Genomic DNA, 60948 nt, shown 5'->3' on the forward strand with positions numbered 1-60948 from the left:
CTACCATTTAAATTATAGATTGCCCACTGACAAAGAAATTATCAAACGTACAATATCAGCAGGGGATCAAATACTTTTTTCCCCTCACTGTAGATGTGGCCAGTTTAGGCACAGAGGCTGTTTTCTTCCATTATTTTTGGGGAGCAGCATATATAATCCATGCTTTAGTTAATCCAGAAGCAGATGTCGTCTACCTCAACCCCTCAATCCTACCAGACGTATTAAAATAACAAAGGACAAATCTGTTACACAACCCAGCTCTCCGATTGTCAGCGTTCATAAAAAAGCAGGAGTGTTCTCCACCAATCAGCACACTGCCTGTCATTTGTGGCTCGTGTGGGACCCCAAGACCCCTCCTCCCCCTGAAGCTGACCTCTGTGTTCACTCTCTTCCTCATAAAGAAAGAAGGGAACAGATTGCTTTTCTCATGTAGATTCCCTCCCTCCTTCCAGCTGCCTGCCACAATGGGGCCCTGGCTGCGTGGCTCTCCACTACAAAGGCCTGGCAGCATTACAAAGAGCCCCAGCTCAGCAGTCAAACACAAAGACCACCTGATCATTTGTGTGTGTGTTGCTTTACTCACCATCCCCTCGAAGCCCACTCTGTAGAGGTTCTTGGCCCCATTGTCCCAGAGGACATAGGCTGCACTGTGTGGGCTGGCTGCACTCCAGTCCTGGATCTCTGTCACCTGGGGAGGAAGAAGGAGAGAAGAGGAGAGATGAAAAGAGAGTGAAGGAGTTAGCCAAGGCATTCCCATTTAAGAATCATTCTAAAGGCATGCCTCTTGGTTAATAATCTGTTGGCTATAACGTCAAATTGATTCTGTGCGTTTCTGGCACATCAACAAATAATGTCACATAAATATCATGATATGTCATTTAATAATATGGCCACCCGGACCGTTTTTACACTGCTGCTCCTTGCTGTTTATTATCAATGCATATTCACTTTACCCCTACCTACATGTACAAATTACCTCGACTAACCTGTACCCCGCACATTGACTCGGTACCCCCTGTATATAGCCTCATTATTGTTATTTTATTGTGTTATGTTTTATTTATTTTTACTTTATTTAGTAAATATCTTCTTAACTCTATTTTCTTAAAAACGGCATTGTTGGTTAAGGGCTTGTAAGTAAGCATTTCACGGTAAGGTCTACATCTGTTGTATACGGCGCATGTGACAAATACATTTGATTTGAATATGCAACGTCACTCAACAGAATAGGCTTAAAGAGCAGAAAGAATGGAGTAAATATAACATGAAAATGTGTATATCGATATCAAATCATTTCTGGGTAACAATTAAGTACCTTAAGCTACTGTAATAGTGTTCCATTAAAATGGACAAAAATAGCTTTTAAGGAAAAAACTATTTCTCAAACAAGAATTTTGCTAGGACTGTCTGGGAGGGAAACGGAAAACTAGCTGTTATTGGCAGGGAAGTTTGGAACTCTTTGTTATTGGTCTATTAACCAATTTACAGCCTGGTGACGTCACCAGACAAGCCGAAACTCCCACCCATGCAAACCTGCTGATTAGAAGGTCCTGTATAGATTGTATTTTCAACAAGCAACTATCAGGAAATCACACTGATCAAATTCTTTCCACACTTTTAGTTTTCATTTCATCAGCTGTTTTACAAAATGATACAAAACACAGGAAAAACTAAATTTTTACTGCACTGGGCATTTAAATAACACAGCAAAATGAACCCTTTAAATTTCGTATGGGGAATCTTAAATTGAATACTGGGGTATAGAACTGAGTCAAGCTACTAGATCTTTATAGAGCCGTTCCCTTTATAAATCTACCTGCTAAAAAAATTCAACCTCTTGAGATGTATTCTGCGGTGAGGAAATCTGCATGTCTGTTCGCAATTATACTAACATAGAGGTAGGGGACGGACTGGGACAGAACCAACCAGTGATGCCATTTCTCTTTAGAACTAAGGAACTTTTCCAACTCATTGGCTGTTCCCCACACTTCCTTCTCACCCATCAATGCAGGCATGCACACAAATGTTTATCACCTTCTTGGACCCAATGATGAAATCAGAAACTCATCATTCCCATATTCTAAGCTCTAGACCTCAGCTGAATCTGGTAATGAATGGTGTGGCTGTTGAACATGTTGAGGAGACTAAGTTACTTGGCGTTACCTTAGATTGTAAACTGTCATGGTCAAAACATATAGATTCAATGGTTGTAAAGATGGGGAGAGATCTGTCCGTAATAAAGAGATGTTCTGCTTTTTTGACACCCCACTCCACAAAGCAAGTCCTGCAGGCTCTAATTTAGTCTTATCTTGATTCTTATCCTGCCATGTGGTCAAGTGCTGCTAAGAAAGACCTAGTTAAGCTGCAGCTGGACCAGAACATACCCATGCATGCCAGTCTCTCTTAGCTAAGAGTTGAGGAGAGACTGACTGCATCACTTATTTTTATAAGAAACATTAATGTGTTGAAAAGTCAAAATTGTTTGCGTAATCAACTTACGCACAGCTCTGACACACACTTACCCCACCAGGGGTCTTTTCACAGTGCCCAAATTCAGAACAAATTCAAGAAATGGTACATTATTATATAGACCCATAATTGCATGGAACTCCCTTCCATCTCATATTGCTCAAATGAACAGCAAACCTGGTTTAAAAAAATCAGATAAAACAACACCTCACGGCACAACGCCTCTCCCCTATTTGACCTAGATATTTTGTGTGTATGTATTGACATGTAGGCTTTGTGTCCCGTTTTTAAATATATGTAGTTCTGTCCTTGAGCTGTTCTGGTCTATTAATGTTCTGTATTATGTCATGTTTCATGTTCTGTGTGGACCCCAGGAAGAGTAGCTGCGGCTTACGCAACAGATAATGGGGATCCTAATAAAATCCCAAACTATCATAGTAATACATTTCACATTTGATGAGAAGGCTGGGTCATCAAAAAATCTTATTGGCGGTCGATTAAGAACACAGATTTCGGACTTCATTTGCAAAACATTTTCCTACAGCATGCCCTACTGAACAAGGTACAGGGTCAAGATAAAATGGGCACACTGCAACAAAACGAGTACCTTTCCTCTCCTGCCGTTGCCTCCATCCTGATCCTCCCACTGCCAGTCCACTCCTCTCACCACCCGGCCACCGGTGAAGATACCTCGGGCTGTGATCTTCTTCGACTTACGGCGAGACTCCAACAGGACTCTGTCAAAATAAACACATTTATTTTACTGACTTAGTGGGTGAATAACAGAAGTTGTCATTAGATGGATGTGAACGTTGGAAATATGTAACCAATACTGGATAAAGTTGGCCATTTATATTTTAGTATTATTACCCCCGTTTTCTCCCCAATTTCGATCTAGGACCACCCATACGTAAAAATGTATGCACGCATGACTGTAAGTCGCTTTGGATAAAAGCGTCTGCTAAATGGCATATTATTTATTTTATTATTTATTTATAGTATCGTCGCTGCAACTCCCCAATGGGCGCGGGAGGCGAAGGTCGAGTCAGGCGTCCTCCGAAACATGACCCGCCAAACCGCGCTTCTTAACACCCGCCCGCTTAACCCGGAAGCCAGCCGCACCAATGTGTCGGAGGAAACACCGTTCAACTGACGACCGAGGTCAGTCTGCAGGTGCCCGGCCCGCCACAAGGAGTCGCTAGAGCGCGATGAGCCAAGTAAAGCCCCCCGGCCAAACCCTCACCTAACCCGGACGACGCTGGGCCAATTGTGCGCCGCACTATGGGACTCCCGATCACGGACGGTTGTGATACAGTCCGGGATCGAACCCGGGTCTGTAGTGACGCCTCCAGCACTGAGATGCAGTGTGCCACTCGGGAGGCCAAGGTTAGCCATTTATTTATGGTGGCATTGAAAGACCTATTGGCAAATCATGCAGTTGATGTGTTAGTATACCTCAATCATAGATAGGCTATCTATATCAGTCATTGAAATGTTCATTCACTGTTATTAGCCGAAAATAAATGTTGTTGATATGCCATTTTAGACCTTTTCAAGAACTGAGCACCTTTGGTCACTAACGTTAGCTAGGTAGAATTTTTCAAGAGGTGTCAACAACCTCAAATCAAGACTCCTCAACTCCATCTTTTGATGAAGTAGAGCTGCTGACTGGATTTCAGAGGAGCCCCTAAGCAAACATGTTTAACCGCTCACTATAACGTTCACCGTTTTGATGGGGATCAAAAACCATGCTTTGCTAGCCATAAAAACAGCCTGAAGCATTACCATGACAGTGAGCCGTGCAGTTGGCTTGCCAGATGGCCCTGTCTAATCATCTGAGCAACACCACACCAACAAAGGCTTTTCACTTCATGTTTCATCATGGCAGTCCTTAAAAACTAACTCTACAGGCCATTGCCAGCACAACAATTGGGTACTCTGAAGTAGGGCTGTGACAGTAATTGAATAACCGTGTAACTGACGGTTATGGATGAACACCACCATGAAATTAAAATAACCATAAAAAACCTGTTTAAATAGGCCTTGTTTTGCTAAATGAGTCTGTCTACATCTCCTCTTTCCAACTGTCTTTTGATGCTCGAGCAGCTAATCCGCTAGATGCGCAGGGGTGTAGAAGCGCTCGTCTATAGGCTATGGCACTTCAGTAAAAAAAAATAGTTTGATGTGTAGACTTTCTTATATACAATGTACGTTTTCATTGCTTGATAGTAAATAAATAGGTGTTCTTTTAAAACAGGTTGGATGTGTCTGACTTCATTAATTATTCAACAGTAGTCGACAAGGTTGTTCATGTAGTCGACAAATGTGTCAATTGAACAACGCGGCAATTCTATCCAACCCGGCATGGTATATATAATTCGATACAAAATATTTTCTTCATTTATAGACTAAATCAATGCTGATAAATAGTACAGTTGAAGTCGTAAGATTACATACACCTTAGCCAAATACATTTAAACTCAGCTTTTCACAATTCCTGACATTTAATCCTAGTAAAAATTCCCTGTCTTAGGTCTGTTAGCATCACCACTTTATTTTAAGAATGTGAAATGTCAGAATAATACTAGAGAGAATGATTGATTTCAGCTTTTCTTTCTTTCATCACATTCCCAGTGGGTCAGAAGTTTACATACACTCAATTAGTATTTGGTGGCATTGCCTTTCAATTGTTTAACTTGGGTCAAACATTTTGGGTAGCCTTCCACAATAGGTTGGATGAATTTTGGCCCATTCCTCCTGACAGAGCTTGTGTAACTGAGTCAGGTTTGTAGGCCTCCTTGCTCGCACACACTTTCAGTTCTGCCCACACATTTTCTATAGGATTGAGGTCAGGGCTTTGTGATGGCCACTCCAGTACCTTGACTTTGTTGTCCTTAAGCCATTTTGCCACAACTTTGGAAGTATGCTTGGGGTCATTGTCCATTTGGAAGACCCATTTGCGACCAAGCTTTAACTTCCTGACTGCTTGCTTCAATATATCCACATAATTTTCCTTCCTCATGATGCCATCTATTTTGTGAAGTGCACCAGTCCCTCCTGCAGCAAAGCACCCACACAGCATGATGCTGCCACCCCCGTGCTTCACGGTTGGGATGGTTTTCTTCGGCTTGCAAGCAACCCCCTTTTTCCTCCAAACATAACAATGGTCATTATGGCCAAACAGTTCTATTTTTGTTTCATCAGACCAGAGGACATTTCTCCAAAAAGTACGATCTTTGTCCCCATGTGCAGCTGCAAACTGTAGTCTGGCCTTTTTATGCCAGTTTTGGAGCAGTGGCTTCTTCCTTGCTGAGCAGCCTTTCAGGTTATGTCGATATAGGACTCGTTTTACTGTGGATATAGATATTTTTGTACCCGTTTCCTCCAGCATCTTCACAAGGTCCTTTGCTGTTGTTCTGGGATTGATTTGCACTTTTCGCACAAAAGTACGTTAATCTCTAGGAGACAGAACGCGTCTCCTTCCTGAGCGGTATGACGGCTGCGTGGTCCCATGGTGTTTATACTTGCATACTATTGTTTGTACAGATTAACGTGGTACCTTCAGGCGTTTGGAAATTGCTCCCAAGGATGAACCAGACTTGCGGAGGTCTACAATGTTTTTTCTGAGGTCTTGGCTGATTTCTTTTGATTTTCCCATGATGTCAAGCAAAGAGGCACTGGGTTTGAAGGTAGGCCTTGAAATACATCCACAGGTACACCTCCAATTGACTCAAATTATGTCAATTAGCCTATCAGAAGCTTCTAAAGCCATGACATCATTTTCTGGAATTTTCCAAGCTGTTTAAAGGCACAGTCAACTTAGTGTATGTAAACTTATGACCCACTGGAATTGTGATACAGTGAATTATAAGTGAAACAATTGTTGGAAAATTAATTGTGTCATGCAAAGTAGATGTCCTAACCGACTTGCCAAAACTGTAGTTTGTTAACAAGAAATTTGTGGAGTGGTTGAAAAACGAGTTTTAATGACTCCAACCTAAGTGTATGTAAGCTTCCGACTTCAACTGTATATGGACATATTGCTTGTATTTGTTTCTATTTTAATGATTGTCAATTTCATCTTCATACTAGCTGTCTCTCTACCCGTCAATTCATTATCTTGTAGCCTACTTTCGGAAAGCCTAAGGTTGGCCTAGGTTTTTGTAAGGATAAATATTGTCTTGTGTCTGACACAGTGTACAAAACATTAAGGACACCTGCTCTTTTCATGACAGACTGACCTGGTGAAAGCTATGATCCCTTATTGATGTCACCTGTTAAATCCACTTCAATCAGTGTAGATGAAGGGGAGGAGACAGCTTAAAGAAGGATTTTTAAGCCTTGAGACAATTGAGACATGTATTGTGTATGTGTGCCATTCAGAGGGTGAATGGGCAAGACAAAATATTTAAGTGGCTTTGAACAGGGTATGGTAGTACGTGCCAGGCACATCGGTTTGTGTCAAGAACTGCAACGCTGCTAGGTTTTTTAGGCTCAAGTTTCTCGTGTGTATCAAGAATAGTGCAACTCAATATTAGGACGGTATTCTTAATGTTTTGTACACTCAGTGTACGTTGGTGGCTTTGATTTACGGGTCCTTTACAGGGGTGTGCGTGTGTGAGTTCGCTGATTCTCTCTATAGGCCTATAAATCCATTCAGAAAGTTTCCTAAAGTAGCCTGTCTGGATTATCTCTTTAATAAGACTCAAACGCTCCTGTCATGATTTAAATCTTGTAAAAGGCCTATTTTCAATAAAGGCCCTTTCTCACCAAGTCCGTTATTTTCGTCTGAACAATTAGGAAGATTTTGTTTTTACACGAACACGTCTTGTTTATGACGCCGTTCACACCAATTGTGAAATATTGTCCTGCCACTATCCGTCAATTATTTATTCAGAACAGGTTTGATTTTTAGCATCTTTTCACATGTGAAAATAAACTACTGACCCAAAAAAATTGTTATCTGGGACACTGCCACTGACAGGTCTGTGGGTTCGTTGTGTGAATTAATTCATTAATTTCTCTCTGCCTGTTATTTACGTTTGCAATGCATCCGTGCAACAAGGTATCAATTTAGCAGATATGATCACATCACACCAGTTCGACTACAAATCGCTCTCGTCATTCAAACTTCCCCGTCAGTTCATTGCCAACGCTGTAGCCTATTTTATAACCATTCAGCAAGCAAGAGGATCGATCAATGTTTCTCTCCTCGAATAGGCCTAGGCCTATTCGTTTTAAAAAATTGCTCGAAATACTGTACGTTTCAAACTATATTGCTGTTCATTGTCTATATATAGGCTACTCGTTCAAGAGCTAGAGAGAGGGGGAAGAGATAGGCCAGTGGAGTTGCCAGCGGAGACGCGTGAATTGCGCAAGAAGGGAACAGTGAACACGACCGATGTAAGTTAAAAGTTAATATATTAATGCATCATTCGTGTAGCCTATATAATATATTAGGCTTGCTAAAGTGAATCTAGGTGACCACCTGTGTGTGCTACAGGCAACCCTAGAAGACAGAAAAACATATCCGCCAGAGTTGACCCTTATCAATAAGTGGTTGCACAGATTTAGATAAAGCACTCAAATTAAAATGTAGTGTCAACATAACCACCCATTGCTTCAATATAATTGTTCAACAGCTGATCATTAGGCTACGGACAGGTTGGCAGATCATTAGGGTACGGACAGGTTGGCAGATCATTAGGCTACGGACAGGTTGGCAGATCATTAGGCTACGGACAGGTTGGCAGATCATTAGGCTACGGACAGGTTGCTATGGACAGGTTGCGTGTATGCGTTTCTATTTTCGAATGGTTGTCAATTTCATCTTCATGCCTATCACAGCTGTCTCTATATATCCCCCTTAAAAACTTTCCTTGTCAATTTATAGGATAGGCTACATTGATTTAGCATTATCCAAATAATGTAGTTTTTTTTTTTTATCCTAAAGAAAGGATTTGAAGCTAAGGCAAGGTTTTTAATACGTTTTTGGGAAAGGACAAAAGTGATTTGCTTATGTGTCTGAGTGAGATGCGCTGCAGGCGGCTTTAATTGATAGGTCCTTCTTGTTGGGTGGGTACGCGTGTATGAGTTCACTAATTCTCTATGTCCATTCAGAACATTTCCTAAAATAGGCCTAGCCCGTCTGGACTTCATCTCTTTAATCAGATTGCAGGGTCAACATATGTGTGAGAAATGACGACAGGTGCCAGTTCAGTTTCCTCTTATTAAATGGGTGCAACTGAATGAAACGTAGCCAAGCACCTTTCATGATTCATCCTATAGGATGCATAGTCTTTATCCTAATATGTTCAGTAGCATATTATCTTTCCAGTAGTATATGATTCTCTCATTACTGCGTTCTCTCTAGCCACTTTGAACATATTGCCACGGAGAATGACCGCAGCAGCGTTGGTGACGTAATGCGAATTGTCCTGAAAAGTAGAGGGAAAAACGCATTGGACTTTATGTGAACGGTTTAGTGCATCAAAATAGGAATCTGTATTTTTTCGGAATTCCTCTTCAATCTGACATTTCTTAATTTGAATACTAGACCAATATTTAGAGGTAATAACTTTAATAATAATAATGAAAAGCTACTGATAATAAAGTGTAATGGTAAGTCCTCTGTAGCTCAATTGGTAGAGCATGGCGCTTGTAACGCCAGGGTAGTGGGTTCGATCCCCGGGACCACCCATATGTAAAAAATGTATGCACACATGACTGTAAGTCGCTTTGGATAAAAGCGTCTGCTAAATGGCATAATATTATAAGTGGCAGAGAAAAGCCACGGGTTTCTTTTCAGTCTGGTATGCGCCGACCCCTCCCCAACGGTTATGTCAGTGTCCGTGTATGTTAGCCATGACCTCAAATTCCAAGACTGTCACAGCCCTACCTGGAAGTAGCCTAATCCACAGTGTCTACGGACATACAAAAAAAGATGGAGGAACTGATTCAGAAAAATATACAATTATTTGTGTTAAACCTAATATAGGCCAAATTCCAACTGGAAAAAGTGTTGTCTTTGACCTGAATATCACCAGCACTTCAAAATAATAAATAGGCTGTGGCTCCTTGCCTCATATGGGGGTCTAGGGGCGCTTGTCTACTGGGTCAACAGGTGCCTGACATACTTTTGGTCATGTAGTGTAAGGGAACACCTGCTTGTCGAACATCCAATTCCAAAATCATGGGCATTAATATGGAGTTGGTCCCCCCTTTGCTGCTACAATAGCCTCCACTCTTCTGGCTTTCCACTAGATGTTGGAACATTGCTGTGGGGACTTGCTTCCATTCAGCCACAAGAGCATTAGTGAGGTCGGGCACTGATGTTGGGCGATTAGGCCTGGCTCGCAGTCGGCGTTCCAATTCATCCCAAAGGTGTTCGATGGGGTTGAGGTCAGGGCTCCGTGCAGGCCAGTCAAGTTCTTCCACACTGATCTCGATAAACCATTTCTGTATGGACCTCGCTCTGGGGCATTGTCATGCTGAAACAGGAAAGGGCCTTCCCCAAACTGTTGCCACAAAGTTGGAAGCACAGAATCGTCTAGAATGTCATTGTATGCTGTTGCGTTAAGATTTCCCTTCACTGAAACTAAGGGACCTAGCCCGAACAATGAAACACAGCCCCAGACCATTATTTATCCTCCACCAAACTTTACAGTTGGCACTATGCATTCGGGCAGGTAGCGTTCTCCTGGCATCCGCCAAACCCAGATTCGCCCGTCGGACTGCCAGATGGCGAAGCGTGATTCATCACTACAGAGAACGCGTTTCCATTGCTCCAGAGTCCAATGGCGGCGAGCTTCACACCACTCCAGGCGACGCTTGGAATTGCGCATGGTGATCTTAGGCTTGTGTGCGGCTGCTCGACCACGGAAACCCATTTCATGAAGCTCCCGACGAACAGTTATTGTGCTGACGTTGCTTCCAGAGGCAGTTAGGAAATCGGTAGTGAGTGTTGCAACAGAGAACAGACAAATGTCTACGCGCTTCAGCACTCGGCGGTTCCGTTCTGTGAGCTTGTGTGGCCTACCACTTTGCGGCTGAGCCGTTGTTGCTCCTAGACATTTCCACTTCATAATAACAGCACTTACAGTTGACCGGGGCAGCTCTAGCAGCGCAGAAATGAGACGAACTGACTTGGAAAGGTGGCATCCTTTGACGGTGCCACGTTGAAAGTCACGGAGCTCTTCAGTAAGGCCGTCTATTGCCAGTGTTTGTCTATGGAGATTGCATGGCTGTGTGTTCGATTTTATACACCTGTCAGCAACAGGTGTGGCTGAACTAGCAAAATCCACTATTTTGAAGGGTAGTCATCATACTTTTGTATATATAGTGTACATTGATTCATTAGTTGCTGGCATGCATCTTTCAGACTCTGGGTCATCCTGGGTTATCCATTGCACACTTTGTTTGTCTAATGAGAGTTAACTAACAGAATGAACAGCATACAATACTATGGAAAAGTATAGTACCATGTATCATGAGAATGTCTGTTCCATAGCATTGCCATTACTTGACTGACGACTCATGCATCCAGGCTCCTTTATTGGTAATTGGTAAAGAGAGAAGCCACAGCCTCATAAATTACTTGGCAGTGGTCTAACTAACCACAGTAGAGTCCTGGAGGCTAGACAACAAGACAGAGCAGCTGGACACTGTAGGCCTAACCAACGCAAACAGACTGCTGTCTTGGGGACACTCCCCCCGCCCCCTCCCACAGTCCGTGAAAGAATCTAATGTGGCATAACAAAACAGTCCACCATGCCTTCAGTTCAGAGCAGTGTCTGTGGGGGGGGGGACCCCCCTGCTGCCTTTGTTTGCAGCCATGCAATAACTGTCTCAGGGGAACTGAGGTTACACGTCCTTGAAAAGGTGCCAGCTGTTGCGCCATGCGTTTGGTTTGTCCCTTTGAATCTCACAAAGGGCTTGAAGCGGATGGAGTGACTGCTATGGCAAGCAAACATACTGTTCGCAATGTGGGGCTGTCCCCAATAAAATAAAATAAAATTGGTCGACCGAAAGTCGTTTTTTCTTTCGACCAATTGATTAGTCTACATTTTTAAACGTGTATTTTTACATATATAGACAAACCCTATGTTTTTAACTAAAATGGACTATATGCTTTCAGCTTGTCTGACGCTTTATAAAGCTAACATATAAAAACTTGCAGGTAGAAATATTCTAATAAAAATAAATATCTTATAAATCACATTGCCTATGCATGGCATGTCTGCAACGAACTTGAAACATTCTATCAATTATTAACTTGGGTCTGGCCTGATGCTTGTGCTAGCAAACACGCAACATTGTTTAAAAAATTCTGGGCCCTGAGAGTTTCCTGCGCCAGTGAGCTCGGGACAGACAGCTGTAGGCCATTTACGCAAGGGATAAGAAGTTGTGCTTGACTTGGGCAGGAGCTCACCGGAGCGGAGTACCAGAACCTTAAAATGTTCTATTCCTCTTATAGAGTATTAGCTCAAATGTATTGTGGCACTCCTGCACCTAAATATAAACAATACCAGCACCCAAAATGAGTACCTGAACCTATTTCAGTCCAGAAGTATTTTATTTTATTTAACCTTTATTTACCTAGGCAAGTCAGTTAAGAACAAATTCTTATTTACAATGGACGGCCTACACCGGCCAAACCCGGACGACGCTGGGCCAATTGTGCGCCGCCCTATGGGACTCCCAATCACGGCCGGTTGTGATACAGCCTGGAATCGAACCAGGGGGTCTGTAGTGACGCCTCAAGCACTGAGATGCAGTGCCTTAGACCGCTGCGCCACTCGGGAGCCCAGGTAGGCCTATTTTATGACGTTTCCACTGGATCAGATCATGACATTTTCCCCTTTCACGCCGAGTGGTTATCAAATACATTGAGGAATTATTGTCATTCTCAGTGGATGTTAAAACAGACTTTGTTTGCTTGCTGTTTAAGTGAAGAAAACATTACTTTGAGAAGCTCCACAGCTCATTAGTGGTGGTGCGTTAAGCCAATCAGAAATACTAGCAGATCCCCAAATGGGCACATTTATATGCCTACATTTGCGCGCAGGCCAGGCAGCCTATAGGCCTACTTCTATGCTTGTGCGTACTTACTCAACATTGACAGGAGTGCTCCAAATAAAAGACGACTAAATTGACAACTCGTAAATGGAATGAAATCAACCAAAATATGTTATTCACAAGTGTAGCATAGGTTGTGCGCGCTGCAAACAATCTGTCCACTCCAACAATGACAACGGTAACACTAGAATAATAATATGAAATGCATTAACAAAAATTACTGTAACCAAAGTAACAAAGATTGTAGATTAGAAATTATTCCCAAGGGGTGCCAGTATGAAAAATGTATGCACTCACTAATTGTAAGTCGCTCTGGATAAGAGCGTCTGCTAAATGACTAAAATGTAAAAAACTATTATAGGCATTAACGGTAAATGTACTACTTGTGATATATATCATGGGGAATTGATATACACTAACAATTCACACAATGAAGCTATGAAACAATGAATGTGCACAAATTGGCGGGAGAGAGCGCATTCTGGAGAGAGAAGTGCATTATGTTTATGGGCACATGGTCAATCTGACAGTGATACGGCATCAGCAGAAATCAGGGCATTCATACTTCTTGCGCTTCGCTGAGCAGTGCAGAGCTGTCGTGAAGGAAGTTGTCATGGAACCCCCACCTACCGTCAACCAATCATGTCAATGCGGAGCTATACAGAGCCCTCCGCATTGTTAATAAAATGTGGGAGGCGCATGGCCATGCAGTACTGAGCTCGATTTGGCCTCTGCATGCCTCTGGAGGCTCCGCAATTGCGTCACACCCTCCATATGCAGCCTCCGACCACATTTTCGGATCAAGCATTAATTGCCTTTTAGTCTAGGCCTCTGCAGTGGATTACTTAACTGAGATTGGCGCGCATACACACACACATATATTATACACACACACACACACACACACATACATATATACATATACACATACACACACATATATACATATACAGTTGAAGTCGTAAGTTTACATACACTTAGGTTGGAGTCATTAAAACTTGTTTTTCAACCACTCCACAAATTTCTTGTTAACAAACTATAGTTTTGGCAAGTCGGTAAGGACATGTGGATGTACCTGTGGATGTATTTCAAGGCCTACCTTCAAACTCAGTGCCTCTTTGCTCAACATCATTGGAAAATCAAAAGAAAATCAGCCAAGACCTCAGAAACAAAATTGTAGACCTCCACAAGTCTGGTTCATCCTTGGGAGCAATTTCCAAACGCCTGAAGGTACCTCGTTAATCTGTACAAACAATAGTACGCAAGTATAAACCCCATGGGACCACGCAGCCGTCATACCGCTCAGGAAGGAGACGCATTCTGTCTCCTAGAGATGAACGTACTTTGGTGCGAAAAGTGCAAATCAATCCCAGAACAGCAGCAAAGGACCTTGTGAAGATGCTGGAGGAAACAGGTACAAAAGTATCTATATCCACAGTAAAACGAGTCCTATATCGACATAACCTGCAAGGCTGCACAGCTGCTCCAAAACAGCCATATAAAAGCCAGACTACGGTTTGCAACTGCACATGGGGACAAAGATCGTACTCTTTGGAGAAATGTCCTCTGGTCTGATGAAACCAAAATAGAACTGTTTGGCCATAATGACCATCGTTATGTTTGGAGGAAAAAGCGGGTTGCTTGCAAGCCGAAGAACACCATCCCATCCGTGAAGCACGGGGGTGGCAGCATCATGCTGTGGGGGTGCTTTGCTGCACGAGGGACAGGTGCACTTCACAAAATAGATGGCATCATGAGGAAGGAAAATTATGTGGATATATTGAAGCAACATCTCAAGACATCAGTCAGGAAGTTAAAGCTTGGTCGCAAATGGGTCTTCCAAATGGACAATGACCCCAAGCACACTTCCAAAGTTGTGGCAAAATGGCTTAAGGACAACAAAGTCAAGGTATTGGGGTGGCCATCACAAAGCCCTGACCTCAATACTATAAAACATTTGTGGGCAGAACTGAAAAAACGTTTGCGAGCAAGGAGGCCTACAAACCTGACTCAGTTACACCAGCTCTGTCAGGAGGAATGGGACAAAATTCACCCAACTTATTGTGGGAAGCTTGTGGAAGGCTACCCGAAACGTTTGACCCAAGTTAAACAATTTAAAGGCAATGCTACCAAATACTAATTGAGTGTATGTAAACCTCTGACCCACTGGGAATGTGATGTAAGAAATCAAAGTTGAAATAAATAATTCTCTGTACTATTATTCTGACATTTCACATTCTTAAAATAAAGTGGTGATCCTAACTGGCCTAAAACAGGGAATTTTTACTAGGATTAAATGTTAGGAGTTGAAATAAATAATATATATATATATATATATATATATGTGTGTGTGTGACAGGTTTGTTGTTTTGATTTGGAAATTGTGCTTGGTATTTTACTTGTAAATCTTCAATGGAAGCAGATAGAACTGTCCCAGCGTCGTCCGGGTTTGGCCGGTGTAGGCCGTCATTGTAAATAAGAATTTGTTCTTAACTGACTTGCCTAGTTAAATAAAGGTTAAATGAAAATTGAATTTAAATAAAAAACAGACACATGGCCAGTAACATGGGATTGGCGGAGGCCCCAACAACATCACTGCTTCTGAAATAGAGGCTGAGCAGTCGCCTGGCAACAGAGAGACAGGATCGGTTGCCACATGTTGAGTCTGCCTATGAGGCTGGGCTCAGGAACTTCTCAAATATCACAGAGAGACAGCCAGGTAGGAACAGAAAACATCAGAATGGAGGGTAAAATGGGTGGGTCCCTCAATATAACCAACCAAAGGATGAAGATCAGAACTGTTATCATTAAACTCATCACTAAACCATAGATTCTGTCATAGTGGTGGGACTGAGTTGATAAAAAGCATCCCTACGCATTGGGCGTGTGTTCCGTTACCTTTGTTGCGGTCATATTGTGCAGATAATTAGAGGTGCATTCATTACATCTTGCAACGGAAGCCGTTTACAGTTTAAAAACCAAACGGAAGCAAACAGAGCAAACGGAATGAAACATGGAGGGACTCTTGCTTTTGTTGTAAAATGTTTTCCGTTTGGAGTAAACTCTCGGTTGCAAAACGTTTTGCAACCGAATCTGCTTAAGGAATACACCCCAGATCTCACAACGCGAAACATGACTGCATTAAATATGTCCTGGAACACAACCATTGGCTTCACGGGGCAGCGGACAGTACTCACCTCTCGCTACCTGGGGTAGTGATCCTGTAGAAGCGATGTCGCAAGTGGTGCTTGTCTCCGTGGTAACAGGTGGTGCAGAGGTCATAGTTGTTGCATTCGGCACACTTCCAGCGGATCCCGATGATAGGCTGCTGACGACAGGTGTCGCACATGGTGCCGTCATGCTTGATACCTGAGAGGGAGTGTTAACAAGGCAGTTAGGAAACTGTTAGAGGACAGAGGTGTCACGTCAAATCAATTCAATTATGACTTGATTTAATTTGACGTGTTAAGAAATTATCCCTCTGCCCGAGGATCTGGGGTCACTCAACTTGCCATCTTTATACCATCATTCACTAACACTAAATACACTGAACAAAAATATAAACACAACATGTAAAGTGTTGGTCCCATGTTACATGAGCTGAAATAAAAGATCCCAAAAAATGTCCATACGCACAATAAGCTTCTCTCTCAAATGTTGTGGCCAAATTTGTTTACATCCCTGTTGGTGAGTGTTTCTCCTTTGCCAAGACAATCCATCTACCTGACAAGTGTGGCATATCAAGAAGATGATTAAACAGCATGATCATTACACAGGTGCACCTTGTGCTGGGGACACAAGATGATTAGATCCATAGATTAGGGCCTAATGAATTGATTTCAATTGACTGATTTCCTTATATGAGCTGTTTTAACTGTAACAGTCTAACTCAAACCTTTGAAATTGTTGGATGTTGCGTTTATATTTTTGTTCAGTATAAAAGTGGGCATGCTTTAGGGACTAGGGCTAAACTTTCACAGTGAAAAGTTATTTACTCTTTACTTTAATGATATCGCAGCCCGTTATGGCCTATTTCTAATCAAAGGTGCTTATTTGAATAAACTCAACTCCATATTATATGTATGGAGTTCAGCTTACTTACTAGCCGCTTCCATGTAGCTAACACGCTTGATGCATTACAATACTTGAAACGTGGTAGCCAAATAACTGTGTAGCGTACATATCTACACTCAAATGCATAAGCTAATTGAAACACGAACAAAACAGGATACAAGATGTTTAGGGATCACAGAACCAGAAGGGCAACATTACCTGTAGGAGCACTGTCAAATATCCTCACGTCGTATGCACCAGAGCACCGGTAGTTGGCCGCAGTCCCGTTATCCCAGACAACAACCACTTCTTCCGGACTTTCAAAACTCCTGACGGTGCCGACATGTCCCTCTCCACCATCCTGTTTCCCCCATTTCCAATCGGGTCCACGGATCACTCTCGCACCAACTCCTTCCATCATCACACGGTTATTCCTGCCGGTAGTCATTTACGAAAAGGTCTCGCAAATAACACAAACAAATAATTGCCAGCTAGCAGAATATGTTAGCTTGCTAATTAACGTTACCCGTGTTTAGCAGGATAATTTTACAACGCGAAATCGGTCTGTTCTGTTGTCCAGAAAAACACAAGTTAGCAATCTCAGTCTTGTTAGTTTGCAAGTAGCACGCTAGGCTGTGTGGCTAGCCTGCTTACTGTAAAGTTCCAAAACAAGATAGCAGACACACGCTAGCTACAAAGGCAAAGATACATTGCTAGTCAAATGTATCGTAATGTGAATATCATATGTTTAGCTAGAGAACTAGATAAAACAACAACGCAGTGAACTAGGAAACAACGCCAAGCGAACTCACTAGCTTAGCCAGCTAGCAATTGGCTCACGTTAGCTGCCAAAGTAAGCTGTTGAATGGCACGCACTTTTCACTCCACAAGCTGTTCTTCTGCAACGTTGTGAAAATAACTGGTATGTCTCAGTTTTTCGTCCCAAGATCACAATAAAGTGTCACCCCAAGAGCTTGTAAAGTAGCCACATCGTCACGAAATTGTAGATCTTTGTTAGCTGCTAGCTAGCCCTTGTGCCTCCGCAAGAATGCCACCTCCACAACTTAAGTAACATTAGCCAGCTAGCGTAGCTTAGTCCTTTTTTTGTTGGAATAATTGTTTCCTGCTTCGTATGTACCTGCGTTTATTGTCATGTGTATTTGATTTCTTCCTCAAATGTATTTATTTTGTCAAATGGCTCGCAGAAGTACACTCAGAATAAAAGCGTCGCCATTATTGTCAATCATCAAGCAGACGGAGGTGGACCAGCGGTCGATGAAGATGTTTGGTTTGGAAAACGAGGGTTTGGCTAGCTCGTGGCGTCATTTGACAAAGAAAGCACTAAAGCGAGGCTAAAGAAAATGATTATTACTAATTTGTTTCTTGAATTAATACCTATAATTCCTTCCTAAATTAACTTTCTCTGTTTTAGCCAAATTTTGTTGCACTTTTTGAAGCAGCATAGGACTGGCCAACAGACTGCACAGGTGACATGGGCTTGAAGCACCGATTTTCATAGGGTTCTGGGTCAATAGTAATTTTTTTTATTTCACCTTTATTTAACCAGGTATAAGCCAGGTGAGAACAAGTTCTCATTTACAACTGCGACCTGGCCAAGATAAAGCAAAGCAGTGCGATAAAAACAACAACACATAGTTACATATGGGGTAAAACAAAACATAAAGTCAAAAATACAACAGAAAATATATATACAGTGTGTGCAAATGTAGCAAGTTATGGAGGTAAGGCAATAAATAGGCTATAGTGCAAAATAATTACAATTAGTATTAACACTGGAATGATAGATGTGCAAGAGATGATGTGCAAATAGAGATACTGGGGTGCAAATGAGCAAAAAAAATAACAATATGGGGATGAGGTAGTTGGGTGGGCTAATTTCAGATGGGCTGTGTACAGGTGCAGTGATCGGTAAGGTGCTCTGACAACTGATGCTTAAAGTTAGTGAGGGAGATAAGAGTCTCCAGCTTCAGAGATTTTTGCAATTCGTTCCAGTCATTGGTAGCAGAGAACTGGAAGGAATGGTGGCCAAAGGAGGTGTTGGCTTTGGGGATGACCAGTGAGATATACCTGCTGGAGCGCATACTACAGGTGGGTGTTGCTATGGTGACCAATGAGCTAAGATAAGGCAGGGATTTGCCTAGCAGTGATTTATAGATGGCCTGGAGCCAGTGGGTTTGGTGACGAATATGTAGTGAGGACCAGCCAACAAGAGGTGGTGGGTAGTATATGGGGCTTTGGTGACAAAATGGATGGCACTGTGATAGACTACATCCAATTTGCTGAGTAGTGTTGGAGGCTATTTTGTAAATGACATCGCCGAAGTCAAGGATCGGTAGGATAGTCAGTTTTACAAGGGCATGTTTGGCAGCATGAGTGAAGGAGGCTTTGTTGCGAAATAGGAAGCCGATTCTAGATTTTACTTTGGATTGGAGATTCTTAATGTGAGTCTGGAAGGAGAGTTTACAGTCTAACCAGACACCTAGGTATTTGTAGTTGTCCACATACTCTAGGTCAGACCCGTCGAGAGTAGTGATTCTAGTCGGGTGGGCGGGTGCCAGCAGCGTTCGATTGAAGAGCATGCATTTAGTTTTACTAGCGTTTAAGAGCAGTTGGAGGCTACGGAAGGAGTGTTGTATGGCATTGAAGCTTGTTTGGAGGTTTGTTAACACAGTGTCCAATGAAGGGCCAGATGTATACAAAATGGTGTCGTCTGCGTAGAGGTGGATCTGAGAGTCACCAGCAGCAAGAGCGACATCATTGATATACACAGAGAAAAGAGTCGGCCCAATAATTGAACCCTGTGGCACCCCCATAGAGACTGCCATAGGTCCAGACAACAGGCCCTCCGATTTGACACACTGAACTCTAAGTCAAGTACCAGTACATAACTAAATATAATTTATATATTCAAATTCTATTCTATTCCAATGACCTGCATGATAATTCAAATATATTTGCTTCCTTGGAATAATGTCTTCCGAACCTGCTCCCACCTCACTATACAGTGCCTTCAGAAAGTATTCAGACCCCTTCTTCTGTGGGTTTTATTGCAGACTACAACCCAAAAAGGTGTATTGCCGCCACCAACTGGACGGGTTGAAACCAAAACAAGGTAAAAAATAAATAAAAAATCCATACATAATAGAGAAACTAACTTAATCCACCCAAATAAAAATAGTACATTGCCAAAACAAACAAAACTCCCACTTCTTCCTTCTTTCAATTCTCCATATCTCCCTTCACAGGCTCTAGGACAATATTCCATGTAACTCCTTTGCCGAGAAATCTTTCAGCCCCAGGAACCACTCCGCCGCTTCCACAATGATTTCTATCTTCCTGGACCTTCTCTCCACCTTGGCAGTGCCATTAATTACCATAGCTATAAAGGCCACAAAGTCCACCTTCTTAACCTTTAAAATGTCAGGATCATGCTGGTGAAAGGCAACCCCTGCAGCCTGCAGTGAAGGCCTATCCACCACCATGGACTCTTCAGGTGCACCATTCAAACCCTCAACCATTTTAACAGCTGTTGCATATGAAATGCTCTGGACAGCCCTGACTTTGGCCACCTCATTCTCTTTCACCCTTGTTGGGCTTTCGAAAGACGTGGCTTCATGGTTCCCACCACAATTTCAACATGTCACGTTTTCATCACTTTTATAACACATATGATATGTTCCACAACTTGGACATCTCGGCTTCTCCCTTCTACAAACACTTGAAACATGACAAAAAGCTTTACAATGATCACACTGCATTGGTCTTGGGATAAATGCTCTGACTCTGTAGTTAATATACCCTAACTGCGCTTGAGTAGGGAGAGACTCCATATCAAAAAACAAAAGAACTGATAAACTATTTTTCTTCATTCACCACACGATTCATCCGACGTGCATCAATCACTCCAGGAATATTTTCATCTCTTCAACATTGACTTTCCACGAGACGCCAGATATAACCCCCTTGAGGGGTGCCCTGTTCCTAAGACACACACACGACACTTCAAACTTATCAAATCGGGTGAGACTCTGATCCGCAGAAGCACAAAAAATCTAAACAAGCCCGCCTCTCGTGATCCTCACAGCCTTCACTCTACCCAGCACTCTCTCCACCAAATGGATTCCTCAAGACTGGTAATTCTATCAGCTGCTCCTCATTTACAAACCTTACTCCTACAATATAAGAATTGACATTCTCTTCACTGTACCCTACTTTGCTCCGTTTTCCATTATTTTGGACAATATTCAATTCTCCTTGATTCTACCGCCATTAGATTCAGAATCCACTTCATCAGGCGGCAGGTAGCTTAGTGGTTAAGAGCGTTGTGCCAGTAACCGAAAGATCGCTGGTTCTAATCCCCGAGCCGACTAGGTGAAAAATCTGTCGATGTGCCCTTGAGCAAGGCACTTAACCCTAATTGCTCCTGTAAGTCACTCTGGATAATATCGTCTGCTAAAAGACTAAAATGTAAAAAATGTAATCATCATTCCGCCATCTTTTTTCTTTCCACTTCCCCTTGCTCCCAACTTCGCGCAATCAGTATTCAGACCCCTTGACTTTTTCCACATTTTGTTACGTTACAGCCTTATTCTAAAATTGATTAAATAAAACCATTTCCTCAGCAATCTGCACACAACATTGAATGGCGCCGGAGAAGATGGCTGCCGTTTTACAGCCCTCTAACCAATTGTAATATTATTTGTGTTTTTTCGCATTTTTTGTAATTTATTCTGTACATAATGTTTCTGCTATCGTCTCTTATAACAAAAAAGAGCTTCTGGATATAAGGACAGCGATTACTCACCTCATATTGGACAAATATTTTTTCTTCAACGAGTCGGACGCAAAGGCCCAAATCCCCGTCATTCGCAGGAGAAAGAGACGGAGATATCGTGGACGTAGGTCAGGGTGCCTCGTAAGGATCCGACGGCGAGCGAGTAAACTGCCTCTTCCATCAATCCTATTAGCCAATCTTCAATCATTGGAAAATAAATTAGATGACCTACGATTACGCTTATTCTACCAACGGGACATTAAAAACTGTAATATCTTATGTTTCACAGAGTCGTGGCTGAACGACGACATGGACAACACACAGCTAGCGGGCTATACGCTACATCGGCAGGATAGAACGGCTGACTCCGGTAAGACAAGGTGTGGCGGTCTGTGTATATTTGTAAACAACAGCTGGTGCACAAAATCAAATACTAAGGAAGTCTCAAGGTTTTGCTCGCCTGAGGTAGAGTATCTTATGATAAGCTGTAGACCACACTATTTACCAAGAGAGTTTTCATCTATATTTTTCATAGCTGTCTATTTACCACCAACAAACCAATGCTGGCATTAAGATTGCACTCAATGAGCTGTATAAGGCCATAACTAAACAGGAAAACGCTCATCCAGAGGCAGCGCTCCTAGTGGCTGGGGACTTTAATGCAGGGAAACTTAAATCCGTTCTACCTCATTTCTACCAGCATGTTAAATGTGCAACAAGAGGAAAAAAACTCTAGACCACCTTTACTCCACACACAGAGACGCATACAAAGCTCTCCCTCGCCCTCCATTTGGCAAATCTGACCATAACTCTATCCTCCTGATTCCTGCTTATAAGCAAAAACTAAAGCAGGAAGCACCAGTGACTCGGTTAATAAAAAAGTGGTCAGATGACGCAGATGCTAAGCTACAGGACTGTTTTGCTAGCACTGACTGGAACATGTTCCGGGATTCTTCAGATAACATTGAGGAGTACACCACATCAGTCACTGGCTTCATCAATAAGTGCATCGATGACGTCGTCCCCACAGTGACCGTACGTACATACCCCAACCAGAAGCCATGGATTACAGGCAACATCCGCACTGAGCTAAAGCTGCTGCTTTCAAGGAGCGGGACACTAACCCGGACGCTTATAAGAAATCCCACTATGCCCTCCGACGAACCATCAAACACGCAAAGAGTCAATACAGGACTAAGATTGAATCGTACTACACTGGCTCTGATGCTCGTCGGATGTGGCAGGGCTTGAAAACTATTACAGACTACAAAGGGAAGCACAGCCGCGAGCTGCCCAGTGACACAAGCCTACCAGACGAGTTAAACCACTTCTATGCTCGCTTCGAGGCAAGCAACACTGAAGCATGCATGAGAGCACCAGCTGTTCCGGATGACTATGTGATCACACTCTCCGTAGCCGATGTGAGTAAGACTTTTAAGCAGGTCAACATTCACAAGGCCGCAGGGCCAGACGGATTACCAGGACGTGTACTCCGAGCATGTGCTGACCAACTGGCAAGTGTCTTCACCGACATTTTCAACATGTCCCTAACTGAGTCTGTAATACCAACATGTTTCAAGCAGACCACCATAGTCCCCGTGCCCATGGACACTAAGATAACCTGCCTAAATGACTACCGACCCGTAGCACTGACGTCTGTAGCCATGAAGTGCTTTGAAAAGCTGGTCATTGCTCACATCAACACCATTATCCCAGAAACCCTAGACCCACTCCAATTTGCATACCGCCCCAACAGATCCACAGATGATGCGATCTCTATTGCACTCCACACTGCCCTTTCCCACCTGGACAAGAGGAACACCTACGTGAGAATGCTATTCATTGACTTCAGCTCAGCGTTCAACATCATAGTGCCCTGAAAGCTCATCACTAAGCTAAGGATCCTGGGACTAAACACCTCCCTCTGCAACTGGATCCTGGACTTCCTGACGGGCCACCCCCAGGTGGTAAGGGTAGGTAACAACACATCTGCCACGCTGATCCTCAACACGGGGGCCTGTTAAGTTGCGTCAATTCAAATCTGGTATTAGGAACAAAAGAGGTCAATACACGTCTTCTAAAATAGACTAGTATTTTAATTAATGCAAAACACTTCAATGGTAAATATGATGTTCGTATATACGGGTCCACTGAAATACCACGCAGGGCACTCAGAGAACTGATCCATTGTTCTAAGTTCTTCTCCAAATACTCTGACAGAGATAGTTCCCGCTCCCTGCTGGCCAATCAGAGTAGAGACTGAGCGTGGTTTAGACTTACTCAGCCTATCGTTGGCGCACAGGCTGGGGCCAGCCCCTTGGCGCTTCACTGTTGCCAGGTGTCTAGTTGTTTTGCAACTTGTCCAGAAAGTCAGCACTTTTGCAGTACACGTCCTTGAGCGCGGTTTAACAAAGAGGCAGTGTGTATGTGTCTGTGAGAATCACAAGTCTGTCTCACCCTACTCCCTAACATTCCTCACATGAATCACAGCTTGTTATGTTAAACAATTTATATCAGTACAGTACAAACCTATTATGTTTAATCATTAATGCATTCTTTCTAAGCTAGGCATCACATCTAGTTATAAGAAAATAGACCCCCACAGGCCCCTCAGGGGTGCGTGCTCAGTCCCCTCCTGTACTCCCTGTTCACCCATGACTGCATGGCCAGGCACGACTCCAACACCATCATTAAGTTTGCCGATGACACAACAGTGGTAGGCCTGATCACCGACAACGACGAGACAGCCTATAGGGAGGAGGTCAGAGACCTGGCCGTGTGGTGCCAGGATAACAACCTCTCCCTCAACGTGACCAAGACAAAGGAGATGATTGTGGACTACAGGAAAAAAAGAGGACTGAGCACACCCCCATTCTCATCGACGGGGCTGTAGTGGAACAGGTTGAGAGCTTCAAGTTCCTTGGTGTCCACATCACCAACGAACTATCATGGTCCAAACACACCAAGACAGTCGTGAAGAGGGCACGACAAAGCCTATTCCCCCTCAGGAGACTGAAAAGATTTGGCATGGGTCCTCAGATCCTCACAAAGTTCTACAGCTGCACCATCGCGAGCATCCTGACTGGTTGCATCACCGCCTGGTATGGCAACTGCTCAGCCTCCGACCGCAAGGCACTACAGAGGGTAGTGCTACAGAGTGTATTGCATGTATAATTTCCTCCTCATATTGTAGCCTACAGTGTCTCCACACACCTAGGCTATTGATGGAGTGCCAAGTCTAGGTCCAAAAGGCTTCTCAACAGCTTCTACCCCAAGCCTTAAGACTCCTGAACAGCTAATCATAGCTACACAGACTATTTGCACCCCCACCCCATCTTTTTACGCTGTTGCTACTCTGTTAATTATTTATGCATAGTCACTTTAACTCTACCCACATGTACATATTACCTCAACTACCTCAACTAGCCGGTGCCCCCGCACATTGACTCTGCACCACTACCCCGCTGTATATAGCCTCCCTACTGTTATTTTATTTTACTTCTGCTCTTTTTTTCTCATAATTTGAGTCAATTGGAGGTGTACCTGTGGATGTATTTCAAGGCCTACCTTCAAACTCGGTGCCTCTATGCTTGACATCATGGGAAAATCAAAAGAAATCAGCCAAAACCTCAGAAAAAAATTGTAGACCACAAGTCTGGTTCATCCTTGGGAGCAATTTCCAAATGCCTGAAGGTACCACGTTCATCTGTACAAACAATAGTACGCAAGTATAAACACCATCCGACCACGCAGCCGTCATACCGCTCAGGAAGGAGACTTGTTCTTTTGTGCGAAAAGTGCAAATCAATCCCAGAACAACAGCACAGGACCTTGTGAAGATGCTGGAGGAAACAGGTACAAAAGTATCTATATCCACAGTAAAACGAGTCCTACAGTGGGGAAAAAAAGTATTTAGTCAGCCACCAATTGTGCAAGTTCTCCCACTTAAAAAGATGAGAGAGGCCTGTAATTTTCATCATAGGTACACGTCAACTATGACAGACAAAATGAGAAAAAAAATTCCAGAAAATCACATTGTAGGATTTGTAATGAATTTATTTGCAAATTATGGTGGAAAATAAGTATTTGGTCAATAACAAAAGTTTCTCAATACTTTGTTATATACCCTTTGTTGGCAATGACACAGGTCAAACGTTTTCTGTAAGTCTTCACAAGGTTTTCACACACTGTTGCTGGTATTTTGGCCCATTCCTCCATGCAGATCTCCTCTAGAGCAGTGATGTTTTGGGGCTGTCGCTGGGCAACACGGACTTTCAACTCCCTCCAAAGATTTTCTATGGGGTTGAGATCTGGAGTCTGGCTAGGCCACTCCAGGACCTTGAAATGCTTCTTACGAAGCCACTCCTTCATTGCCCGGGCGGTGTGTTTGGGATCATTGTCATGCTGAAAGACCCAGCCACGTTTCATCTTCAATGCCCTTGCTGATGGAAGGAGGTTTTCACTCAAAATCTCACGATACATGGCCCCATTCATTCTTTCCTTTACACGGATCAGTCGTCCTGGTCCCTTTGCAGAAAAACAGCCCCAAAGCATGATGTTTCCACCCCCATGCTTCACAGTAGGTATGGTGTTCTTTGGATGCAACTCAGCATTCTTTGTCCTCCAAACACGACGAGTTGAGTTTTTACCAAAAGGTTCTATTTTGGTTTCATCTGACCATATGACATTCTCCCAATCCTCTTCTGGATCATCCAAATGCACTCTAGCAAACTTCAGACGGGCCTGGACATGTACTGGCTTAAGCAGGGGGACACGTCTGGCACTGCAGGATTTGAGTACCTGGCGGCGTAGTGTGTTACTGATGGTAGGCTTTGTTACTTTGGTCCCAGCTCTCTGCAGGTCATTCACTAGGTCCCCCCGTGTGGTTCTGGGATTTTTGCTCACCGTTCTTGTGATCATTTTGACCCCACGGGGTGAGATCTTGCGTGGAGCCCCAGATCGAGGGAGATTATCAGTGGTCTTGTATGTCTTCCATTTCCTAATAATTGCTCCCACAGTTGATTTCTTCAAACCAAGCTGCTTACCTATTACAGATTCAGTCTTCCCAGCCTGGTGCAGGTCTACAATTTTGTTTCTGGTGTCCTTTGACAGCTCTTTGGTCTTGGCCATAGTGGAATTTGGCGTGTGACTGTTTGAGGTTGTGGACAGGTGTCTTTTATACTGATAACAAGTTCAAACAGGTGCCATTAATACAGGTAACGAGTGGAGGACAGAGGAGCCTCTTAAAGAAGAAGTTACAGGTCTGTGAGAGCCAGAAATCTTGCTTGTTTGTAGGTGACCAAATACTTATTTTCCACCATAATTTGCAAATAAATTCATTAAAAATCCTACAATGTGATTTTCTGGAATTTTTTTCTCAATTTGTCTGTCATAGTTGACGTGTACCTATGATGAAAATTACAGGCCTCTCTCATCTTTTTAAGTGGGAGAACTTGCACAATTGGTGGCTGACTAAATACTTTTTTTCCCCACTGTATATCAACATAACCTGAAAGGCTGCTCAGCAAGGAAGAAGCCACTGCTCCAAAAACCGCCATAAAAAAGCCAGACTACGGTTTGCAACTGCATATGGGGACAAAGATCATACTTTTTGGAGAAATATCCTCTGGTCTGATGAAACAAAAATAGAACTGTTTGGCCATAATGACCATCGTTATGTTTGGAGGAAAAAGGGGGGCTTGGAAGCCGAAGAACACCATCCCAACCATGAAGCACGGGGGTGGCAGCATCATGCTGTGGGGGTGCTTTGCTGCAGGAGGGACTGTTGCACTTCACAAAATAAATGGCATCATGAGGAAGGAATATTATGTGGATATATTGAAGCAACATCTCAAGACATCAGTCAGGAAGTTAAAGCTTGGTCGCAAATTGGTCTTCCAAATGGACAATGACCCCAAGCATACTTCCAAAGTTGTGACAAAATGGCTTAAGGACAACAAAGTCAAGGTATTGGAGTGGCCATCACAAAGCCCTGACCTCAATCCTATAGAAAATGTGTGGGCAGAACTGAAAAGCGTGTGTGAGCAAGGAGGTGTCACGGTTTTCTAAGCCAGAACCCAGAAGCAGACCAGGACAAGGTGAGTTGAACTAAGGTGAGTATTTATTAACAGATTCAAAAAGATGCAGAATAATCCAGGAGACGGAGCGGGCGGCGGGGATGAGTTGGTGGAGGTGAAGTGGCAGATCCAATGATGGCTCGGCAGCCGCCGACAACCAGGCAGGGGTTGGGTGAAGGTTCCGGGAGAATGACTGTAGACAGAAAAAAACGGAGGTAAGTACACGGCAAGCCAACAAGGTGCAAAACAACAAAACTAACGCTAGTAACTCAGAGGCTGATACGCTGACAAACATACTGTTCATGGCTAACGATACGGCAGGGAATGGAGGTCACGGCTTATGAAGGGGTGATGATCAGGACCAGGTGTGCCGAAGCTGATGAGAAGCAGGTGCGGGTAATCGAGAAATCACCCGCCTAGCAACGTCGCCCGGCAACCGGACAGGGTGCGTTCAGGAACCCTCAGGAAACAGGAGATTCAGAGCAGAAAAAACTGCAACACAGGCAGGAACAGACTCAGGACGCAGGGTTCATGACAGGAGGCCTACAAACCTGACTCAGTTACACCAGCTCTGTCAGGAAGAATGGGCCAAAATTCACCCAACTTATTGTGGGAAGCTTGTGGAAGGCTACCCGAAATATTTGACCCAAGTTAAACAATTTAATGGCAATGCTACCAAATACTAATTGAGTGTATGTACACTTCTGACCGACTGGGAATGTGATGAAAGAAAGAAAAGCTGAAATAAATCATTCTCTCTACTATTATTCTGACATTTCACATTCTTAAAATAAAGTGGTGATCCTAACTGACCTAAGACAGGGAATTTTTACTAGGATTAAATGTCAGGAATTGTGAAAAACTGAGTTTAAATGTATTTGGCTAAGGTGTATGTAAACTTCCGACTTCAACTGTACACTACCGGTCAAACATTTTAGAACACCTACTCATTCAAGGGTTATTGTTATTTTTTACTATTTTCTACATTGTAGAATAATAGTGAAGACATCAAAACTATGAAATAACACATATGGAATCATGTAGTAACCAAAAAAGTGTTAAACAAATCAAAATATATTGTATATTTGAGATTCTTCAAACAGCCACCCTTTGCCTTTATGACAGCTTTGCACACTATTGGCATTCTCTCAACCAGCTTCACCTGGAATACTTTTCCAACAGTCTTGAAGGAGTTCCCACATATGCTGAGTACTTGTTGGCTCCTTTTCCTTCACTCTGCGGTTCGATTAATCCCAAGCCATCTAAATTTGGTTGAGATCGGGGGATTGTGGAGGCCAGGTCATCTGATGCAGCACTCCATCACTCTCCTTCTTGGTCGAATAGCCCTTACACAGTCTGGAGGTGTGTTGGGTCATTGTCCTGTTGAAAAACAAATGATAATCCCACTAAACCCAAACCAGATGGGATGGAGTATCGCTGCAGAATGCTGTGGTAGCCATGCTGGTTAAGTGTGCCTTGAATTCTAAATAAATCACAGACAGTGTCACCAGCAAAGCACCGCCACACCGCCACACCTCCTCCTCCATGCTTTACGGTGGGAAATACACATGCAGAGATCATCAGTTCACCCACACACACCGCGTCTCACAAAGACACGGCGGTTGGAACCAAAAATCTCAAATTTGGACTCATCAGACCAAAGGACAGATTTCCACCGGTCTAACGTTCATTGCTTGTGTTTCTTGGCCCAAGCAAGTCTCTTCTTCTTATTGGTGGCCTTTAGTAGTGGTTTCTTTGCAGCAATTCGACAATGAAGGCCTGATTAACGCAGTCTCCTCTAAACAGTTGATGTTGAGATATGTTTGTTACTTGAAATCTGTGAAGCATTTATTTGGGCTGCAATCTGAGGTGCAGTTAACTCTAATGAACTTATCCTCTGCAGCAGAGGTAACTTCCTTTCCTGTGGGGGTCCTCATGAGAGCCAGTTTCATCATAGCGCTTGATGGTTTTTGCGACTGCAGTTGAAGAAACGTTATTTTCTAATGTAATGATGGACTGTTGTTTCTCTTTGCTTATTTCAGCTGTTCTTGACATAATATGGACTTGGTCTTTTACCAAATAGGCCTATCTTCTGTATACCACCCCTATCTTGTCACAGCACAACTGATTGATTCAAACGCATTAAGAAGGAAAGAAATTCCACAAATTAACTTTTAAGAAGGCACACCTGTTAATTGAAATGCATTCCAGGTGACTACGTCATGAAGCTGGTTGAGAGAATGCCAAGAGTGTGCAAAGCTGTCATCAAGGCAAAGGGTGGCTATTTGAAGAATCTCAAATATAAAATATATTTTGATTTGTTTAACACTTTATTGGTTACTACATGATTCCATATGTGTTATTTCATAGTTTTGATGTCTTCACTATTATTCTACAATGTAGTAACTAGTGAAAATAAAGAAAAACCCTTGAATGAGTAGGGGTTCTAAAACGTTTGACTGGTAATGTATACAGTGCCTTGCAAAAGTATTCATCCCTCTTGGCGTATTTCCTATTTTGTTGCATTACAATCTGTAATTTAAATGGATTTTTATTTGGATTTCATGTAATGGACATTCACAAAATAGTCCAAATTGGTGAAGTGAAATGAAAAAAATAACTTGTTTCAAAGAATTCTAAAAAATAAATAACGGAAAAGTGATGTGTGCATATGTATTCACCCCCTTTGCTATGAAGTCCCTAAATAAGATATTACATTTTTTACATTATAGTCATTTAGCAGACGCTCTTATCCAGAGCGACTTACAGTTTTTTATCGAACCCACAACCCTGGCGTTGCAAACGCCATGCTCTACCAACTGAGCTACATCCCCTGCCGGCCATTCCCTCCCCTACCCTGGACGACGCTGGGCCAATTGTGCGCGCCGCCCCATGGGTCTCCCGGTCGCGGCCGGCTACGACAGAGCCTGGATTCGAACCAGGATCTCTAGTGGCACAGCTAGCACTGCGATGCAGTGCCTTAGACCACTGCGCCACTCGGGAGATATGGTGCAATCAATTACCTTCAGAAGTCACATAATTAGTTAAATAAAGTCCACGTGAGTGCAATCTAAGTGTCACTTGATCTGTCACATGATCTCAGTATATATACACCTGTTCAGAAAAGCCCCAGAGTCTGCAACACCACTAAGCAAGGGGCACCACCAAGCAAGCGGCACCATGAAGACCAAGGAGCTCTCCAACCAGGTCAGGGACAAAGATGTGGAGAAGTACAGATCAGGGTTGGATTATAAAAAAATATCTGAAACTTTGAACATCCCACGTAGCACCATTAAATCCATTATAAAAAAATTGAATATGGCACCACAACAAACCTGCCAAGAGAGGGCCGCCCACCAAAACTCACGGACCAGGCAAGGAGGGCATTAATCAGAGAGGCAACAAAGAGACCAAAGATAACCCTGAAGGAGCTGCAAAGCTCCACAGCGGAGATTGGTGTATCTGTTCATAGGACCACTTTAAGCCATACACTCCACAGAGCTGGGCTTTACTGAAGAGTGGCCAGAATAAAACCCATTGCTTTTAGGGGCTTCATAGCAAAGGGGGTGAATACATATGCACACACCACTCTTCCGTTATTTATCTTTTTTTGAAACAAGTTCTTTTTTTCATTTCACCTCACCAATTTGGACTATTTTATCCATTACATGAAATCCAAATAAAAATCCATTTAAATTTCAGGTTGTAATGCAACAAAATAGGAAAAACGCCAAGGGGGATGAATACTTTTGCATGGCACTGTATGTGTGCAGAAACACATAGTCTGTGATAAAACATTGACCATAGGCCTGTTGTTTGGTTGTTTTTTGTGGTTAGAGTAGCATATTTTCTATTGTATTGTATTGTATTGTATTCTATTCCAGTGACCTGTAGCCTATGATACATTTGAATATATTTGCTTCCCTGGAATAATGTATTCACAACCTATTTAAGAAAACAACCTATAGTCACTGGTTTTCATTGAGCGGCCTGTGGCCGTTATGTAAAGTATCCTTCCTTTCTTTCTCTCTTGAAGATATCTCTGATCTGAATGATTGTCATAAGGTCAGGGATTTAGACTGGATGTAAAGGTGCATTACGCAGGCTATGTGCATTAGATCTGATTAGATCTAATTCATTGACTGTAAAGATTTACTGGACTTAAGGATCTCCTAAATGTTAATGGATTCCCAAGAATCGTCCAAGTGACATACCATTATTTGTATTTGTATTTATTAAGGATCCCCATTACTTCCTGCCAAGGCAGCAGCTACTCTTCCTGGGGTTTATTAAGGATCCCCATTACTTCCTGCCAAGTAGCAGCTACTCTTCCTGGGGTTTATTAAGGATCCACATTACTTCCTGCCAAGGCAGCAGCTACTCTTCCTGGGGTTTATTAAGGATCCCCATTACTTCCTGCCAAGGCAGCAGCTACTCTTCCTGGGGTCCAAACACATTAAGGCACTTACATTACACATAAAACAAAAGATAAAACAGTACATCATACAAAATGTATAATACCCAGTGGCGATTTTAGCATGTAAATCTTGTTGGGGCAAAGTCAATTTTTTATTTTTATGTATGCCAGCAAAGCCACTAAGCAACACTAAACAATACATGAATTGCACTATAACAGTGACAAACGGTGCCCACAAACTGTTAGGGCCTACATAAAGCAGTCCCAACAGCCTTGACTGTCCCCAATGCAATTTAGGCTGCATCCACTGCAAGTGTTATAAAAGCCTACAATCGCGCATGCTACATCTCAGCGCAGGACGGTCAAAGAGCGCCATCGTCTGCCTCTATATATATCGCTCCCCTTTCATTGACTCTCCCCTTCTCTGCACATCACTGAGCATTAGTGCATGCATCCATTCCAGAGCAGCAGAGGTTTTCATTCGATCCTGGCCGCTATACCTGAAGAGCGCGACATAACAGGGCAATGATCTCACTGGACTTCAATTTTAATGTTTTGACAAGGGACCTGTCACTTTATCTGGAAAATCAAGTGAAAGTTGGGCTTTTTGGATCTGGAGTACTGTCACTGGTACTCGGCTTCAGCGCAGCTTATGCCTACTACTACTTGATCTCTGTCGCGAAGGTAGGGGTCACAGAGGCTGCTTAGAAGAATCCTTATTTAATAGAAATGGATACATTGTAACTGACAATTGTCTTATTAAAAGGTGGCATAACGGTTATTATGATGGAGGATATCGCTGGCGCTTTTGCGCATCAAACCGGCTCAGCAGCTAGATCGTTTGCTGAGGAGGCTGATACTGCCCATGTGATATGACATCTTTCAATAAAATGGTGTCGTATTTTCTTTAGACTAAATGTGAAATTTCAAAGATTTGTACAAGGCCTACAGATATACAAATGTTAAATTGCCGTTTAGGCTGCATATATTTTATCGTGAGTCCTTATTGTAAACTGAAAAGGCAGTAATGTAGACTGGGTGTAGACTATTGTTATACAAGCTGTCAAACATCTTTATGCAGTGTAGCCTACTGCATATTCACAAATGAATGTTTTTACCGATATTCGTTTTCCCGAATAATTAAACACATAGGCCTAGGCTACATAACATTGGGCTAATGTTAGATTATATAAATACATATTAGTAGGGGTCATGCATTCTATTCTTCATTATACCTAAATTCAGAGATTAAATGTCTCTATGCTCTGACAGGACAGATGTGTTTGATTTGATATTGTGGTGACCTCATATAATCCCAGTTACAACACAGCCTACTGTCACTATGTTCTCATTGCCAATCTCCTTCCTTTCCATCACTAGTGACTGCAGAATGTCTCTATAACTCACCAAAACATTTCATATTTTCTGACACTTTACACAGTCCTCTAGACTAAAAGTAGAGCAATATAAACTTGAGATTCCAGTCTTGATAGTGCATTACAATTACACTATAGTTGTGGAGATCCTTCATTTTGAATGTTATACACCAAGGTTGCACCAGTAGCAAATAAACCATATGGAACAATGAAATATGACTTATGTTGACATGTCATTTATGAAAGTGCAAGACAGAGAATTCGATATCACATGATTTCAGTGAAGAGGCTGCACTATATGGGTACTGTAAGAGAGGGGTTGTGTAGATGGTGAATGATGATGAAGTATAAGAACTGTTTTCAAGAGATTGTCATCAGTAGTATACATTTTGTCCTTTAAATTGGGATAAGCACAAACATTTATATTTCCCTTGCCACAGATCGGATAAAAACCAGATGATGTTTGAAATAGTTTCACCTAAAATAGTTTAAATCATGAATGAAAAAATATTTGAGTCTTGAAAAGTATGTGATCTATCCTTTCAACCCTCATGGTCCATATTTCTTTCTCTAAACAAGCTATTAGGCTAATGTCATAATTGGAAAGCCACATCACTGACTTACACTGTTCATGTCTTGTATTGCAGAAGCCCCAACTGATTTCTGGTGGTAAGAAATTCTACCAGTTCCTGCGGGACCAATGTCCCGTGGTGTCAGAGACCTACTACCCCACCTTCTGGTGCTGGGAGAGCCGGATCCAGACGCTGCTTAGGCCCTTCGTCACGGCTAAACCGGGTGTCAGCTACAGAAAGTAAGACTTTTATAGGATCAGATGTGATGGTAGTAGTGTTATTGTATAAACACTATAATACATCACATCTCTGTACACTGTTGAAACACCTATCTAAAAATGAACAGATATTGCTGAGAAGATCTTCAGCATGTGAAGGGGGAGGGTTTCCCTGGTGTGATTGTGAAATGAAACTGGGTGAACTGGAATTAAACTGGAGAAATGGGTTTAAACTCATGGCGTTTATATCTCATAAGAGATAAGCCTGTTGCATGGTGTTGGTTTCAAAATACACCTCTACATTATACATGTCCTGTTTACCAAAAAGAATACTGTAAGTATGTATTTCAAATATTTTAAGAATTGTTGGGTTCTGCTCAGACCTGCTCTTCCATGTTCGCTCAATGTATGACAAAGTTCAAGGGTCACTTGGCTTAGTGACCAGTTAATCCACTTCATGCAGCAGACGTTATCCACTCATCACCAGTTACCACCAGTAGCCAACACACTTGCTATCCTTAGGCTAGGTAATGTCCCATGGTTAGTTAGTGCCCTGAGTTCTTTCTTGGCACGTGACCTAACAAGGAAAAACTCTGGGCCCTAGTTAAAGGCAGGACCGGATTAGTGAACGGGCACGCAGGGCATGTGCCCTGGGGCCCCGGACACTAAATTGCATATGAACACGTCATAAGCGATGGCAAAATAATTTAGCTTTAAAACTGCAACATTTTCTCTCAGCCTCATGGCAAAATGTGTAGAATAGCTGGAAATTAGCTTTAAAACGGCAACATCTTCTCTCATGACAACATGTGTAGAATAGTATTATAAAACTGCAAATGTTTCTCTCTGCCCCATGGTAAAATGTGTTGAAATGCAGGAAGTTAGCTGGGGGGCCTCCTGGAGGTAGGTGCCCCGGGACCGAAATGCTTAGTCTGGGCCTGGTTAAAGGGTATGGGAACTAAGGCCCTATGTTTTTCCTGGTCAGGTCACATGGTTGGTCAAGGTAAAAAAACGAATGGTTCACCATCAAACGCAATTGGTCAGTTTCCACTGTAGACAGCAGCCATGGCGACATACAGTAAAGTAGTGGAAAATTCCCTGCCGTATTAGGAACAGGCTTTACCTTACTTCCACTTTTGATTGCTTTATTATTAGGCTTTAAGGCTTTAAAACAGTTGGTTTGATCATCTAAGTACTGAAATGTGCCCATTCTTTGATTCCTTTCATTCAGGTTTAACAACGTGAAACAAATTTCCTGCGTCTTGTTCTTAGCCAAGACTTAGCAGCAGAAAGGTGAAAATAATATTTTGTGTAATGGTATAGGCTCAGGCCACCCGGGCTTCTTTAGTGCATTCTGTTAGAGATTAATGGCCAGGGTGTCCCAGGCCTCCTGCATTCATTAGGTGGATTTAAATTAATTAAAAGGGGTTGGAGGTAGTTAGTATACAGTATATTCCACAGAACTGAAATTAGTAGGAAATAGCCTAGTGGTTCGATCAGATTTACTGTCCAAATACAGTACCTAATTGTTTTGTCATCATTCAATCGGTTTTATCAGTTACTGTATTTGTGTAGGTTGTCTACTAAGGAGCAATGTCATCATTGACTTCGATGGCCAACCAAGATGGAGAGTAGGCCTACTTCTGAAATCAATTGTCTTTACAACTATTACTGAAAGTGGCACTATAGGTAACTAACCACAGAATGGGATGTTAGTCTGGCTATAGGCCGTCTATCACTGTCCTGGCCATGACAGCCAGTCTACTCATGCAGTCAGTCAGACATATACGTATAGTATGTCAGTGTAGTAAATGCTGACTTGTCTTGATCTGAACCCAATGACTCAGAAGAATGCCCTAGTTCCTCATGTCACTATTTCTATTGTTTATTTGTATTATTATTATCTTGATCTTTAACTCTGCATTGTTGGAAAAGGACCCGTAATTAAGCATTTCACTGTCAGTCTACATCTGTTGTTTACGAAGCATGTGACAAATAAAATGTATTTGATTTTATTTAGTGCCAAGGGCATTCCACTTCCCTTAGCCTTTGTCTGACCGTTGTCCAATAAAGCAGCTACATGTTTCCCACATCCCACAATGCACCATGGCAGCAGGCGGGTCTCACCTACCACCTGTCTCAGATCAAAGCCAGTGTGTGCATGTGTGTGCGTGTGTGTTTAGCCGATGACATTTGCGGGAGGTTATTAGTCCTGAAGGAAGAGAAGACCTCTACTATCCAGGGATTATCATGTCTATAAAATAGTTCCCTGCAATGTTCCCTGCACTGTTGGATCTAGAAACAAGCATTTCGCTGCACCTGCAATAACATCTGCAAATCTGTGTATGCGACCAATAAACTTTTATTTGATTTGAAAGAGTTGTCCTCCTCTTCCTGTTCAGTGGATCGTGCTCGCTCCCAATTGGTGCATGCCCTGACCAGCTGGCTCCAGATTGGTGCATGGCCCACGACCCCAGTGGCTGCCCCAGTCTGGCCTTTAAGTGCATATTTAATGCTGGTGTGGTTCTGTAATTTCATTCCACTTCCAATTAGACAGACATACTGTACATGGGCCGCAGGGCCAGCCACGTTGGTGTTGTCGCCTGGTTGCTCGTTTAGTGGGTTGGTGGCATGAGAAGGATTACAGTGGGATTTGTTGACCTCAGCTGACGGTGTAGGCTTGTGGAAACTGGAAATTGATTCTCCATAAGAATCCACTGCTGCTGCAGCCAGCTACCACCCCCCCCCCCCCCCCCCCTCCCCCCTCCCTCCCTCCCCCTCTTCCCCTTCCTTGCCCTTCCCTGCTCCTGAGTAGCGTGGTCTTTTTTTCTGACTGTTCATCCTCAGTTTTACATGTGACCCATATCAGATTTGTAGCCTCTGCAGTAGCACACAGATGCAAAGCAAATTTGATGTCACTGTTCCTTTACATTTGGGGGTGGTTGTCGTGGTAAAGGGCAGGTCATGTGCAAAAAAATCACTTCAGAACAAAAAAATAGGATCTGAGCGTCCAGACTGAGGTCACAAATGGATCATCCAAATTGTATCAGGATTGAGATCCACATATGGATGTGGTATAAATCTGAAGTCAAAAGATCAGCTTCCATGTGTTTTTTGTTTTGTTTACACATTAGGGAAAATCTCATAGGTATCAGATATGACAAATAATTGGCAAAAGGTCTGAATTGGGCTGCCTGTGTAAACGAAGCCTGAGAGGCTCCACTAGTGCCAGACTGCATTCCCTTTGACAAAGGTAACGTTAGTGAAGGGTCCACACTGTAGTAATCATTGTACCTGCAACTGAAGGGAGATATTTGTGTAAAGAACAATGCATTTTTGCAATGTCTTGATTTGAGGTTTGGTTAGAAAGCAATATCATGTGCAATACAGTGTACATACTATACCCTATCTAATGCAATATGTACAGGATATATCTGAAATGTAATACTTTACTGTATAGAATTATTAACAAAAGTAATGTTTATTGTCTTGTTGGTCCCTATATGGAATATATAGTTCTGCTTATTTAAATCACAAAGCATAATCTGTAAGAACCTTGGAGGTTGAGTATTTACAAAACCTTGTAAATTCCTCTGCATTCTGTGCAATGAGCTTTGCTTTACTGAACATATTGTATGAAAGCTGCAGTGCAGAACCTAGGCCTACTTGCTGAGTTTGTCCCGTGTGTGTGTGTGTAATTTAGTGGTGTCTTTTTCTACCCTGACTGTTATATCTGACCTCCTCCTCTTTGCAGTGAGCTCATTAGAGCAGAAGATGGAGGGCAGATCTCTCTGGATTGGTTCGACAACGATGACAGCGCCTCCCACCCCAACGCGGCCACACGGCCCACCGTCCTGCTGCTCCCAGGCCTGACCGGTACCAGCAGAGAGTCCTACATCCTCCACATGGTGCAGCAGAGCAGGGATCTGGGATATAGGTGGGTGGTCCTGGTTACAAGTACTGGACAGTACTGCACAGTGCACAGTTTTTATTCATGCAGACGGTTGTTCCATTCAACACTGTGGATTACGCCTATGTCTTAGCTGGTAGGACTATTGTAAACACAGTGCACAGTCAACTCTTGCTCATCTGTTTTAGTGCATTGCAGTTCAATAGTCTAAATTCAAATACATTCTCTTTACAATGAAAGTCCCAAGATATTGTATATGTTAGGAGTCGAAAACTGTCTATGAATGGATCAAGGTTACTTGAGGTAAGCAGCTGCCGAAAGAGTAGGCAGAGCAGTGCAGACCTGCTTTGGAAAGAAAGAGCTGAACGTTGCACTAAGAGATGCTGAGGGAGGCAGTTTTTTTTCTCCTCCAAAAGGCCCCTCTGTGTTCTGTGTTCCCTGTGCTCATTCTTTCAAACAGAGGGAGGGGGGCAGAGAAGAGTGGGAGGGGGGCAGAGAAGAGTGGGAGGGGGGCAGAGAAGAGAGGGAGGGGGGCAGAGAAGAGAGGGAGAGGGGCAGAGAAGAGAGGGAGGGGGGCAGAGAAGAGAGGGAGGGGGGCAGAGAAGAGAGGGAGGGGGGCAGAGAAGAGAGGGAGGGGGGCAGAGAAGAGAGGGAGGGGGGCAGAGAAGAGAGGGAGAGGGGCAGAGAAGAGAGGGAGGGGGGCAGAGAAGAGAGGGAGGGGGCAGAGAAGAGAGGGAGGGGGGCAGAGAAGAGTGGGAAGGGGCAGGCAAACGGAGCAGGGAAGGGAGGGGGGAAAGCAGGCAAACTCAGCATCTTTCCACCGCTGCCCTCGCCCCGGCACTGTCCTGCAAGCTTAATGAATTACAGCTTACTGGTACAAGCTTTGCAGCTTAGCTTAGCCCAACCAGCTTTGCCTATGCAGGAGGAAGTGAATGTGCGTCACACCATTCCCTGCCCTGTCCACCCCCCAACCTACAGCATGCCCCGACCCTGCTGCTGAGTTTTCACAGCCAGTCTCTTAGATAACAGATGACTAGAGAGAGATTTCTGCTACTGCTGTTCAGGTCTTAAGGACTAATACAACAACAGATGTGTCCCTTTCACAGGTGGTTGGTAGCACCTTAATTGGGGAGGACGGGCTCGTGGTATGCGTTTGATGCCATTCCATTTGCTCCGTTCCAGACATTATTATGAGTAGTCCTCCCCTTAGCAGCCTCCACTGGTTCTTTACAAATTCCACCTTATTCCCTTTTCACTGCTGTGAAGTGCATTTGTTTAAACATTGTTTGGTGGCAGTGTACCTGCAAATTCTCTTACATTTAGGAACTGAATCATAATAGCTGTATAAGCATTAAAGTCGTGCTCCAGTCTCCTTTTCACCTCATTTAACAATTTGCAATGGCAATGCACCTGGAAGACAGTGCACCTGGAAGACAGTGCACCTGGAAGTTAGAGCATTATTATGACACATAATGTCAATTGGTGAAACTAGTGTCATTTCTCAGAAAAAATGCTAGGAATGCAATGCAATGAATGGATTTTAAAGGGTTAAGTGCATGTTTTTGTTGTGTTTCAGGTGTGCGGTATTCAACAACAGAGGGGTGTCTGGCGAAACTCTCTTGGTAAGAGTCTAATATTCATACAAAGTACAGTTTAAAAGGATCATGTTTTCAATTCAGACATGCATTCAAAAACATAACATTTTGCAACGATTATATTACTCTGTACAATAAAAAGGTATCTTCATGTACAATCAAAAGGCTGGTAGAGCACGGCGCTTGTAACGCCAGGGTAGTGGGTTCGATCCCCGGGACCACCCATACACAAAAATGTATGCACGCATGACTGTAAGTCGCTTTGGATAAAAGCGTCTGCTAAATGGCATATTATTATTATTATTATTATTATTATTATTATTATTATTATTATTATTATTATTATTATCTTAATCTACACAGATATGCAAACACTCACAACATGACACAAAGGCACAGGCCCTACATCCTTTTGGCACTCTGCTCCACATGCCTGTGCAGAGTGCATACTCTCCCTTGCATTGTGATTGGAGCTATTCTTCAGTGTTACGTCCCCCTTCACTATGTCACCCAGCACCCCATAGCATGTCTGTGTCTGTGTCACACGTGGCATGTGTAACCTATAGTGTGTAACCCATAGTGTGTAACCCATAGTGTAATGGGCAACCCACAACGAGCTTAGTCCAGAAAGCATGCAGACAGACAATGTTGTCACATAGCAGAGATGATGAAGTTACAGGAGGACAGATAGATAGTGTATTCACGCTCTGGTCCATAGAGTGGAATGACCTTTCCCTGTTCTGTCTTCACCAAGGCCAACTGTAGCTCAAGGTTTATTACATTTACATTTACATTTTAGTCATTTAGCAGACGCTCTTATCCAGAGCGACTTACAGTTAGTGAGTACATACATTTTTCATATGAATCTATTCCCATTCATATATTTAGCCAACAATTAGGTCTTTACTCTACTGTCAATCTCCATTGAAGCGAGGAAGGGCTATGATGCAATTCAAGAAATGCTAACTCTTTGGAAAATGTGCATATGCACTGGACAAAAACTGGTTGAATCAACGTTGTTTCCACGTCATTTCAACCAAAGAAATCTATGTGATGACGTGGGAAATCTGATTGGATTTGCAGAAAGTCATCAAGGGCATTTTGTATTTTTTTCACCAAACTTTTAACCTTAATCCCAATGACATGATTTCATGTTGAATTCACATTAGTTGACAACTCAACCAAAGGTAAATCAAAACTAGACGTTGAACTTGTCTGTGCCCAGTGGGTAAATTATATTATGTACCAGTGTCACCCAAACAGCTCAGCCAATCCACAATTGGAATCTTGTATCATACCATAGTTTGTGGCCACAATTCGTCCAATTTCCCTTTTGATATCTTTGCTCTCAGAATGAATGAATGGGTTGTTTTGTGTCTTGTCCTTGTTGTATTCACATGTGCAGTCACATAGACACACACACATGCATGCAAGCAAGAACACACACACACACACACACACACACACACCAGTTATCTTATTACAACAGCGACCCCAGGCCAGGGTGTCATCTGAAAGGGATATTCTCAGTTGCCAATACTGTAGTGCACACGTAGAATTAGGAATTAGAATACTAGTAATTTAGTAGGATCTCTATGAGTGCATGTGTGAAGAATGATTACAGCTATTGCACTACATAACGTGGTGGTAAGAAAGGAATTATCCTCCTTCCACTAGCGTTGAGGAATTGTGCTGAAGTTTTATGCAAATGACTACGCTTTCATACGCCTTTGTGACTGTTTTCTCTGTGCCCAGTTGAGTGTGAATGGCGTCCATTGTTTGAATAGGGCACAGTGTTAGAATGAATGTCCTTCTGTGTGAGAAGTGCCCTCTGCTAGGCCACAACTAGGGCTACTGGCCTAATTCCACCCAGACCCCCCACTCACACACCACAATAGTGTGGTAGCCCGCTCAGCTAAAGCCTAAGCATTAGCTTTTGGAGCTAATTCAATTCTTCAGGTCTCGAACGCCTCGTTACTCTTAGCATTTAGCATACAGTACATTTTTCAGTTGGTCCGTTTAATTCACATCATATTTCATAGTAATATGTAGCGTTACTACAATGGATGGTTATTGGACTTTGAACTTTGTATTGTAGCTGTATTGTAGTAGAAAACGTTATTACTGTATCATCAAAAGCTAAATAGTTTCAAGCTGTTTTTATTATTGTTGTAACATTACCAGTATGGCTAATTTCCATACAGGATTTACCTCGGTGTTTTACCCAAAAGGCTCAGACTTTTCTGTTTCCATCTACGTGGGCCAGCACCCGTGTCTCATTGGGCCATGGCTCCGGCGGACCTGGTCTCACTTGGGGCCAAGGCCCTGGGTACTTTTCAGCTGGCAATTACATAACCATGGCTAACTGTGAACTTTAACATCTTCTCACAAAGCAACAGCCTTGAATGATGCAGATGTTGTTGATTCTGCTTTAGTGTCACACTCCTGATGGAAACACAATAACACTAGAGCTTCCAAAACATAAAACACTGGTGGCCCATTGGTGTGGGGGTAAGTCTCATTGGAAAAGCACCAGTAGAGTTCCTACTCCACTCAAGTCCTTTACTCAAATGTAGGCTATGAGGACACAGAAACTGGATATGACTGCTGTGAGAAAACACTCGGGCTGAACTTTGTGCAAGAATATTGATGAAGAAAGATACTGGTAGTCCCAGCTTGCAGCATGTTCTCCATGTCTGTGGTTTTATTTCACTGTCACTGGATCATTTGCCCAATGTGATAGAAGAATGCTTGAATTAATCGATAGTGCTTGTGATGGACAGATGCTACAGGCCATTAGCTGAATAAGGCTATCCAGCAGCAGACTTATAGATGCTGCATGCTACGTCTCTGACTGCTCTTAAATAGTATTACAGTATACCTCCTCCTGTGGTTGCTACTGCTCTAACTCTAAATAGCCCTTGTCCCTGAGTCAGCCATTTTTAATGCCAGTGGATATTTTTCGACCACTCATTCCAATACAGCATGATGAATATACTGTATATCGTCAAGGAGAGTGTTTGGCCTTTAAGTCACAAGCAGTGTTTGTGCACATGTATGTGTGAGGATGGGTGTGAAGGCTTGCATGTAATTAATGTACAGTATGAGTTCTCCGCACATCTGACTATAGATCCCGGAACAGAGTGTGCACATGCAGAGGTCGCAGTGATATGTGCATGCCTGTGTGTGTGTGTGTGTGTGTGTGTGTGTGTGTTTGTTTTTTTCCTTTGCCGTACTTTCCTCCGTACGGTCGAAAGTCAATCTACCAACAGAAAAACTGTGCTGTAACACGAAAGGGACATGGTACACACACACACATACACACACACACACACACACATACACACACACACACACACACACACACACACACACACACACACACACACACACACACACACACACACACCACTCAGAGTGAACTCTTCTTATCTTTGTGTGCTACCAGACTCCCAGAACATACTGTGCTGCCAACACAGAGGACCTGGAGGCGGTCATCGAACACATCCAGAGGACAAATGAGGACGCCCCTCTCATGGCTGCTGGGGTCTCCATGGGAGGGTTAGTAGGTGCCTCTTCATGCTTTCTCACTTCAATGGACAGTGACTATAGCCCAAATCCTGAGAGCTGCATGCATTACTCAGACTTCTGCATAAATCATGTGTTGATGTAGGCTACCGTATTGATGTCAACGGGCCTTCAGAAAGTATTCAGACCCCTTGACTTTTTCCACATTTTGTTACGTTACAGACTTATTCTAAAATTGATTAAATGTTGTTGTTTTTTTGATCAATCTACACACAATACCCCATAATGACAAAGCAAAAACAGGTTTTTATAAATTTTTGCTAATTTATGATAAAATAAAAACTTAAATATTACATTTACATACACTACCGGTCAAAAGTTTTAGAACACCTACACATGCAATGGTTTTTCTTTATTTTTACTATTTTCTACATTATAGAATAATAGTGAAGACATCAAAACTATGAAATAACACATACGGAATCATGTAGTAACCAAAAAAGTGTTAAACAAATCAAAATATATTTTATATTTGAGAGTCTTCAAATAGCCACCCTTTGCCATGATGACAGCTTTGCACTCTCTTGGCACAAGCTTCACCTGGAATGCTTTTTCAACAGTCTTGAAGGAGTCCCCACATATGCTGAGCACTTGTTGGCTGCTTTTTCTTCACTCTGCGGTCCGACTCATCCCAAACCATCTCAATTTGGTTGAGGTCGGAGGATTGTGGAGGCCAGGTCATCTGATGCAGCACTCCATCACTCTCCTTCTTGGTAAAATAGCCCTTACACAGCCTGGAGGTGTGTTGGATCATTGTCCTGTTGAAAAACAAATGATAGTCCCACTAAGCCCAAACCAGATGGGATGGCATATCGCTGCAGAATGCTGTGGTAGCCATGCTGGTTAAGTGTGCCTTGAATTCTAAATAAATCACAGAAAATGTCACCAGCAAAGCACCCCCACACCATAACACCTCCTCCTCCATGCTTTACAGTGGGAAATAAACATACGGAGATAATCCGTTCACCCACACCGCGTCTCACAAAGACACGGCGGTTGGAACCAAAAATCCTCAATTTGGACTGCAGACCAAAGGACAAATTTCCATCGGTGTCTAGTGTTTCTTGGCCCAAGCAAGTCTCTTCTTCTTATTGGTGTCCTTTAGTAGTGGTTTCTTCGCAGAAATTCGACCATGAAGGCCTGATTCACACAGTCTCCTCTGAACAGTTGATGTTGAGATGTGTCTGTTACTTGAACTCTGTGAAGCATTTATTTGGGCTGCAATTTCTGAGGCTGGTAACTCTAATGAACTTATCCTCTGCAGCGGAGGTAACTCTGGGACTTCCAGTAAGTATAAGCTGGAAGTAGAGGCCTAAGCATTGTTGTTCACTAATTTACCCCAAGTAGGGAAAGGATGGCAGGGTTGAAAAGTAATAAAGGGGAGTATATATATAAAAAACATGGGGGATTGGAAGTGATGCAGACAATTACATTGATGGAAGTTACAATCTATCTGCAATATTAAGCTAATCTACCCCCCCCCCAAAAAAAAAAAAAAAAAAAACTGTGGGACTTCCATTCCTGTGGCAGTCCTCATGAGAGCCAGTTTCATCATAGCGCTTAATGGTTTTTGCCAGTGCACTTGAAGAAACTTTCAAAGTTCTTGAAATGTTCCATATTGACTGACCTTCATGTCTTAAAGTAATGATGGACTGTCGTTTATTTTTGCTTATTTGAGCTGTTCTTGCCATAATATGGACTTGGTCTTTTACCAAATAGGGCTATCTTCTGTATACCACCCCTACCTTGTCACAACACAACTGATTGGCTCAAACGCATTAAGAAGGAAAGAAATTCCACAAATTAACTTTTAAGAAAGCACACCTGTTAATTGAAATGCATTCCAGGTGACTACCTCATGAAGCTGGTTGAAAGAATGCCAAGACTGTGCAAAGCTGTCATCAAGTCAAAGGGTGGCTATTTGAAGAATCTCAAATGTATAATATATTTTGATTTGTTTAACACTTTTTTGGTTACTACATGATTCCATATGGGTTATTTAATAGTTTTGATACAGTGAGGGAAAAAAGTATTTGATCCCCTGCTGATTTTGTAAGTTTGCCCACTGACAAAGAAATGATCAGTCTATAATTTTAATGGTAGGTTTATTTGAAGAGTGAGAGACAGAATAACAACAAAAAAATCCAGAAAAAACGCATGTCAAAAATTTTAAATATTGATTTGCATTTTAATGAGGGAAATAAGTATTTGACCCCCTCTCAATCAGAAAGATTTCTGGCTCCCAGGTGTCTTTTATACAGGTAACGAGCTGAGATTAGGAGCACACTCTTAAAGGGAGTGCTCCTAATCTTAGCTTGTTACCTGTATAAAAGACACCTGTCCACAGAAGCAATCAATCAATCAGATTCCAAACTCTCCACCATGGCCAAGACCAAAGAGCTCTCCAAGGATGTCAGGGACAAGATTGTAGACCTACACAAGGCTGGAATGGGCTACAAGACCATCGCCAAGCAGCTTGGTGAGAAGGTGACAACAGCTGGTGCGATTATTCGCAAATGGAAGAAACACAAAAGAACTGTCAATCCTCATCGGCCTGGGGCTCCATGCAAGATCTCACCTTGTGGAGTTGCAATGATCATGAGAATGGTGAAGAATCAGCCCAGAACTACACGGGAGGATCTTGTCAATGATCTCAAGGCAGCTGGGACCATAGTCACCAAGAAAACAATTGGTAACACACTACGCCGTGAAGGACTGAAATCCTGCAGCGCCCGCAAGGTCCCCCTGTTCAAAAAAGCACATATACAGGCCCGTCTGAAGTTTGCCAATGAACATCTGAATGATTCAGAGGAGAACTCGGTGAAAGTGTTGTGGTCAGATGAAACCAAAATTGAGCTCTTTGGCATCAACTCAACTCGCCATGTTTGGAGGAGGAGGAATGCTGCCTATGACCCCAAGAACACCATCCCCACCGTCAAACATGGAGGTGGAAACATTATGCTTTGGGGGTGTTTTTCTGCTAAGGGGACAGGACAACTTCACCGCATCAAAGGGACGATGGACGGCGCCATGTACCGTCAAATCTCTCGCAGGTGTGATGGGGAGCGTTGCTGCACAGCTATTTTCAGGTCTCTCCAGAGATGTTTGATCAGGTTCAAGTCCGGGCTCTGGCTGGGCCACTCAAGGACATTCAGAGACTTGTCCCGAAGCCACTCCTGCGTTGTCTTGGCTGTGTGCTTAGGGTCGTTGTCCTGTTGGAAGGTGAAACTTCACCCCAGTCTGAGATCCTGAGCACTCTGGAGCAGGTTTTCATTAAGGATCTCTCTGTACTTTGCTCCGTTAATCTTTCCCTCGATCCTAACTAGTCTCCCAGTCCCTGCCGCTGAAAAACAGCCCCACAGCATGATGCTGCCACCACCATGCTTCACCGTAGGGATGGTGCCAGGTTTCCTCCAGACGTGATGCTTGGCATTCAGGCCAAAGAGTTCAATCTTGGTTTCATCAGACCAGATAATCTTGTTTCTCATGATCTGAGAGTCTTTAGGTGCCTTTTGGCAAACTCCAAGTGGTTCCAAACTTCTTCCATTTAAGAATGATGGAGGCCACTGTGTTCTTTTTTGGTACCCTTCCCCAGATCTGTACCTCAACACAATCCTGTCTCGGAGCTCTACGGACAATTCCTTCGACCTCATGGCTTGGTTTTTGCTCTGACATGCACTGTCAACTGTGGGACCTTATATAGACAGGTGTGTTCCTTTCCAAATAATGTCCAATCAATTGAATTTACCACAGGTGAACTCCAATCAATTTGTAGAAACATCTCATGGATGACCAATGGAAACAAGATGCACCTGAGCTCAATTTCGAGTCTCATAGCAAAGGGTCTGAATAATTATGTAAAAAAGGTATTTCTGTTTTTTATTTTTAATACATTTGCAAAACCTGTTTTCGCTTTGTCATTATGGGGTATTGTGTGTAGATTGCTCAGGATTTTTATTTATTTAATACATTTTAGAATAAGGCTGTAATGTAACAAAATGTGGAAAAATTCAAGGGGTCTGAATACTTTCCAAAGGCACTGTACATGTATGTATGGAGCAATACTACACTATAGTATCACTTCACTGAACTGTGGGAGTCAGTCTAAAGATACTACGTTTTATGTAGAGCCTGGAAAGTACTTGTTTGTCCCATCCATAGGTTTGTATTGATATCTCAAAAAATTAAGTAAACGCTCACCAGCAGAAATGGTTTCATGGGTTGGTTATGTATTTTATTTATTTTGCAGCCTCCTCCTTTCCCCTGTCAGAAACAGCACTTTTCATTTGATTCAGAGAGCTCAGCCTCTCAGTAGTACTTAAACCATGTCAAAATAGGTATTACAGCTATAATCCCCTACCTAAGTGAGGGTTTCCCCTCTCTCCTCTCCCTTCTCCCCAACCCTCTCCCCTCTCTCCCCTCTCTCCCCTCCACCGTCCTCTCCCCTTTCCCCCTACCCTCTCCCTGTCTTTCTAATCCCAGGATGATGCTGGCGAACTACCTTGGGAGGATGGGCAGGGAAACATGTCTGAAAGGCGTGGTTGTGTTCTCGGCAGGCTGGGATGTGTTTGAGTGCACAGCGTCGCTGGAGAAGCCTCTGGACCGCTTTCTCTTCAACTCCTACCTCACCAGCTGCCTGCAGGCGGGTGTGGACAGGTGGGTGGGGGCCGTAGGGGGCCGGACGGGCTACTGGGGGATTTGCCTAGTTTAGATCTTAGCTCTTAGCTGCACTGAGCTACATTGTTTAGCTTTTAGATGTTAGCTTTTAGCGACCCCTGAGGTTGGGCTCTAAAGGCTAACAGCTAATATCTCTTTCTCTCTCTCTCTCTCTCTCTCTCTCTCTCTCTCTCTCTCTCTCTCTCTCTTGGGATATTTTCCTATCTCAATCAATCAAATGTATTTTATAAATCCCTTTTTACATCAGCAGTTGTCACAGTGCTAAGCACTCGGTACTCTACTGTCAGACCCCAATCATTTCATTAACATTTCCATTGGATATATTGAAGCAAACCCACATGCTTCCCTATGTTCCCCATTGTTGCAAACCTACTTCCCCAAGTTCCCATTGAAGCAAACCTACTTCCTGCTTCCTCGTGTTTTTCTCTCCTCTAGACACAAATCTGTGCTTGAGAAGAATTACGACATTGATCATGTGATGAAGGTAAAATGCACAACTTTTTTAATGACCTCCTCTAAGTAAAATCAAAGTAAAAGCAACCCATCTGGGTCGTTCCACCAATTTGGTGCCTTTTGAGAAGTGTAACTTCAAATTTTATACCTAATTTTTACATTCTGTCACAAAGAGCGCATGTTCAGCTTAATAAAAAACACATTTCCCATCAAAAAAAAAATACTATAGTAAGTGCCTAATAAGAGCCAAATAAAGTAATAGGGTTGACTGTAACAGGGTTGACCGTAACAGGGTTGACCATAACGGTTGACAATTTCATCTTAAATCAGCCGTAAATCCCCTCGTGACAGGGGAAATGGAAGCTTGTTGTGTGCAACAGGGAGTGGCAATTGAATGCAAGCTTCACAAAAAAATACTTACTATGACTGTGATATGTGGTTGTTCCACCTAGCTATCTTAATATGAATGCACTAACTGAAAAGTCCCGCTGGTTAAGAGCGCCTGCTAAATGACTAAAATGTTTAAAAAATAACAGGGTTGATGTGTTATGCTCGAACCGCTCAGTTTTCCACCACAAAATACAAGAAAATGGCCAAAAAGAGTAGAACCAGCTCACCTGCTTTTACATTATGATTTGACTATTAGAAGTTCAATGTTTCTTTTGAACAAATATTTAAAGATAAATAGTTTTACCATATTAAAAATGAGAGTTCAGTTCACGTAACAGGGTTGACCTTAAAATGAGGGACAGACGTAAATGAATCGCTAATCACATGAAATAAATTATAATCTTCAGAAATTACTTTGTCAAAGCATCAAAATAACTAAGGCTTTACAATGATGGTGAAATGCTGAATCTTAGCACTTTGGCAAGCCTTTATTAATATAAAAAATCTAGATTTATTGAATTCTCCATTTGATCTATATTAAAGACCACTTCATTTAATATAACAGGCTTTTAAAATTCCATATTGGTGCACAATTTCTAATTAAAATATCAAAGGGATGCAAAAGGAACTCATTTAGTGGAATTTCTAGTCAGGTCCTTATGGCCCTCTTGGGCTGCTGCCAACGTTGTTGAAAGCATATTGTTGCCGAATGTCACCTTATAATTCGACTTTATCCCAACCCCCCTGCAGGCCAAGACCCTCCGTGAGTTTGATGAGAGGTTCACGTCTATAATGTTTGGCTACCCCACCAACGATGACTACTACCATGATGCCAGTCCCATCCACAGGCTCAAGTCTGTGCAGGTTCCCATGTTGTGTCTAAACGCTGCAGATGACGTCTTCTCTCCCAGTCATGGTGAGTCCACAATCACACCACACCACCGGCCCTCCATGTTGGTTACATAGCCCACCACTGGCCCTCCATTTTGGTTACATAGCCCACCACCGGCCCTCCATGTTGGTTACATAGCCCACCACTGGCCCTCCATGTTGGTTACATAGCCCACCACTGGCCCTCCATGTTGGTTACATAGCCCACCACTGGCCCTCCATGTTGGTTACATAGCCCACCACTGGCCCTCCATGTTGGTTACATAGCTCACCACCGGCCCTCCATGTTGGTTACATAGCCCACCACTGGCCCTCCATGTTGGTTACATAGCCCACCACCGGCCCTCCATGTTGGTTACATAGCCCAACACCGGCTCTCCATGTTGGTTACATAGCCCACCACCGGCCCTCCATGTTGGTTACATAGCCCACCACCGGCCCTCCATGTTGGTTACATAGTCCACCACCGGCCCTCCATGTTGGTTACATAGCCCACCTCTGGCCCTCCATGTTGATTACATAGCTGATGAGCAAGGCCTATACCGAAAGACAATGCAGCCAAAGACACTATGTAGATGACATCTTGTCTGGGGAAAAATGTATCCATAGCTGTTATAGGGGTCTACCGTCCTGCCTCGGCTAACCTTAGTGCACTCAAGGAGTTAACTAGTTTGTTGACTTCTTTTACTAAATCAGAAGTTATTATCTTGGGTGACCTAAATTATGATTGGGAAATGCAATCTAAAATTACATCTATAAGACGTGTAATGATCTAAACCTAACCCAGCTGGTGACTAAGCCTACACGGCCCAACCTGTGTAAAGATCATTGTGGTCCTCTGTAGCTCAGCTGGTAGAGCACGGCGCTTGTAACGCCAAGGTAGTGGGTTCGATCCCCGGGACCACCCATACACAAAAAAATTTATGCACGCACGACTGTAAGTCGCTTTGGATAAAAGCGTCTGCTAAATGGCATATTATATCATTGTGTAAAGATCCTTCAAGTCAACTCTGATTGATCTTATTCTAACGAATACACCAGAGAAATATGTTTCTACTGGTGTCTTCGCCCAAGATATTAGTGACCATTGCCCAGTTGTTTATGTTAGAGAATACAACAATCTAAGCCTCGTGTCATCACAAAGAGGAACTTAAAACATTTCAATGAACAGGCTTTTTTACATGATCTTTATTTGAGTGACCTTGATTGTATTTCATCTATCCCTGAACACGATTTAGCTTCCAGAGTTTTTTCAGATGTCTTCAATACTATTGTGAATAATAAAAAATAAAAAAAAGGGTTAAAGGTAGTTCGAATGCCTGGTACAATCCGGAATCAGAATCAGAAGAAGTATCAGAAGTAATTCATAAAAGAGATGATGCTTGGGTCAAGGCCAGGAACACTTAGGCCCGGACTAGCAAGCTTTTAAGCAACTGAGGAATCATTGTGTAAGACAAATCAGAAAGGCTAAATCTGATTATTATGTAACTGCTCTTTCGGATTGTAATGGGAACTCTGCAAAATTCTGGAAAACTGTCAAATCCCTGAAGGGTTCTACTTCCTCTTCTCTGCCACAACAAATTAATTCAGAAACTGGCCTCATTACAGGAAAAAATGGCATCATTGATGCATTTAATCACCATTTTATTTCAGCGGTCTATCTCTTTGAAATAACTTCTAAGCCTATTCACAATGATATTGGGCTGGATAATGATAGTGGAAACTTGCTGAATGATGAGAGAAATTATAGTCAAAGCTTTTCCTTTAGGCTATTTACAGAAAAATAAGTCCTGGATGCTTTGTAGCAATAGACAACAAGAAATCCACAGGGGCCGACCAATTGGATCTTTAAGTGTGCAGCGCCCATCATTGCTGGCTCAATAACCTACATTTTGTATTTAACATTGTTATCAGGAAATATTCCAAAATAATGGAAATCAGGTCTTGTGCTGCCACTCCATAAGGGCGGGGATAGTAGTGATCTTAATAGTTATTGCCCCATTTCAAGGCTTCCTTATCTAGCTAAGATTCTTGAGTCCTTGGTAAATGTACAACTTTGCTCTTTTTAACTGAGAAATGTATTTTTTATGTAAACCAATCAGGGTTTAGGCATGGGCATAGCACTATTACAGCAACCACTTTAGTTGTCAATGATCTTGTCAAAACTTTAGACACTAAAATGAAATGTGCTGCTTTGTTTGTGGACCTGTCAAAAGCTTTTGATACTTGTTATATTTGTTATTATTATTATTATTATTATACTGTTGATCATGCTATTTTATTGAATAAGTTGTCCTCGATACGTCAGAGCTCTGATGCCTGTTCATGGTTTCATGATTATCTTAGTGACTGAACTCAGGTCATTGTGATTGATGGGGTTAAGTTTGAATTTCTTGAAGTGCATAAATGTGTACCACAGGGGTCGATTTTGAGACCTGTTCTCTTCACTATTTATATAAACACCATTGGTCAGTCTGTTAAAACTTCATCTACAGTATATGCGGATGATTCTATTATGTATGCTATTGCGCCGACTGTTGATCTGGCTGTGTCAAAACTACAGTCAGATTTTATCCCTTGCTGATTTAAAACGTGTGCTTAATATGGGCAAAACAAAATACATGTTGTTTTTAAACTTTCTGAAGAATGTTTCAGATGTTCACTCATTAGATGGTTCTCCAATTGAACGTGTTCCCGCATATAAATACTTAGGCATTTGGATTTATATGGATTTGACATTTAAAAAACATAGATGAGCTGGTTAAGAAACTAAGATTTAAAGTTGGCTTTTTCTACAGAAACAGACCGTGCCTTTCTCTAAGCAGTAGGAAGCAGATTATTCAGTCAACCTTTTTATCTGTTCTTGATTATGGTGATATTATTTATCAAAGTGCAGCTGCTACTACTCTTAAACTTTTGGATGCCATCTAGCATAGTGCCCTTCGTTTTGTTATAGGTAACAGTTTTGATACCGTTTTGATACTCATCACTGCATCCTGTATCAAAAGGTTGGCTGGACTTACAACCGAGCCGAATACAACAGGTGTAGACCTTACCGTGAAATGCTTACTTGCAAGCCCTTAACCAACAATTCCGTTTTACTGAATAAACAGAAGTTTAACAAGAAAATAACAATAACGAGGCTATATACAGGGGGTACCGGTACCGAGTCAATGTGTAGGGGTACAGGTTAGTCCAGGTAATTGAGGTAATATGTACATGTAGGTAGGGATAAAGTGAGGTAGATCTCTACATTATTGCCTCTACTTCATAAACTTCCATCTTATCTAACTTTGCTGTTGAAGTATAGACACCTGAGCTGCCTAATCTGTTCACAGGATTGGTTAACTCTTGAGGTTCCTACGGTCTACACTGAGCTAGGAAAATCTGCTTTTAGTTTTAAAGCACCGTATTGCTGGAACAAAATTCAAAATACATTTAATCATAATGTTCTGGTGCCGTTCGGGCAGTTTAGAGTATTGATTGGGGACTTATTTGTGGAGGAATGTAACTGTTTTTCTGGGTGATTTGTGATGTTTTACTTGTGCTTCCCATGACTGTGTTTTTGTATTTTAATGTGTGGTTACTTTTTTGGTTACTACATGATTCCTTATGTGTTATTTCATAGTTTAGATGTCTTCACTATTATTCTACAATGTAAAAAAATAGTAAAAATAAAGAAAAACCCTGGAAGGAGTAGGTGTGTCCAAACTTTTGACTGGTACTGTATATATGTATATTTAGTGTATAAGGTGTATATTTGTGTTGTATTGTGCAGGGCACATTTGAAAAAGAGACCTTGGTCTCAATATGTCTTTCCTGGTAAAATACAAAAAAATCTATTGTAATGCCCTAATCAGTGTGTAAGACATATACGATTTACACTACACGGTGTACGTACGTTCATACAGTATTTCTGTGGGGTTTTGGAAGTAAAATCTCCAATCTAGTGCTTGGTGTATGTGTCCACTGCTTGACTGATAGATTATTAAGAAGTGTTTCGTCTCCTCTCCTCCTCAGCTATTCCAGTGGAGGCGGTGAAGCAGAACCCTAACCTAGCCCTCCTCATCACCTGCCACGGCGGCCATATTGGTTTCCTGGAGGGCCTGTGGCCCCGACAGAGCACCTACATGGACCGCGTGTTTAAGCAGTTTGCCAAGGCCGTCATAGAACAGGGCGGCGACCTCAATGACCTATCCAGCTAGTAGGACCAGTTCTTCCCTTTCTCCTTCTCTCCCACCTTCCTTTTCTCCCTCTCTATTTCTTTCATTTCATTAGTCCCGTGTAGCTCAGTTGGTAGAGCATGGCGCTTGCAACGCCAGGGTTGTGGGTTCGATTCCCACGGGGGACCAGTATGAAAAAAAATATATGTATGCACTCAATAACTGTAATTCGCTCTGGATAAGAGCGTCTGCTAAATAACTAAAATGTAAATTTCTTTCCTCCTCCCCACAGTCCTTGTACCCAACCCCCCCCCCCCCCCCACCCACTACAAGCAAAAAAAACTTTTTTTATTTTGAAGGGCACATCCTGTCGCAACACAACATTCGTCCGTCCACTCATGTATTCCTTCAAAAGTTCATTAATTCAATGTATGTAGCCATGAATTCATATCATGCTTATTCGAAAAAGATGAGTATGTTCACATTAGTACATTAGTATGTTCGAATATGAATAATTTCAGCTGTCTCTCTCCATCCGTCAGTGTTCTCAACAACAACTCTTGTATCAATAGGATTTTAGTCCTCAGGGATTTTTTTTTTTTACATAGTATCTGTCTGTCTGTCTGTCTGTCAAAGGTTTGTTATGAATGTGAATGGTTTATGTTAAAAATCGTTTAGTCCTTTCAACAACAAAAAAAGACCTAACCTAATCTCTCGTGACAGACAGCTAGCTGCTATAGTAGCGTGAGATTTAGTTCTGGGTTCCGAGATGACACCTTTAATTTACCGTAACAGATCACAGTATTTATGTTCTCTTGAATTGTTCTGCATGTACTTTCATTCACACATTCTACCTGTACGCACACCAAATAGCTCTAACAATGTAATGTTATGGAGAGAACTCATTATTAATTATAAGGAATGTGAAATTGCACTATTTTAGTTTGAACAACCCATGCCTCTAATTCCTTCCTGCAAACGCACTTGATTTCAATAGTTTTTAATATGTAAATAAGTATACCCAAAAGGCCTAATGAATTAATATGCAAATACCACATGGATGTTATTGTTTGTCCTGATGTTGAGGACACAGCTAAGTCTTAGTTACTTTATGGGCCAGTATTACGGTATTTTACCGTACTTGTAGGGTATTTGCTGAGCATATCAACCTGATGCATATATCATCAATGCAGCTGGGTTGCCAGTTTGGTTCTGCGTCAGAAAACAATGATAAAGGAGTTGTTTACCATAAAGGAGTTAGCAAAAGTAGCACCAAATCTGGCAACTAGGCTATCATCAATGCAGCTGGGTTGCCAGTTTGGTTCTGCATTAGCAAACAATGATAAAGGTGTTGTTTACCATAAAGGAGTTAGCAAAAGTTACACTAGATCTAGCAGCTAGGCTATCATCAATGCAGCTAGGTTGCCAGTTTGGTTCTGCTTCAGCAAACAATGATAAAGCAGTTGTTTACCATAAAGGAGTTAGCAAGATTTCCACTAGTTCTGGCAACCGGACTGTCACCAATGCACTGCTTCAGACATTGTCTGTGTACAAAATGGCACCCTATTCCATATATAGTGCACTACCTTTGGCCAGAACCTCATGGACCCTGCCCAAAAGTAATGTAGGGAATAGGGTCTCATTTCATATGCACCTATGACTTTATTCCTGTGGAATTTGTATGTTTCTTTATTCTGCCCTGTGGCCATTAAGTAGCATGTGTCTCATCATTATGACGTCATCATGTTCTGAACCTTGCAACTAATACCAACACAAAGGACATGTTTTGTTTGTTATTATATATACAGTACCAGTCAAAAGTTTGGACACACCTACTCATTCAAGGGTTTTTCTTTGTTTTTACTATTTTCTACATTGTAGAATAATAGTAAAGACATAAAAACTATGGAATAACACATATGGAATCATGTAGTAACCAAAAAAGTGTTAAAGAAATCAAAATATATTTGAGATTCTATCCAAGTAGCCACCCTTTGCCTTGATGACAGCTTTGCACACTCTTGGCATTCTCTCAACCAGCTTCACCTGGAATGCTTTTCTAACAGTCTTGAAGGAGTTCCCACATATGCTGAGCACTTGTTGGCTGCTTTTCCTTCACTCTGCGGTCCAACTCATCCCAAACCGTCTCAATTGGGTTGCGGTTGGGTGATTGTGGAGGCCAGGTCATCTGATGCAGCACTCCATCACTCTCCTTCTTGGTCAAATAGCCCTTACACAGCCTGGAGGTGTGTTGGGTCATTGTCCTGTTGAAATACAAATGATAGTCCAACTAAGCGCAAACCAGATGGGATGGCATATCGCTGCAGAATGTTGTGGTTGCCATGCTGGTTAAGTGAGCCTTGAATTCTAAATAAATCACAGACAGTGTCACCAGCAAAGCACCCCCACACCATCACACCTCCTCCTCCATGATTCACGGTGGGAACCACACATGCGTAGATTATCCGTTCACCTACTCTGCGTCTCACAAAGACACGGCGGTTGGAACCAAAAATCTAAAATTTGGACAGATTTCCACCGGTCTAATTGCTCGTGTTTCTTGGCCCAAGCAAGTCTCTTCTTATTATTGGTGTCCTTTAGTAGTGGTTTCTTTGCAGCAATTCGACCATGAAGGCCTGATTCACACAGTCTCCTCTGAACAGTTGAGGTTGAGATGGGTCTGTTACTTGAACATTTATTTGGGCTGCAATCTGAGGTGCAGTTAACTCTAATGAATTTATCCTCTGCAGCAGAGGTAACTCTGGGTCTTCCTTTCCTGTGGCGGTCCTCATGAGAGCCAGTTTCATCATAGCGCTTGATGGTTTTTGCGACTGCAGTTGAAGAAACTTTCAAAGTTCTTGACATTTTCCGTATTGACTGGCCTTCATGTCTTAAAGTAATCATGGACTGTCATTTCTCTTTGCTTATTTGAGCTGTTCATGCCATAATATGGACTTGGTCTTTTACCAAATAGGGCTATCTTCTGTATACCACCCTACCTTGTCACAACACAACTGATTGGCTCAAACGCATTAAGAAGGAAAGAAATTCCACATATTAACTTTTAAGAAGGCACACCTGTTAATCGAAATGCATTCCAGGTGACCACCTCATGAAGCTGGTTGAGAGAATGCCAAGACTGTGCAAAGCTGTCATCAAGGCAAAGGGTGGCTACTTTGAAGAATCTCAAATATAAAATATATTCTAATTTGTTTAACACTTTTTTGGTTACTACATGATTCCACATGTGTTATTTCATAGTTTTGATATCTTCACTATTATTCTTCAATGTAGAAAATAGTAAAAAATCAAGAAAAACCCTTGAATGAGTAAGTGTTCTAACATTTTTGACCGGTAGTGTATGTTATATTATATTTCATTTTATATATAGAAAAATACATTATATTTACAATCGCAGCAATAAGATAGGCACATGTATCAATATGAAGTGTATTATGCTGCATTTAATAAATTATTAAATGAAGCCTAGTGCATTTGTCTGCTGTCTCTCCTTTCTCAAGTGCTCTGCTTATAAATGCATTTCTTCAATTGATTTTATTGACTTTTCAGGGTTTGATAAAATGCCCAACTGTTGGCATCGGTGTCAGTATCATCCAACAATTGTGTAATAACAAGCTATGTGGTTTCATCCATCCCTCTTTCCATGACTAGAATGAAATGAGGATGCTATACGCTTCTATTTTTGACTTGAAAACATATTCCAATGTAAATATATTTTATTTCCCTCTTTATATTAACATATGCAGGGAAATAATCTGGATCTGAGTCACATGGTAATGGGTCTCTGTAAACTCTGGTCCACGGTCAGAGGACCTCACACAAACTTTTAGGATATTCAGATGTCCTGTGAAGGTAACATTTGACAGCTTGCCACAGAACAGAATCCTCATGGCTTATGATATAACCCGTAATGTGCCACACAACCAGGTTACTAGGCTATGACACATCTGTCATTGGCTGTCCTGCAGTCATGTTGTAGGGTTTCTACCAGACCTGGGTTCAAATTGTACGACTGGTTCTGGGCTATAATCTTTCACACATGCACATGCGCACACACGAACGGTGTAGTGGTGCCTGGAAAATTGGGTATACTCAAATTGTTCTAACTGTTTCCCAAACAGCCCGTTCTACCGGTCAAAAAATGGTGCCCTGTATGAAAAATGATATGAGAAACAGTGACGTACCATGAATGACCTAAAATGATGAATCCCATATTGGTCTTCCACAGTCAGGCCAACCCAAGCTGTACTGTGCAAGTAGGTTAATGGTAGGCCTACTATTGAACTAGATAAATGAGCTTGTCAACCGAGTCAGAAATTCACAGGTTTCAGATTTTGTCATTATTTTCCAGGTTTTTGCACTCAAAGTCACACTTTTTTAAATAGAAAAACAACCAAATTGGATGTTCTAAGTCCACAACAATGCTTAAACCACATCAGGAGACCCCTTTTGAGGTCTGGGAAAAATCTAAAATGTGCTATTATTTTTGAGTGTAGTTACACTTTAATTCAAGTCCACAGGCACTAGCACTATTGTTTGGTTAGCAGTGTTTCTGTATCGTACATGAGATGGAGTTTGCAAAACAAATGCCCACAGGATTGATGCAAATAATCATGATATAATTCTGCTAGGTGTAAGGTTCTGTATTAATTTTCTTAGTTCTTGAACGTAGCCCTGTTTCTTTGTTCTTGAATGTAGTCCTGTTTCTTTGTGTTCTTGGACGTGTGTTCCTGTCTTTCATTTTTGTTCAATGATTTCACCTGTGTTAGTTACTCACCTGGTCTCATCAGCTCCTTATTTAGTTCAGTTCTTTCTGTTTGTGCCTTGTGAGGTATTGTTCGTTTTGTCTCTACTAAGCCTTTTCCTAGCTCGTTTGTGAGAACCAGTTATAGCCTTCAGTCGTTGTTTTGATTCACTGCCTGTTTGCCTGCCTGTGACCACGATTCCTGCCTTCTGCGAAGGTGAAATAAACACCTGCCGTGCTCTGCACGTGAATCTACACCTTTTTCTCCATGAGTATTCATTACACTAGGTAGGCAACTTTGTAGCTAGTTAACATTTATTTGAGAAGATTTTTGGGAAAGCCTTTCAATCTAGGCTACCAGAAGACAGTTAGGCCTATCATTAGCATTGTTATATTTTTCCTGTTCCTTAATTGTTTGAAACCTGGACGTTTTACTTCATATTATGAGGAATATCTTATCTTGCTTCAAAGTAGCCAAGCCAAAAACCGACCATAAATGTTGAGGGAAATATTTTATAAACACTTCCTCATAGGCACTCTCCTGTTTAGTGGTTTTTAAATAAATTTTCTTCCATTATCTAGCAGCCGAAAGCATTATCCTAGTCATATTAGAAACTCATGATAGTTGTTTCCCCTCTTATTTTTTTTTCTTCTAAAGGAGATTTCCATCTCTGTCCCTGAAACCGATCGCATCTGCAGTGCGCATTTTAGAACTGTGTTTTCCTGCGAACTGCATTTTGGAACATTCGCGTGTAGGCCTACTGCCGCGTGCACATTGCTGCGCTTAAAATGTGAAGAAATAATAGTTTATCAACATTCTAATCAGATTTATGAATTGATACGGCGTATACCTCCACTACACTACTTCTGTATTTATTATGGAACCCCATTAGCTGCTGCAAAGGCAGTAGCTACTCTTCCTGGGGTCCAGCAAAATTAAGGCAGTTATACAATTTTAAAAACATTACAATACATTCACAACACATTAAGTGTGTGCCCTCACGCCACTACCCTACTACCACATATCTACAACACAACATCCATGTGTACGTGTGTGTATGCATGTGTCTGTGTGTGTGTGTGTGTGTGTACGTGTCTCTTCACAGTCCCCGCTGTTTCATAAGGTGTATTTGTATCTGTTTTTTAAAATTTGATTTTACTGCTTGCATGAGTTACTTGATGTGGAATAGAGTTCCATGTAGTCATGGCTCTATGTAGTACTGTGCGCCTCCCATAGTCTGTTCTGGACTTGGGGACTGGGAAGACACCTCTGGTGGCATGTCTTGTGGGGTATGCATGGGTGTCCGTATGCATAGTTCAAACAGACAGCACGGTGCATTCAACATGTCAATACCTCTCACAAATACAAGTAGCGATGAACTCAATCTCTCCACCACTTTGAGCCAGGAGAAATTGACATGTTATATTATTGGTACTTTGATACGCATCAGTGGGGATTAAGAAGTGAGTATACGCAATGCCCACTGAAAAATAAGTGGGTATATGGCAGCATATACCTGCGTATAGCCTCCACTACACCACTGGAACGCACGCAAGCAAGTGTGCACAAAACACACGCAGTAAGCTCTAGAAGCCTGGGAGAGTAATTAGAGTAGACAGTGTTGACAAGTCAGGTGATTTCCTTTTAGTCACCATCATAGTGGGTATTATTGTTGTGTTACTGTGTAACTCCACCCCCAAGGGCAAATCTCATAATATCAGGAATCTATGTGACCTATGTTGTATTGACCAGACACACAGACGCACAAACCAACGCACACACACACACACACACACACACACACACACACACACACAGCCTTACTGATCTAACTAAGCAATTCATTATGTCAGATATTTAATCTTTTAATCATGTAAAATGTGAGTGGTTAGATTAAGTACAGTATTGCCAGCTACAGAGAGAGACTGCCCTGAGGGCTGAGCAACTGAACATATTTTTGAGATGGAATCCTCAGGAGAGGGATACTAGGTTTCTTTGGGGGGGGGGGAGGCTTGGCATATGTAGCCTAGGAAAGACACATATTGTATATATTCCTGGAGGATCAAAAATGTCTTAACCATTCTCTCAGTGCTGATAAACTCCCATGTTTACCACAGATGAAACACCTGGGGCAGGGTTTCCCAACTGGCGGCGGTGGTTTTATTTGGCCCCTCAAGTTTTCTGTAAAAAACAAAGAATTCATTGTTGGACATAAAAGACTTAGTCAAAATTTAGTCAAAAATGATATATGTTTGGGCTTCTTGCATCTGGTCAGCACAGTGGTGGCACAGGAATCCTCATCTCTCCCAAGTGGACATTCTCTCTTTTTCCCCTGACCCATCTGTCTATCTCCTCATTTGAATTCCATGCTGTCACAGTCACTAGCCCATTCAAGCTTAACATCCTTGTCATTTATCGCCCTCCAGGTTCCCTTGGAGAGTTCATCAATGAGCTTGACGCC

At 42.3% G+C, this 60948-nt stretch overlaps 2 protein-coding genes across 3 annotated transcripts in view; one reads left to right on the forward strand and one right to left on the reverse strand.

Annotated features, from left to right (window-relative positions):
- LOC311150635 (E3 ubiquitin-protein ligase mib1-like) overlaps nucleotides 1–17853 on the reverse strand; it is a 105619-nt gene extending 87766 nt beyond the window's left edge. Inside the window, exons 1-4 of one of the 2 annotated variants that reach the window (XM_084188125.1) lie at nucleotides 16819–17853; nucleotides 15744–15915; nucleotides 3077–3206; nucleotides 584–688 (exon numbers count right to left, since the gene is read on the reverse strand). In XM_084188125.1, coding sequence (XP_084044251.1) covers nucleotides 584–688; nucleotides 3077–3206; nucleotides 15744–15915; nucleotides 16819–17047 — 636 coding nt within the window. In that variant the 5' untranslated portion in view covers nucleotides 17048–17853. The remainder of the gene's footprint in view (nucleotides 1–583; nucleotides 689–3076; nucleotides 3207–15743; nucleotides 15916–16818) is intronic. The other variant, XM_084188126.1, reaches the window with a different exon arrangement.
- Nucleotides 17854–32323: 14470 nt separating this feature from the next.
- On the forward strand, nucleotides 32324–54027 carry LOC311098636 (phospholipase ABHD3-like). Its single transcript, XM_084139167.1, has 9 exons — nucleotides 32324–32572; nucleotides 33912–34075; nucleotides 37809–37991; nucleotides 39541–39586; nucleotides 43008–43120; nucleotides 47630–47803; nucleotides 48260–48308; nucleotides 49418–49583; nucleotides 53579–54027. The coding sequence occupies exons 1-9, from the start codon at nucleotides 32414–32416 to the stop codon at nucleotides 53761–53763; spliced, it is 1239 nt and encodes a 412-aa protein (XP_083995293.1). The 5' UTR covers nucleotides 32324–32413; the 3' UTR covers nucleotides 53764–54027.
- Nucleotides 54028–60948: the final 6921 nt, after the last annotated feature.

The sequence above is a fragment of the Coregonus lavaretus genome (assembly GCF_964263955.1).
Source record: "Coregonus lavaretus genome assembly, chromosome: 23".
Classification (NCBI taxonomy): Eukaryota; Metazoa; Chordata; class Actinopteri; order Salmoniformes; family Salmonidae; genus Coregonus; species Coregonus lavaretus.

Excerpts from the sequence above, each read along its gene's own strand:
- LOC311098636 (XM_084139167.1), top strand. The coding sequence starts at position 32,414 with ATGATCTCACTGGACTTCAATTTTAATGTTTTGACAAGGGACCTGTCA. Across the intron at positions 34,076-37,808 it reads CCGGGTGTCAGCTACAGAAA|TGAGCTCATTAGAGCAGAAG; the intron begins GTAAGACTTTTA and ends TCCTCTTTGCAG. Across the intron at positions 37,992-39,540 it reads AGCAGGGATCTGGGATATAG|GTGTGCGGTATTCAACAACA; the intron begins GTGGGTGGTCCT and ends GTTGTGTTTCAG.